Raw genomic sequence first — 72,089 nt, 5'->3', positions numbered from 1 at the left:
TCTCCGAGGACCAGTAAATCAGAGTAATGAAGGGCAGGCTGAGCTGAACCTCTCGCCCCGCGCGCTAGGTTATTGATCTGAAATGACAGTATCTTAGTCCTGAAACCCAAGTCAAGAGCTCCGCCACAGCGATGACTTCCGTTCAGAGAGAGGGATGGAACGAAGGAAGCAGGGGAATGACAACGAAAGAACCTCAGCGACGTGTGAGCTTCTCCAGACACAGGCGGCCTGGCTCTTAGTTCTACACCGTGGGCTGGCTCTGCAAAGGGGCGTAGATCCAGCATTGCAGCACCCTGCCATCGAATAGACTCCACAACCCTGAGCTGCCCAGGCTCCCGATGCCGCGGGGAGTTAGGCGCCTGAGAGTGGGGAGCCCAGTGAAGCTCACCAGGGAGCAGCCCAACCCCTCCTCTCAAAGGGAGTTAGGCACCGAAGGCTGGGTCAGAGGGAGGCGCCTCATTCCACTCAGGTGTCACAGTGGCGAGCCCTCTGCTAGCGCTAGGGGCCGACAGCCAGGGCAGTGTTTTTTCAGGGAACACTGAGGAAGAGGAAGTGGTGGTGCCCTCTAGCCCAGCGGTTAAAGCACTCGCCCAGGAGGTGAGACCCAGTGCTCAGTTGCCCCTTCGGCCTGATGTACAGCCGGGATTGAATGTGTGTTCCCCACCCTTCAGGAGAGGGCTTCAGCTACGGGGATATGCTGGGGCGGGGCAATCTGTCCTGTTGGGGCTGCTCCTCACTGGGGCAGGGAAGCATGAGAGTGGCCTTCTGGCCTAGTGATTTGGGCGCTCACCTTGGATGGGGGGGGGACACATCTTTGTTCCAATTACTATTGAATTGTTTATACAAAGTGGGGCAGCTTTTCCGGGAGAGAGTGAAAGAGACGCCACCCCCCACCACCACCACCCCCCGCCCTGAATTCCCCCCAGCCAGGCTTGGCAGGATGAGTTTTTTCTCGGGGGAATGTCGGTGAAGATTAATTTCACTGCACACACACAAACCAATGAAAAATATTTCTGTTACCTCTGTTCCTCTAAAAACCAACCCAGGGTCACACTTGTATTAGTTTTATTACAATGCCGCTGTTAGGTCAGAAAAGAGATGGAGCTTATTCATACACGCACACATTCACTGCATTCATACCCTCATGCACCCACACACTTACACAGGCAGAGAGTTACCGGAGACAGCATGGAGACCGAGAAGCCGAAGCATCGTAGATCTGGTGTGTCTGTCTGCGGTCACGAATCCAGGCTGCTGAGAGGGTCAAGAAGCAGGGGCTTGTGTGCATGCCTTCTTCCTCTTATTTTGGAACTGGGCGGCTCCTGTCACGTACACTGAGTTTCCTTTCTGTGTCCGTCACCGAGAAGCATTCCCAGACCAGTTCCTTTCATGCATACCAGGTTCTTCTTTTCTTTACAGTACTTCATGACTGCCTTCTCAGGGCAGATTATATCAGACACACCGGGCTCCGGGCTCCTCTCTCCTTGCAGCTCCTCTCCGCCCAGTCCCATTCACACTCCCTTGTTCACACTCCCTCGTTCACACTGTCGCTGAGGCATGGGATATTACAAAGCTTGGAAGTTCATACAAGTGGCAACCTGAAAAGGCCACAGAGCTTGCAAAGGTTACAGAACTTCAAAGGCTGTGCGAACAATCACTGAAGTTCCAAAGTCTGCAAAAAGGTTGCAGAACTTAAGGATACAAGTTACAGATCTTACAATTGCATTTGAGCGGAGGCTTTACATAATAATTTCTATGGGTAATAGAAAGTTGCAGGCAGGCAAAGCAAGACAATTGCAGCTTGAGATCATACCGGAGTTGGATGGAAGGACAATTGCTTTGTATACTTTGACACATGATGTTGACAATTAGCTTTTTAGCAGTTCTCAAGCATTAACTTTTTGCATCTCAGCATCTACTGTCATTAAGGAATTGTTGTTTGAGGCCCCCGCGTTGTTTGACCTTCCCCATAATTATGCACAACAGTGAAAATTTAAATGGATAAAAATTGAAATAATTCTTAAAAATAAACATCGTCAAAATTATAGCGCAATAAAAATTGAATTCTGCCGACCCTCCCCAGAGCCCAGCGACTACGGCACGTGCCTCACTGGCGGGAGCTGTGGGTTCAATCCCTGCTCCGTGCCAGGCAGAGGGGGAGGAGTTGAATGAGGGTCTCCCATGTCATTGAATGCGCTAGCCACTGAGATCAAGGCTGCAAGTGGAGGCAGGTTCCTTTCCTTTGGCATTTTGTACAGGCCCAGTCTGTGAGGTGCCTTTGAGAATACCCCCAGGGTCAGAGCAGCGAGGGGGAGCAGAGTCTGAGCGTCCTGCCGGGGCTTGGGCATGAGCTAGGCGCCGGGTTTGGGGAGAGATAGCTACTGTGGAGTTTCAGATCAGCCTGTGCCCCTGCCCAGCAGCAAACTTGTAGCCATCTAGGAAACTTTATTGGCAGAACTGAAGATGTTGAGGATTTTAGGGTTTGTCACCAGGCTGGAGACTGTTAGACTAGCAGACTTCCTAGCAGGGTGTTCCATGGCAGAGAACCTAGCATCAAACCTGGCTTGTTTTTAGCTCTGCCCTGAGTCTTATTCTGGGTATCTTTGTGGTTGCTGTGTCCCACCTGGTGAACGGAGGAGCTTGGACAGACACAGATACAGATGCAGCCTAGTCCTGACCCATTAAGGGCTTTATGAGCTAGAACCTGGATGTTGGATTGGGCTTGGTCCTGAAGGAGGAGTGAGAGGTTGGGGTCAGGCAGGTCATTTGCAAGATTGTTAAAGCAGGTTTCTTAAGAATTGGCTGAACCATTGCGTTCATCAGAATCCCCAGGGCCTCCACTGAAGAATGCAGTACAAATATCAGCCAACAGGGGTCCCAGCTGATCTTCACTAGATTTCAACAACCAGCGAGGGGCGTCTAACTCATATAGGATGGGTAGTTGTCCCCCAGACTCTATTATTGTGTTAGCGAGAGAGGCTCAAATTCTGCAATGAGGGTGGAGATTCATCTGCTTTTTGCTGTGCTTTGTCCCTGACAAGTTCTCCTTTAGCTCCATGATTTGTTCAGAAAAGCGAGACATGAGCTGGGAGTAGGACTGGGGTCTGGGAATTGGTCAAGGCAGTCTGGGTTTATAACTGGTTGCCTGTTTGGAATGATTTCTTCTGGCCATATAAAATGGCAGCATTTATAGGGAGGAAAGTAAGGTTCTCTTGGCTTCTGTTATGGCTGTGGTGTCTTTCTGCAGTAAATCCTTGCGTTGCTGCCATAAAGGCTTGCACCAATGGTATCTTAGTCAGCTGCCCTCATGAGGCTGGTTTGTTGGGACGACTGGCATTCACGGCTGTGGGTACCAAACGTTGATCCTTGAGATGTACTTTTATACCACTGCTGAAAAGAAGTCATTGTAATCTGAATTTTAACACACCTCACACTTTGTTAGACATTAAAAAAGCCTTAAATATAATACCTAGCTCTTATATAGCACTCTTCATCACTCTTCATCTGTAGGTCTCCAAGCACTTGATAAAGGTCCCAGCTAGCTAGCAGGGCACTCTACTTTCAGGGGATTGTATGTTGTAACTAAGCTGCCTATAACTGCAAAATTATATTGTCCATTGAACAAAACCATTATTATTTAACATTACACACGCAAAGCTATGTTAAGGTTACACATTATTAAGGTTGCAAAGTCAAGCACTCTAAAGTTAGGAAATGCCAAAATTAAGGTTGCCTGTGCAATCTTAATTTGGCCACCGTGTGCATATGAATTTAAGATACAGTCTTTAAGTGCATGATCACATGCCAGTTTTTCAAGCTCCACTTATAATATTTAGGCTTTGAATTGTACCAGCTGGTACTAAATCATCAGAGCCTGTTATTGTTTAAATATTCTATAGTGAAGGTTTCCAAATGTGTTCTTCATCTGCTCTTGCTAGCAGGGTGCAGAACGCTGTTTTAATGGGATTAGTTCTTTTGCCAGCGAGAGAATAAATGATCATACAATTCCCTGCAGATTAGATAAAGTCCTGGCTTGTATCAACACAAAATGCTCTTACTGTGTTACTTATTGCATTGTTGCCATTGGTCTCTTTCCGCATTAGAGAATACTAGCATTTCTCTCTCTCAATCTGCATGTGTGTGTGTATAAAATATATATTCAGTTTTCATGCTGAGATTGTAAGGATGATATCTATCTTCAAAAGAGCGGCCAATTACTTTTTGCAAGGAATTTCAATGTTTTCCCCCTTTTTAAAACACATTTCCTGCAAAACCTTTTTGGTTTTTTTTGACCCCCCAAATTCCCCCCCCCCCAAATTTAAAATAGAAATGTTTTCAGTTTTTGTTGGAAAAGCTAAAAAAAATTGATCAAACTGCCATTATTTAGAAAAAAAAATGGGAGGGGGGAACCTCCCAGCCAGCCAGCTCTACTATACATACACTTATCTTAGTCTTGCAGAATCTGCATGGATATTTACTACCCCAAGTACAATGGTTAAAATTTCAATGTGCCTAAATGAATGAAGCGCTTAAGTCCCATGTTCAGAAGTGACTCAGGCACTTAGGGCTGGATGCACAAAGGTCGTTAGACATCTAAGTCCAACATTTAGGTGCCATTGACGTTCTCCAAACCACCACTCAGCTGCCACCCGACGTCAGAGGAGCCTAAACTCTCCAGGGCACCTAGGTTTGTGCAAAGCTGCCTCGGTTCTAATGGCCACACCCCAGTTCCTGAGCTGCTCAGGGGGGCCCTTGCTCTTGACTAAGCCCCAGCTGCATTCTCGGACTAGGTATTCCCAGGCTCTCTTCCCCGTGGGGCCTGAGCCAGCTGGTGTTCTCAGAGCACGCCCACCGGATCGAGCCGTGCAAAAAGACAGCCAGAGGTGAGCAGGCTCAGGCACATGTCTGTCCCCTGACTTCCCAAAGCCTGGTGGTTCGGGCACTCGTCTGGGATGTGGCAGATGGAGGGTTAAGTCTGTGCTCCACTCACTAGTTAGTTATGTGTACAAAGGGGAACAGCTGCAAGAGGAGAGAATGGGAGGACACCCAATTGCCTGGTGGTTTGGGGATTTGATTCTGGGTCTCCCACGGCCCGGGTGAGTGTTCTGACTGCTGGGCTATGGACTGCAATGGGGAACCTCTCTCCCTCTCTGACTTCATGAAGAAGGGCTGGCCTGGCTGATGTGCCTAGCTCCAGGAGAGGGCTCGCGGCTGAGAATCCCACACAGAGGTCGGAGGGGCCCACGGCCCAGGTCAACGGGGGTTAGGCACCTTTGTGAATCTGGGCCCTAAGCTCTGCCCCTTTCCTCTGAATCTCACTAGCACCTCAAATGCCACAGCAGCGGCAGCATAGGTAACCCACCTCCCCGAGGGGCAGTAGCTAAGAATTCTTCCATTGACCTAGCACCGTCTACACGGGGGTTAGGTTGGCGTAGCTACGTCTCTCAGGGGGTGGATTTCACACCCCGGAGGGACATCGCTATACCAAGGTAAGTGTCTGGGGCAAACCAGCTCTTACACAGCTCCCCACTCACCTGGCTTCGGAGGATCCCTTTTTTAGGTGCCTAAGGCTGGTCTACAATAGGTCGGTTTAACTACGTTGGTCAGGGGAGTGAAAAATCCCCCCCCCCGAGTGGTTTTGTTAAGCTGGGTGCCCGTGTAAACAGCGCTAGAATTCTTCCATCCACCTAGCTACCACCTTTTGGGGAGGTGGATTACCTGCGCTAATGGGAGAACCTGGCCCTACCTACCTACCTCCACTTACAAGGCCCGCTATTAACATATGCACGCACACATACCCATCTGGGCCACATTTCTTGCAGGCATTCAGTTCAATGGAGTTCTACCAGCCGAGAATTTGACTCATAAAGATCCCATCAGCAGACAGGCGCTGCGCAAAACGAAGCAAGCGTGACTCACCTCACTACATCCAGCTATCTGCTAAATGCATAGTCTGAAACTCTCCTCTTCCAGGCACGCTTCACTGCAGATGGGAGGGCAGGGGCAAAGGCTTCCGAAATCTAAATTGAAACCCTTAATGACTCGATGAAAGAGCAGTGGAAATGAAGTTCTCTACGGGGGCAGCAAAGTGCTTCATTCTCTCAGCTGCTGCCTCCCGAGCTAAGCTCGCTTGTCTCCTTAATAACGTCATTCCAGCCCCGCCACAGGACGCAGCTACCTCCGGGTCTGGGGCTGATGTGTTCGGAGCTGGGCAGGGATGTGAGAATCAGTTTTCCGGCACGGAGATTGAACCTGACGATGAAGTGCCATTTGCCGCCCATCTTTTAAGACGAAAGAGCAGGGCGGAAATTTGCTGGTCTTTTTTATGAGCCGCAGCATCTTCTGGTCTCAGTCTGACGGCTGGGGGAAAGGGCAAGAGCAGGGATTGAGCTGCACTTTACAGGCATTGCTATTGAGTGCTCAGGATCGATACAGCATGAGTAAGCCTTTGTTTGGAAGGCCGGCATTTCATTCCCCGATAGAGCTACAGCGAGTCCTTCCATAGGACAGCGGCTCTCAGCCTTTCCGGATGACTGTACCCCTTTCAGGAGGCTGGTTTGTCTTGTGTACCCCCAAGTTTCACCTCACTTAAAAACTACTTGCTTACAAAATCAGACATAAAAATACAAAAGGCATAAAAATACACAGCACACTATTACTGAAAAATAGCTCACTTTCTCATTTTTACCATATCATTATAAAATAAATCCATTGGAATATAAATATTCTCCTTACATTTCAGTGTATAGTATATAGAGCACTATAAGGAAGTCATTGTCTGTATGAAATGTTAGTTTGAACTGACTTCGCTAGTGCTTTTATGCAGCCTGTTGTAAAACTAGGCAAATATCTAGATGAGGTGATGTATCCCTGGCAGACCTCTGTGTACCCCAGGGGTATGTGTTCTCAATCAGGGCACCACTGCCATAGGACACCCTACCCTTGCATTTGGTAAATCCGATATAGTAGACTACCCTGCAGAGGGAGATCTCTCTCTCAACTAGTGAATTTAGGGCCCAATCCTGCAAACCCCCCATTGCTGTCACTGGGAGCAGGAGGAAGGGCTGCAGCATTGGGTCTCTTCTAGGGAGCTGCTTCTAAAAAACATAAAGGGAGAAAACCTTGGTTTCCTGACTGATTTTTGCAGCCTTTCATGGCTACATTCATTTCTCCAGACATCAGGATACAACATACAGCTGTATTATTTGAGACATTCAGAGGTTTTGAAATATACCCTGTCTTGCATTATAGTCAGAAAGCTTTTAGGAAAATGCCAACTGACTTCAGGTTTACAACTAAATTATACCTCCCCTTCCCGGGAAGAAAAAAATATATTGGAGACCCATGTTTCATCCCTGTCCACAGTCATTAGACAATTTGCAATCATGAAACATAAGAAACTGGCCTTCTCTTTGCTCCTTTTCTTTGCAATTGAGAAATCTTGTGAAGTGTTTATGCACACTGGGCCGGATCCTCATCTGATGGAAATTAGCATAATGCCATTGGCTTCAATAGAGCTACACCAACATATATTGCCTGGCCAGAATTACATGTGCTTACACCAGGTCTGAATTTAGCTCATTGTCATAAATGCTAGTGTTCAAGTAAATAGGTGAACCAGATGGTATGTCTGCTAGGGACTGGCAAACAAGCTAACTGTCCCACCTCTAGTTCTGTTTGAAAAGCTGATGACACCTGGGGATGGGGAAGTAACAAAAGACTGCAGAGAAGTCAGTGAAGCATTAGTCTTCTAAAAAGCAAAGAAGAGTGATCCTGGTAATTACCATTCCTTACGTCTAACATCCATCAGCAGTAAAATAATGCAATGACCTACAAAAGAAAGCATTTTCAATATTAAGGGCTTGATTCTCCTTAGGCCACTTTACACCACTCTGGTCATGTAAATGGGTCATTAGTGGGAACAAGGCCCCAAGGGTCAAATCTTGAAGTCTTCACACAGAACCAGGTTCTGACACCCTTACTCATGTTGCATAGTATCTTACTTCATGGCCTATAACGGGGGTAGGCAACCTATGGCACGCGTGCCGAAGGCGGCACGCGAGCTGATTTTCAGTGGCACTCACACTGCCTGGGTCCTGGCCACCGGTCCGGGGGGCTCTGCATTTTAATTTAATTTTAAATGAAGCTTCTTAAACATTTTAAAAACCTTATTTACTTTACATACAACAATAGTTTAGTTATATATTATAGACATCTAGAGAGAGACCTTCTAAAAATGTTTAAATGTATTACTGGCAGGCGAAACCTTAAATCAGAGTGAATAAATGAAGACTCGGCACACCACTTCTGAAAGGTTGCCGAACCCTGGCCTATAATGTACTGGGAGTATAATACAGCTTATCGTAAACTCTTGCTCTCCACATTTATTCAAATCTGCAGGTCTGCCCAAGCCTCACACACCACTTAGGCCTTCAACATAGGAAGAATAGCTTCATGTATGCACTAAAAGGAAGAGAATAATAAGCTGAAAGATATTGGCCCCATTCCACTCTCTCTGCACCGTCCAGCTGATGCAAAGGTAGTGGAGACCTCCTGCAAGTTGGGCACGCTCCTGAGGCAGAGTGGAAAGAGCCAGGTCCTACGCCTCCCTCCCTGCAGCCCATGACGCAGACCAAGCTCTGAGCAAGATCCATCCTGCTTAGCTCACGATAGTTAGCAACTCCCTAGCCCGGAAGTGCCAGGCCTGGAGGCCAGCAGTAACAGCCGTGCCTATGTTCTACAGGACTTTCTTCGTGCCAAGCGTGAGTCTCTTTCTCTCCTGCTTCTCACAGTCTGATTCCTGTGCACTTTAGCTAAGTATTAATTTGCCTGCATCTAGAATTGCTTCCTTACTGGCCTCGTAGGTGGATGTGCCTGAAATTTCATTCAAACGGATTGTCTCCAAGCTTCTAATCAGACTAACAGGTCTATTGTCTCAGTGATCGATGACTAGGTCAGGCAGCAGAAATAATCATTGGGGGATGGCTCTGATAGGCTGGGCTCTTTGATCTGCCACTTGCAATAGGCTGGAGAACTATAATGGAACGGAAGGCCCACCATGGAGACCCATTTCTCCACGCACTCCTGGCAAACATCCAACTGTAGCTTTTGCAAGCAGAGGAGAGCTGGGGGAGGGGAAACCTAACAACATGTTTTTCTCAGGAACTGCTGAAAGTGAATCGAGGTGGGCAAGATGCCATTCCTACACTAATGCCAGATAAAGTCTCTACGCTTCATATTAAAGCCATCAGACCAGAATTCTGCTCTCAGTTAGAGATGGGTGAATCAGGCAGCCTGTAGGGTGACTCTGGATTTATATCCATGAGAACAGTGCCTAACCTGGCCCATCCCTGAAGCAATACATTTTCATTTCAGACACAGGTATGTTGCAGTGGGTAACCTCGTTAGAAGAGTCTACAGATCTGAGAGAGGGGATTATATTTTCCAGTTGCACTGATCCTAGTTGCTTCCCTATAGAAGAGCAGATGATTAGGGCCAACCTGAGGGGATGTACTAAGAGGGTATCACGAAGTTGCTGAACCAGAGCTTGCCACTATTGGCCCTGATTCAGCAAAGTATGGAAGCACGCGTTTAACTTTAAGCACATGAATGGTCCCATAAAAATTCAATGGGACAGCTCAGGTGCAGAAAGCTAAGGTGGTGCTGAAGTGCTTTGTTGAGCCAGGGTCATTGTCCTGTTGATGTTGATGCTGTTACTGCATGTAGCCACCTAGGACTTGAAGGGAGGAGCATAAGTTACCATGGGGTGAACAGTTTGGAGGAGGCACCAGGAAGTCGGTCTGTGTGCACATGGCTAGAATGCTGGCTGCAGCTGCAAGTAGTTCTCTTACAAAAGAGCCAGTTTCGTTGTACAAGCATGGAGCCCTCTCGTGTTGTTACCAAGCGTGCGATACATGAAATACTTCATTGTTACTAGCTAGACTACACGTATTCCACCCAGAGCCTTTGGTTCCAAAGACACAGGACTCTGCTGCCTGAGCAAAAGAAAAGTTTCTTTTTGTTTTCCTTTGTGCTAGGGCTTTTACTACTCTGGTGTCTATTAATAGAATGCAAGTAATGGACAGAAAGTGCAGACGGGGGATACAAAGTCTGGAGATCTCAGGGTAACTAGCTTGCATACTGAAGTTCCTCTGTAGTAGCATACCCCTGAGCAGGCCAGCTTCTATAACCCTGTATTCCCTGGGGTCTCTGATGGTGTGGATTAATCTCAAGTGTCGCTGGTGTTTTTTCTTATTTGGTCATGTAGCCAGTAGGCATTGGGCAGATACCACCATTTAAGGTGTGCTATTTAGGATACACTAGCTGGCAACAACGTGTAGTCAAGACAGCTTTGATTTGAATGAATTATCTAAAGTTGGCGATCTCCTGTATCCCTTGTCCATTCCCTCCAGTCGCTTGTGGAGCAAAGCACCATTCAGCTTGAGCGAAAGGATCAGAATATGACCGTTGTTTATGGATTTTTTTTCGGTGTACTGACTTCAGTGCAGTGATAATTAATGGCTGCAGTTTTTCTTTACATATCGGGCCAGATTCTGATTAACTTCATACATCAGCACAGAGGGGTAAGGGGCCACTTTCCTCCCCTCCACAGTGACCAATGTCTTCCATGCTACGTTACCTTGCTCCTCTGCCCCGGCTACATCTATCACAGGTCCAGGGAGAACAGCTTCCATGGGGCTTCTGCTTTGCCAGCTGTCCAGGGGGTGGCAGGGCAGGGGCAGGAAGTGGGCAGAGCCACCCCTGCAATGCACCAACTAGCCTGACTGTCAGAGGGGAGGAATCTGTGCCAGGGATAGGGGTGGTGCAGATTTCTGTTCTTAAGAACAAGGAGGGATATGGGGACCAAGAGTCGCCGTCTCTTTTCTGCTCTGCACAGGGGCAGGACAACTATGCGCTGCCCCTTGCTCAGGTCTTAGGGCGATGCTTCAATGCAGACCTTAATGAAATAGCTGATCGGGCTTGTTGCCCGGTGGCTTGATTCTAATTTGCTAGCCCTGTTAGTTTAAAAGTATCTGAACGGGGAAGTACACTAAAGTGGGACTAAAGGGGCCTTGGTGTACTCGAGAATGAGGACTGGTGTTTCTAGTTCCATTCACTGTATTCGTACCCTCACTTGTGTGTGTTGGTTTGTTCTGTGTCTGAGTATCTTAAAACAATACCACCGTCGAGTGTGTACATTATACTAAAGCACCTCTTTGCCTAAAGCGAATTGTGCGGTAATGCAGGCAGATCATGGTGCTGTGCTCTCTTGGTATGCCTGCGTACAGAGAGTGATTAGTGCTTCATTAGTGCACATCCCAAATGTTCAGTGGGAATGGTAGCTAGGGCTGTTAGTCTTTCATTAGTCTAATTGTGGGTATAGAATGGTGTGGCCATAGGGGATCTAACAGTCCATTTGCTTCTGACAACCGCTGGGATTTTGAGTTTTAAAGTTTATTTTACTGACAACTATATCAGAATTTGGAGCTACTACAGAGGCGAGCGAACTAAAATGTGGTTTGTTGTTGCTCTGCATCTAGGGTCCTTAAGGGCTGGTCTACACTGAAAACACTCCAGCGAGACAGCTGCACCGCTGTAGCACTTTGGTGTAGACGCTACCTACGCTGATGGGAGGGGTTCTCCCGTCAGCGGAGGTAATCCACCTCTCCGAGAGGCGGCAATTCAGTTGATGGAAGAATTCTTCTGTTGACCCAGCGCTGTCTACACAGTGACCTAGGTCGGCTTAACACTAGTTGGGGTGTATGTGGATTTTTCACATCCCTGATGGCCGTAGTTAAACAGACCTAATTTTCTAGTGTAGACCAGAAATGTATTCCCACTAACATCTCTCATCACACTCCTGGGAGCCATAGAGATGTAGCTATGCCGACCTAACCCATGATGTAGACAACGGTAGGTGGCTGGAAGAATTCTTCCATCTGCATCTCAAGGAGGTCGATTACCTATGCCACGTTACAGACCTGAAGAAGAGCTCTGTGTAGCTGGAAAGCTTGTGTCTCTCGCCAACAGAAGTTGGTCCAGTAAAAGATATTACCTCACCCGCCTTGTGTCTTTTGTTTACCAAAGACAGGACATAGAGACATCTAGTGGCTGAATAATAGACTTCCAGTAAACATAATCATTATGTCAAGTGCTCTGGAAACGTATTAAAATTGCCAAGGAGAGGAAAAAGACCCTGCCCCCACACATGGTAAAAATGAAATCAATGAAGGCACCAACATTTATTTAACCACAGAATCCTCCATAACCAGCAACCACTTGAATGTTAATCATTTAACTGCAGCAGTCCAGGAAAAATGCTTCTGATCACTTTCCGGTGGGCAAATGAGCCTGCCAAAGTGGCTGTGTCACAAGAAATGAATTTTTATGAAATGCTATTGCAGCCGTGATTGTCTGAAGACGTTTCTCCATGTACTCGTTTGCTTTGGCTGGCAGTTGTACGGCTGTAACAAGGAATGAGAGAGAGAGGGCATTTCTCTCCTAAAATCAAATCAAATTGTGTTTTGCAGCAGCAAGTAATTTTACTCCAAAGCCTACTTTGATTTGACTGGCAAATTAAACTATCACATGCCCTTCTGGCAAATATAACTACCTTTGAATGCTCTGACTGCAGCCTATAATTTAAAAGCTTTATTCCCTTCATAAAATCAAAACAATCCGTGTCTTGCAACTGCTGCTGTGAAATTTGCCAGGCTCTGAGAGTTGCAACACAGTCTATTCTGGCTTGGCTGAAAAGTTAAGTTGTTTGCTGTTCTGATACAGATAGATACAAGCCCAGACCCAGTCTCTCCCAATTCTGTATTAAATTGATATTTCGGAGTGCTTTATTCAAACAGTTTTCCATATGTTGTTCTTCGTGTGGCATGTTGGTTAACTGGATTTTTCTTTTATTTCACTTCAGGAATCACTAGTAGGGTAATTACAGGCTGGCTGGACATGCAAATTCAGCTGACATTTCTTTCTGGTTGCTTTAATTAGTGTGAAATGCTAGCTGCAGGATACCTAGCTTACTATGGGTAATAGACCATTCTGCAAAAATGGTCTTTTGCATTTTGTCCAACTGCCACAAGCACTTTGGAGAATAGAGATTTGAAAAAAAAAAAAACAGATTCCCTTTCTGTGGATAGAGAGACAATTAAAGTTCCTGTTGTTCACTCTCTCTATGTAGCCTGTTCAGGAACAATACAAATAACTAAGGCCCTCGGGCCCCTGTCCTGGAATGGGCCCCGGAGAATCTCTTCCAGCCTCAGCAACTGAGTGTTCTTACCACACCTGTGCTGTATGCTATCCCTTCAGCCGGCTGCTGCCGTGAGCGTTACTGACAGCCAGTAGCCAGCTTCCCCCACTTGCTTCTGGGAACTGTACTTGGTGAGGATGTCACCTCATTACACGGTGTGGAAGAATGGGCTCCCTGCTTGAGCGCCTCCCTTCTTTCAGGGCCGGGACTCTCACGCCCTCCCCTGGAATCCCCTAAAAAACTCCCAATCCATCAAATGTAAACATAAACCCACTCCGCCCTCCTGGGGCCGGACCGTATGTCCCTCCTAACTGGGCCACGCTCTGTTCCCTGACTGAACGCCTCCCCCCAGTGCGATCCCCCTGGAGGTTCAGTTCCCAGCCCTTTTTTGTCAGGGCTTTCGACCGAGCCTGCCCCACTCTGGTGACTCCTGAATGTCTCCCCTGGCATCCTGCTAGACTACTCAGGAGAGAACCCAAGGCCAACTCTCCCCTGGGCCTCCTCCTTGACCCTGCTGGTCTCTCCAGGCCCAGAGAGTGACTGCAGAGTTTGTTCCCTCTCTCTGTGCATCTGGGCTTCCTCTCCCATCCAGCTCCTTCTCCAGCAGGGTTTCATCGTTAATTAAGCTTGGCCCACCCTCCAGGCTCAGCCAGGTAACCTAGTTGGCCTTTCAGGCCCACATTAACCCTTTTCTTGCCCGTGTGGGGTACACACCCCATCACACCAGGCCTATTTGATAGATTATGGGTGGAAAACTATGAGCATTAGGCCTAAATCTTCACCTTGGTAGCCATAGTCAGTAGCTGACATTGGGGTTTTTTGGAGGGGGCATTTGAAAACAGAATGGGACAGATCCTCAGCTGGGGTCAATGGGCGTCAGTCCTTTTAATAGCATGGCGCCAATTGACCCAGCAGAGGATCTGATGATTTCAAGTATAACAAACTCTAGGTCAAGCACTCTTTCGCGCTCACCCCACAGAACATTGCTGACTTCTGGGACCGGACGCAAGCGGAACCTCTTTGAAGTCAATGGAAAGACTTGGAGCCGGTCAGACGCTAGAGCACCAGAACATTTGTTCTGTATTTCGCCCTCGTTGTAGTTAGTGAATCATTTCGCTGCCAGTTGTGAGTTCTGCAAACGCAGGTGTTCTGTAACTTATTCTCTGAACGGTTTGACCTTGTTTTACAATGTGAGCGTGCTTCCTGTTGTCCGCTCTAGGCTGAGACTTGAATGCTGAGGGAGAACATGGGCAATCGCTGGAAGACAAGCCAAAGAAGAAAGGAACAGGTGATTCTGGGCATCACGCTGAAAGACAGGAGAAGCAGCACTGGGCTTTGACAATAGACTAAGACAGCTGATGAAATCCACAAAAAAGCGGCAGGCTGCTGGCACCACAAACAAAGCAGAGGGCAGCCGTGAGCTAGATGGAGAGACAAGCTGGCATAAGCAAGCGGGGGTTGCTTGGCTGAGAAATGCAAGTCTGAAGAAAGTGCTGCTTATCAAGAGAGACCTACATCCCGCACTGGACTGAACATGGCTGCTGACCACAGAACGCTTTGCTCCTTGGCAGCAGTGATTGAACCTGGGACCTCAGGATCTTAAAGCACAAGCCTCCACTGCTGGGGTCTTTTAGCTCCATTAGGCAAGCTCATCTCTCTGTATCTGTGGCCCAGCCACCACTAGTGGGGGACAGAGCACCATGCTGAGTGGGGCGAGTAACTGTTCTCAGTGTATGGTTTGTATGTGACCGTTCACTACAGCGACTCGAGGTCCATTATCTAAGGTGCTGTGTCCCCTTCTTTTCCTTCACACTACTAGATCTGTGCTGTTCATCGTTTGTGATATGTATCCATTCCTATGGCCTCCATGGATGAAGATGCCCTGTTGTATGACCACTTCCCGGGGGGAACCAGCATCCTGCTGAAAAACAGACAGGGGAGGGATAGCTCAGTGGTTTGAGCATTGGCCTGCTAAACCCAGGGTTGTGAGTTCAATCCTTGAGGGGGCCACTTAGGGATCTGGGGCAAAATCAGTACTTGGTCCTGCTAGTGCAGGCAGGGGGCTGGACTAGATGACCTTTCAAGGTCCCTTCCAGTTCTAGGAGATAGGATATCTCCATTAATTTAATTTAAGACATTGACACAATGCATATCCCAACTTCATCGAACTCGCACGTCAGCACAAAAATAGTGAGCTTTGCCGTGCTAAGGCAGAGTCACTTCCCAGAGGCCTGGCACGTGGGACAGTCAGAGCTGCTGATCTGTCGATATAGCTGATATAAAAGACTGTGGGGTCACTGTTAAGGTTTTGCGTTAGATGCAAGTTTGATGAAGTTGGGGTACGTATTTTGTGGGGTATCTGCTGGAGGTGGAAGTGAAAACCGGATGTGGGCTTGAAGTGTGTTGTGACTGCCTGGGAGGCCATCTGAAGGAATGCACAAGCCTTTCCCCCAGCTTCTTTTTTCCATGCTGTTGTTAGTACTGCAGCGTTGTTAATGATACTAGTGCTGCTGTTCTTGGAGCTCCGGTGTTAGCTGAACGCGCAGAGAGAGCAGTGTGCTGGTTCCGCAGACCTCGGTGTTATTCATAAAGAAAGACCACAGGGTTGGTTCGGTGGCAAAGGTGCTCGGCCAGGTTTATTGTTGACTATTCTTGGGGCTAATGCCCCGGCTCAGTGGTTACAGATACAGTAACACATGTATGCTTGTGACAATGGTACCCATTCAATCAACACACCAGGATGCTGTTCCCTAGACTAGTACAAAGGCACCCCCCTATGACTTCTCCTTTTATGGGTGATACAAACAAGTTATGTAGCACACTCCAGATGTTGCTACCACTCTTGTACCTGCTAATTCGAATCGAACAAAACATTCTCATCCATTATCCTGTCATCCCTTCCTTCTCTTACGAGGGGTCAGTGTGTTCTTGTACCATCTCTTGAGAATTTATTTACATAGTTACTTGAGAACTCTGGGTGTTTTGTACCATTCTCTGTGGTCAGGAATGTGCTGACTTGGTTAGCTGTCACCTAGTGTGTTACTGTTCTGCCAAGCCCAGGCCAACTCTGGTTCACAGCCTTTGGCTCATACTGTTAGTTAAGCCCAGGGCTCCAGCAAGGCCTACACATGCTTTTGGATAGATGGCTTTGCTGCAGACTTGTCTGTCCCTAAACATAGTTATGGGTTGTTCATCTATATTGTTAATATCGATCATTGATCTCGACAGCTATCTAGATCTATTGGTATATCTGAGACAGATAGTGTGTGTGTGAGAGAGAACCCAGTGGAAACAAAATACAAACAAGATACAGTAAGAAAGACCTACCGAAATACACACTGAGCTCAGCTTGGCTTCCCTTCTCTAAAGTGGTTCAGGTTATGCTGACAAAGAGTGTGCCTCAAAAATGGAGATTTTTGTGGTCAGCGATGTGCAGGCGGCAGGTTGTGCATCAAAGCGCCTAGCGCCGTTCAGAGTGTGAATCTCCCAGCTGGACGTCTGCCCTGGTTAACAATGGATGCATCTGTACCAAGTGTCAGGAGAAGCCAACAGGGCAGAGAGGACACACATAGGACCACCAGGCATGTGCCATGAATGCACTGGACACATTTACAACAAACACCCAAAGCAGCGAGCTGGACACCAACAATGCTGGTGGCTAGTTGTTCTGCTGTCTGCATTATCCCTCTACTGCTCTTGCTAGATAGCTCAAGACAGACAGGAAGATCTTATGTGCACAGTCAGGGGCTTGTTATCTGGAAACGACATTCTTTTTCCTGGTCCTCAGAGGCAAAATGCAAGCCAAAAGGCTCCCTCTGAACTGGCCGGTCCTGCCCAGAAGCACAACATGAACCGAGGCTCAGGATTTCTTAAATATCCCGGGAAGATTTAAACCTTCTAAGGGAACCAAGAACCAGAACAAAGACATGAACAGAGCAGGATGCAGAAGCTAGAGATTCTAAAAGCTTGATTCTTCCAAGTGCTGAGCACTCTCTGGCTCCCATCCAGCAAAACATCTACGCCCATGCTGAGCACGGAGCATACAAGTAGCTCCATTGCCGTGGGTGCTGCGCCACTCACGTGCTCAAAGTTAAGCATGCCCTTGAGTGCTTTGCAGGACTGAGCCCGAAATGTGCCGGCTATTAGCGCTCTTCCTCACTGCAAACCATTCGTTTGTACCTGGGCTGCGACCAGACCTGCTCCTTAGATTGGCAGCAGGAGCTGCCAGTGTCACCTCACCCACTTGGTCTCTTTCCTATCCTGGGAGTAACACGGATACGACAACACTGCAGATGGTGAGTTTGTGTCGGTTTCACTGAATCGCTCGTTTTGGAAATAAAACAAAGCCAAATTCCTAAAAAATTTAAATGTTTCTTTTTGAAATGAAGTGTTTTGATTTTTCTGTTTTGAAACAAATTTTCATTTCAAAATTTCCTTTAATTTTATTTTAAACAATTCAAATATGTTTAAAATATTTTAATATTTGTCTAGACAAAACTGAACTATTTGACCCAAAGCAATATTTTTTCCATTCACCCCAAAAAAATTTAAATTATTTTTTTGTCTGACTTCACTTTTTTTTTTTACTTTTCAAAATTGCCAATGAACCAAAAAATCCATTATTCACATTGCTCTACTCACAACAGCCCTGTGTGGTAAGCAGTCATAAGTATTATTATCCCCACTTCACATGTGGGGAAACTGAGGCAGTACTTTAGCACTAGTGGGAGAAGAGAGACAGCTTCTGAACTTTACACTGTTAATTCTGCTAGTGCCAATGCAGCTCCCTTAGCATCCTCATAATGTGAAAGAGCTGATACTTACTTATTTTTATGTGAAGAATCAGCATTTCACAGCGGCTCCTTCCCAGTTGTTTCAGGCATTTGGTGATGGGGTGGGAGGAGCAGAGTGATAAATAAATGGAGAGGGGGATCTTTAGCGTGCATGTGTTTAGGGTTTATTCACTTAAATAAAAAAAACTCTTAGTGGATCTAGAAAGTGCAGCATAAAAATAGTTGTTTTGTATTAGGCTGCGTTGAATTATATTGGCAAATGGACTCATTTATTAGCTAGCATCTCTAGTACCTCACCTGCTTTAATGTCTGTTGCGGTGACTTCGCGAAAGATATATTATATTAATATATATGATCCACACCATATATATATCAGTACTCATTAAGCACCAATAACATTAAGCACAAATATTGTAACAGTGATTTAGCCTATACAATAATCCTGTTCATTTATGCTAAGTATCCCATAACTCCTTGCATTTGCTGAAATCAGCATTTGGCATAAGCAAATACATTTGTTCCATGTCTTAGGCCTGGTCTACACTAACACCCCAATTCGATCTAAGGTACGCAACTTCAGCTACATGAATAACGTAGCTGAAGTCGACATACCTTAGTTCGAATTTACCGCGGTTCAGACGCGGTCCACACGCGGCAGGCAGGCTCCCCCGTCGACTCCGCGGTACTCTTCTTGCTGAGGTGGAGTACCGCAGTCGACGGCGAGCACTTCCTGGTTTGACTTATCGCGTCCAGACCAGACGCGATAAATCGAACCCGGAAGTTCGATTGCCAGCCGTCGAACTACCGCGGTAGTGTAGACCTGGCCTTAGTACAAGCTAGGTAAGGACCTTCACAGACCAGCACCTGGAATGCTCGTGTCCAAAACAAAGATAAGGAAGGAACAGCACAAGAAGTTGGGGGATTGGGACAAACTGATGGGTTGGATTTTAGTGATGTGTAAAGAGCTGTGTCGCTTATAAAATCATCCTAGAAATGCTGCTAGTGAAGCATGTAACTTGGGGCGCACACCTTCTGCGTAAGGTGGATGTAACAGTGCTGCACAAGTGGCTTCCCAGAGACCGGGATCGTATTGAACCTTTCCCCTGTACTATACATTCTTCTTGGCATTTACCAATACACTTGGCCAACACTGGTTATTTGTCAAGTATCAGAGGGGTAGCCGTGTTAGTCTGGATCTGTAAAAAGCAACAGAGAGTCCTGTGGCACCTTTAAGACTAACAGATGTATTGGAGCATAAGCTTTCATGGGTGAATGCCCACTTTGTCGGATGCATTTGGTTTCTTGATTATATTTCATAGTGAACCAAAATGTGGTCAAGCCATTGACGATATGCAATTTATCAACAGCACATGACGGTGTCACCTGGAGGCTCTGAGCAAGATCAGGGCCCTTTTGTGCTGGGTGCTGCACAGACGCAGAGTAGAGCACTTCCAATCTAGACAGAGTGGGGGAAGGAAGTGTTTACTCAGGCCAAGCCCACACTATGAGGACAGTAGTGGCATAGTTATGGGGCGGCACCCCTGTTGGCATAGCACTGCAGTTTAGATGCAGCCTACGGCGATGGAAGGGGCTTTTCCGTTGCTGTAGGATCACCACCTCCATGAGCTATGTTCCATCAACCTAGCTGTGTCGACACCGGGGCTTAGGTCAGCATAGCTGCAGCACTCAGAGGGTGGATTTTTCAAACCCTGAGCACCGTAGCTTTGTTGACCTAAGTTTTTAGTGCAGTGCAGACCAGACCTTAGATTGTAACAAGCTCTCTGGGGCAGGGACTGTCTTCTTGTTCTGTTCATACAGTGCCTTGCCCCATGGGGACCTGGCCCATGACTGGGGCTCCGAGCTGCTACCACAGTGCAAATAATCATTTTTAAAGCATTGCTATCCCTAATTTTCATGGGAAAGCTTCGCTGAAAATTTTTGCTCCGCCTTAGTGCCTCACAGTAGTTTTCAGCATGCCCTGCTAAGACAGATGGCGATGCTTTTGGTATTTAAAGGGATCTTTCCTCTGCAGCTCTTGCTTGGAATTCGGGGATTTAAACTCTCACATTCTGCAAGGGCACTAAGAGTGCAGGGCAGAACACTTGTACGAGTAACTCGGACACGTGTGGTGAGCCCAGTGAATTCAGTGGGACTGCTTGCATATGTAAAGTTACTTAGGTTTGCAGGGTCAGGGCATTAGTCGGCAGTGGATTTGTGGGTAGAGATCCCTGATTCAGCAAAGCATGTCAGCATGTGCTTGACTTTAAACACGGGCTTCGGTCTTATTGAAGTCAATGGAGCTTGAGCATACACGTCAGTGTGTTGCTGCATCATGGTCTCAAAGAACTAATACAGTACACTGCACTTCTTGGAATAAGAGTTTTAAAAGTCAATACTCCTCTGTATTCAGTGGTGGGACAAGATCAGAAATGAGGTTATTCAAAGCCCACCCCAGCAATCGCCTCCATCAGCATGGTTTGGTTTTGCAGCTTTCTTGGGACAGACTCATATTTGTACGATGGAAGCCCAATGACCTGTCCAATGCATGCATCCCAAGGAATGTAGCTACATGGCTGGCAATCGCATGGGTGCCAAAAGTTTTGGTGGTGTGATAAGATCAGCAGGGATGGACATAAACTGAATATCCAGCCAGAGCATGGTAAGGACCCAGCTAGAGATCAGTGCAGGTGGCGCTCTGTTAGCCAGGAGGCTATGCCCCTTTGGGATTTGCCATGATGATGATCCACCACTCTGCAGTCCAGAAGCCAAAGGTTTCTCCAAACACGTTCTAAGATATATAACCTGTGATGTGATCACAAGTGGTTCAGATGTGGTCTTCTGGCATCGTTCATTTGGAGTCAGCAACCTTGATGTGCTTGTCCTTTGCATTGCAAATCAGCTCGAGTGGCAATGGCACACTACCAAAAACATTGCTATAAATAATTCTGTTAAAAGAATCATTCCTACGAGCGATGAAAGAATTTGCCTTTTCTGTAAATAATTTGCAGGCATTCATGGTAATTTCTAGCAGTAAAATACCAGGTAAATGAATTACTTAGCATTATTTTTACTAAACTGAATTACTGTAATTGAAAATACTAAGTAAATCAATTACTTACTAAAAACGAATGAAGTAAATCAATTACTTCCTGTTTAATGAGCATTGCTAGATATTACTACAAATTACAGAAGGACCAAATCCTTTTATTACATCAATATAATTTGATCATTGTCTTTAAAATGGTTTAAATGCAATACCACATCTCCCTAGTATGGCTGGGCTTGGCAGAATTTGATTTTTATACGTTTATTTTTAGCACTTTTAAAGATTTGTATCAGTTCTAAATTTTCACAGTTTTGCAAAATTATCATTTTAAAGCATTTTCTCCCCAATTTTTATCAACTTCAGTTTTCACAGTTGTGAGAAATTATGGGGAAGTCAGACATTAATGACAGTTGACTTTGAGATTCAAACTGTTAAAGCTTTATAACCGTTTAAACCCAAATTAACTGCATCACATGTCAAAATACACAAAGTAAATAGCCTTAAAGTCTAATACATTTCTCAAGTGCACTTTTCTTACTTTACCTGTCTGTACGTCTTGGTTATTATTGATGGAAATATCTTTTCATCAGTTTGGGTGTGTGCGGTGAAGTCTGTTTACCAACATCTACCAATAAAAATTGAAACCTTCCAAGCCTAAATATGACTTACTAGATAATGTACCATAATTGTGAGAAAATAACACAGTCATCAGCCACTACTAGCCGCCATATACAACAAATAGAGTCCACAACAATAGACTTGGATCTTGCATGTATAATACCACTGGGGCTCAGTTCAATAAGATCATGATTAGCTCAAGGTGCCTCTAAGCTGCTTCTCTCATTGCCATTATGACAACTGACCTACTTTTCAATTCGTTTGCTTTAGTGGATGAAACATCCTTCTAGAATCGCAAAATGTTAGACATTTTCCCGAGCTAATGTCAAAACATGGTTTTTAGGACACTTTCCAACTTGAGAGGTGGGGACCAAATAAGCATTAGCTGGATATGGGAATCATTTTAAAAGGCTGAGGTTTTTATTCATTGCTTGTGTGACATTATCATTTCTTTGTATGACACTAGCACTAAGAGACCCAAGCCAAGGTTGAGGCCCCAGCTACAGACTGTACGTGAACCCCCAGACATAATTCATAATGTAATACACACAAAACACCAACATTAAAAGAACCTTATTAAGGTGGCAAAGTCAGTCTCTCAAAAGTTAGGAAATGCCAGGGTTAAGGTTGCCTGTGCATCCTTAATTCAGCCCCTTTGTGCCTGTGAATGGTGATATAGTCCTTAATCACCTGATTGCATACTATATTTTCCACAGTCTCTCTGCCCAGCCAGTCCCAGTTCTCCCTCCGCACCCTGGCTCTTCATCAGATCTGTTTCCCCTCCCACTCACCTCCTTCTCCTTCTCCCTGCCTCACTGTTGCCCAGTCCCAGTCTCCTTGCCCAGCCCATCTTAGTCTCAGTCTCCCCCCGACCATCACTTGTTCCCAGTCCCCTCAACCAATCCCAGTTTCCTCTGCATCCTTCCAGCTCCCAGTCTCCTGACCCAGCCGGTCCCAGTCTCACCACTCTCCACCTCCAATGTGCAATCCCAGACTAGTTTCCCTTTTCCCAGCAACCAGTCCCAGTCTCCTCCCAGCTCTTTGTCTCAAGCTACTCCCTCCAGGTCCAGCTCTTCTCCCCTCTGTGTTTGCTTCAAGCAGTTTCCTCCTTCACGCTGCCTGGGCCCTGTGGGGAGGTGGATGGCATTGAGAACACAGTAGAGATGGGATCCCTGCTCTCAGTTCAGGCCAGAGCAGTGGGAATTGCAGTTGCAGGGAAATTCCTGGTCAGCCCCCTGCTGGAGCACACTCAGTGTGGACAGAAGCGACAGAATTCAGCTGAGAAGCTCTAGCAAGCCTCTACTGAGCATGTGCAAATGGCGACTTTTCAGAGGCCTATAACTTGGCCAGATTGAGGCAGATTTTCACAGGCATGGCAAATGGCATACTCCTGCCCCATTTCAAGTCCTTTCTCCAAAGTCTGGGGGTGCTAAGGCTTCTCAAAGCAAAGGTTGTCTGAAATATTTAACCCTGTATTTCTCCATAGCCTCCTTCTTGGAAACAGCTGAACCATCTTGGCTGAAATTTTCCAAAAAATTATTCATCCTGGGTCAGTTGCCCCATGTGAAATATTTTCAGCCCAAATGGTTAACATCTGACACAGTTAAGAGTAACTAAAACCAGGGTCTTATAATGGGAAGAGTTGGGCAACCTTAATAATTGGCTGAGCTACCAGCCCTACCTATAATAAGTCCTCTATTATTCTATGTAATAATTATGAATGACAGTTGTGCCTAGGGGCCCCAGCTGAGATTGGGGTCCCATTGTGCTAGGTGATGTACATACTCATAGTGAGAGAGAGCCCTGACAAAGAGTGGGAGGCTAACAGAGCCACCCCGAGGGCAAGGTCTGGGTCCTCAAAGGTATGGCACGGGGAGTTGGTGCCTGCATGCTTTGAGGATCTCGGCCAAAATGACATGCCCCACATCATGGCTGCTGTAGTCAAACCCAGGTCTTCTGGTTCCTAAGCTACCTCCTGAGCCATAGACTATACTGCCACCTTAACCCCAGAGCCATGGGAATACTATGTCATCCAAATCCTGCTAGAGGCAACACCTGGGACCCCAGGCACACCTGTGAAGCTCAGTGATAAATTACCGCTAATAACAGTTCCTGCCTGGCTTTGGTTTTAATGCAGATAGATACGAATGGCCCCAGCAGACCTGGTAGAGGCCACTTGTTCCCTCCTCAGCACAGACTTCCCAGGGAACGAGAGTCACTTCTGCAGCTTTTATTGAAGCGCTGTCAGAAAATATCACATTGCAGTTGCTAAACATTTAATACACGTCTCCCTGTATCCATGAGTGCGTCGGCTGAGTGCTCTCCCACAAATCAGCCTGCCATCAGGTCAGGGCGAGAAGGGGGCAAGGACACAAGATACTTTCTTGTGTTAAAAATAGCCCCCTCCCCCAAGTCACAAAGGCGATAGGTTAAGATGAGTCCTGTGGTTTTACAGTAGCAGGAGAGGGCCCGAGCAGGTTACAAAGGCCAATTGACTGTATAGCCTGCACCTGGAGGAGAGGCAGGGCTAATAAGGTTGAGTGGATGATGAAGGCTGAGCTGGTATAAAACCAGGAAGTAGAGCGCAAGAAGGGGTAGCAGGGAGGACCTCTGCAGTCACTCCCTAGCGAGGAGGCAAGAGACCAGGGGGGTTGGACTTGGGATACTGCCTTAGACTATAGACTGGAATCACCATAGAGGGGGTGAAACAGACACAGGGAGTAGAGACAGCTCCCAGGGTAACCCAGAGGGGGGCCAGAAGACAGGGAAGAGCCCAGGGAAATTGCCCCAAGGTTGGAGCTGGAGCAGATTGTGGCTGCTGGGCAGAGGGACCCTGGGCTGGAACCCGGAGTTTGGCTTTGATACCCCCCAAGGGGAGGTTTAGAGTGATTGGGCTGGAGGGCCGAGTCACGAAGAAGGAGTGACCAAAGTCCAAAGAGAGAGAGAGAGAGAGAGAGGCCCTAGGGTGAGCAAGCAAAGACGGGGGTATCAGACTGGTTGGAGCTAATCCCTGGAGGTGCCCCTGGGGTGAGCCCCAAGTGAGATCAGGGCCCCGCTGATCCGGGTGCGATTCACACAGGATATGTCTGTGCTGTAATCAGGAGGCGTGATTGCAGCATATGTAGACAACCCGCGCGAGCTTTGAGCAAGATCAAATCTCGCTCAAGGAATGATCATAATGATGCTGCGGGGGCAGTGTGGCAGCCCAGGATCCTGAGTGGGCAGGGCCCATGCTGCCTCCCATGTAGTCATAGCGACTGTTACTTTATCTGCCTTTGATTTCGCTAGATTCCAAGGCCAGAAGGGACCACTGTGATCATCTGGCCTGACCTCCTGTATCGCCCAGGCCAGAGACCTGCCCCAGAACAATTCCTAGAGCAGAGCTTTTAGAACAACATCCAGTCTGGATTAGAAAATTGCCAGTGATGGAGAATCCACCTTGATAAATTGATAAATTGTTCCAATGGATAATAACTTTCAATGTTAAAAATTTACACCTTATTTCCAGACACCGGACATCTCTTGAGAAGTTCGTCTGTCATACTCCAATGTGTGACGGTAGAGCCCCACAGCCTGCTGCACATAATGTTCCCTTTTTGCAGCTTATGCATAAGGCCAACGTATCTTTTCCAATTTGCATAGGGTCGATTTAGGTTGCTCCCCAAAGCTCCTGAATGTGGTTCAATGTGTAATTGCCTGTCTGTAAAGAGATGTCGCCTCTGAGGGTTATTTTCTTCCTGGAAATATCAGTACAGCTCATATTTGGGTGTAGGAGTGAAAACCAGCCAAAACTACCTCCTAGAAGGGCCACAGGAAGCAAGCGCATTTTAACCATATATTGCTAAAATACACAACAAAACACAAAGGAAACAAGCTCTGAACAAAGAAAAGAAATAGCCTCATTATTTAACGACACAGAGCAGCCCCTCGGCTGCTATATGCTGAAATGCTATAAGGAACACGGCTGATTGACACCAGCTGAGGATATGACCGACACATCTGACTTTCTTGTGGTGCTTACAGAATATATACACAATGAATGTAATCCAGCTGGCTGCAAGGCCAGCATGACTCCAGGGCAAGTGGTACCTTTTACAGTACTGATTTTAATAATGGAAAACAGGACCTATGCAGTATCCATTGGAAAGGAGGCAATGTTCAGAAAGATTTGTATAAATACTGGGGGAAAGAAAAACATCCACGGCTTAATTTCCATCTACGTTTTCAAAGACATTATAAACCAGCCAAACTTGTTCTTTAATAATGCTCAGTATTTCACACACTGTGGGCTTCAAACACCAAGAGACGACCCATACTTTAATTAATTTGTCTCTTGCAGTCAAGGAGACATCACTATGGAAAAAAAATTTAAGAGAGAGAAATAATGAATGTGATTATCATAGGGAGAAAAACATAGTAAGTACAACTCAAGAGGAGAACAAGGTTATTATGATCTGAAAGTCAGTAAAGGAATCATTTGAGCAACAATAAAGTTGTCATCATAAGCAATATTTTGTATGAAGGGCAAAGAAAAATGTGATTCAAAGGTATTTGAAAATCTGATTTGAAAAATATATGCTGTAGGCACAGTGGGCATTAGAGCCACACATCATATTTGGATCTGGTATAAATGTCATATGTTTGTTTGTTTTTTAAATATTTGTGGGAATTAATCTCAGCATTGTTTCATATTGGCACCCACACAGGAATCCAGTCCAAATCTGAGCCCAATACAAAGGAGTTTGTGAGGTGAAAGATTCCCTCAATACTGGCAGAATCATTTACATGTGGAACAAAGGAGAAAAATCCCACAGAATGTTTCTTTACGGTTTTAATAATTACTGTAATCAGGATTATATTTAATATTTTATAGCCTTTTTCATCTTCAGGGTGCTTGACGTTAGCTAATTAATTCATCATGTTCTGATTTTAAAGCTCCTCTCTTTATCTGCCAAGCTACGGCTGCATGAACAACTGAAATACAGGAATCATAAAAGGATTTAGTCATCGTCGTAAAATACACAGTGTAAATGCCAAACTCGGCCTGGCCATAATCCAGTGGCCATGGAAGTCAATGAAAAGCCTCCCCTTGACCTCACCTGGCTTTGGACAGGGCCCTTCCTTAGCAGGAAGAAGATGCAAGGCTAATAAGCAGCTAACCAATCCATTCTGGGAATGAAGACAGTGGGGTCTGTGTTTGTTGCATGGGGTGGCAGCAGCTCCCAATGGGTGGCCTACAAAAGTTCCAGGAGCCCCCAGAGGAATTAATTCAGGGCCATTCTCTGGCTCGTGTTCTACAAGTCAAACCAGATGACCGCAGTGGTCCCTTGTTGCCTTACATCGATTAATCTATCTGTCGGCAACCAGCTTCATTGCCTCTCACAGACAGCCATGCTCTGCTTTCTGGGAGATTCAAAGATCTGCAGCCTCATAAGACTTGACGCTGGGTATCCAGGTATTGTGTGTGCTCCTTTTCCTCCAGATGCTGTTGTGAAAGCTGCAGCTTCTCTGCTTGCCTTTCTGCTGCTCCTTGCATTGCCACTCCTTCCTGTCCTAGGCTGACAATGAAGGGACGGTGTCAGCATCTCTTACCTTTTCCAAACAACGGTGTTCTCCCCCACCATCAAAAAACAAAGAGGAATTTTCCGGGGACGGGGGTCACCTTCTGTATTTTAATTTTTTGCCATTTTATACACATGCAGAATTCTAAGAAGCCCTTCTTGATTCTGCAGCTGCTCAGAGATATTTTTTGCTAATATATCATCTGGCTGCATTTTACAGACTAGTGTGCTCAAGAAGAGAGCTGATCTTGTGGTCAAGGCACTGGATTGGGTCTCAGGAGATCTGAGTTCAATTCCGAGCTCTCCAGCTACCTCCCTGCATCTACTTTGGGCTTGTCTGTGTGAACAGTTAGTTTGCTGCAAGCTGGGTGTCAAACCAGCCAGTTGTAGTCTAACTACATGGATCATATGCATTAGCAGTTCATTAATGTCCTTTGAGCTAGTCCCATTTCAAAGAGGACTGGATCACAGCAGCGTTCACACAGACAGGCAGCTCAAAATAAATGTTTGTATAGACAAGTTCTTAGGCTATGTCTACAATAGCACTTTTGTCGGTCAGGGGTATGGAAAACCCGCCCCCCCCCCACCGACCGACCGACCGACCGACCGACATACGTTTCACCGACAATAGCACTGGTGTTTACAACGCTATGTCGGTGGGAGACGCTCTCCTGCCGACATCGCTACCGCCGCTCGTTGGGGGTGGTTTCATTATGCTGATGGGAGAGCTCTCTCCAGCCGGCATAGAGAGGCTACACAGCAGACCTTACAGCGTGGCAGCTCCAGAGGTACAGCTGTGCCACTGTAAGGTCTGTAGTGTAGACACAGCTTTACTCTCTCTGTGCCTCCTTTCCCCATATGAACTGATAATACATCTTGCATCTGGTCTGCCTACTTAGATTGTAAAGCTCTTTGATTTAGGGGCTGTCTCTTACTAGGAGTATATATGCCACGTAACAACAGGGTATGATTTTGTGTGGTCACATGGATACTACTGAAATATAAATTATTATTCTTTGATTATTATTAAATACACATTGAAAATAGGCCCTTGGTGATATATCCATCGCAAATAAGTGAAAATAAAAATATGGGGAAAGGGACACTTAACTATCATTTCCTTGCAAGTATATATTTATTCAGGAGGATATTTTCAAGTTAAGAAAAAATGATGTTTAAATTCCATGCTGGAGAACAGGGGAGAATCTAACAAATGGTGAACTGGAGATGACAGTTGGTCAGAAAATGGATTTTTTTTCTGTGAAAAAAAATCACCTTTTCAACCAAAATACCCCCAAAACTGAAAAATTTCAGCTCAAACCCCAACATTTTGATTAAATAATGCTACTCCATGCTGCCACATGAGGCTTGTAGTTCAGGTGCCCTTAATCTTACCTATGCGCCAGACTCTCTAAGTGGTGCATTATGGGAGTCCCTGGGTGTGGTGCATCCTGGGAGATACAGTCCGGCTGGGGAACCTGGTCCATAAAGGGGAATGGGGGTGTGAAGCACCTGAACAACAACTTCCTTGAGGCACCACAGCTGCATTTCTGAATCAAAACTTTGGGGGTTTGAGTGTTTGATTTTTTTTTTTTTTTTTTTGACAAAAACTCAACATTGACAAACTGGGTAGACAGAACATTTTCAACCAGACTCACTAGAAAGTTTGGATTTTTTCATTATTCAGAAGTAAAATAAGCCTGTTTGGTATTTTCTTTTCAAAGATGAAGCCAATCATTGGAGCTGTAAGTGAACAATTTGTAGTGAATAATTTATCCAATGAATTTAGCCTCCTTTGATTCTCATGGAATGTCTGCAAACCAGGTGGAATTCCCTTCTCTTTATCTGCTACTCAGACATACTCGATTAATTTCTCTGCAAGGTTTTTTTAGCTGTGGATTGATCGCAAACAAAACTAGTGACTACTTAAGACTAAAGATTTGAACGATGAGCTCAGTTTGTTACTTGTGATTGGTGAGGTAAATCACTTGGCATTACTTCTGTTTTCTGATTGGATGAATGAAATTCTCATTGGCCCCGATCCAATGCACATTGAAATCAATGGAATTCAATTTATTGCTTTCAATGGGCATTAGAACTAGACCATAATAAGAAGGTTTTGAAGAAGCTACAGGGACTTTAAAACTTTTAGGGACGGGAGCAGATAAATAAGATTAGAATAATTTAGAATATGATCATCTGTCTTCTTTTTCATTTACATAAAACTTGACTTGAGGTATCATTCCCAGAAAGATTAGGCCCATGTAAGATTTATTACCTGGTTCAAATTTAATTTTCTGTCATCCGTCACACAAAATAACGCATGTTCACACTCCTAGCTGCATTAACAACAAGCAGGAAGGAACACAAGCCAAAATGGGGAAAGAACAGGTTAAAGAATATTTAGATAAGTTAGATATTTTCAAGTTGGCAGTGTCTAATGAAATTCATCTTAGGGTACTTAAGAAACTAACTGAAGCAATCTTGGAACCATTAGCAATTATCTTTGAGAATTCATGGAGGATGGGTGAGGTCCCGGAGGATTGGAGAAGGGCAAACGTGATACCTAGCTTTAAAAGGGGGATCAAAGAGGACCTGGAGAAGAATTATAGACCAGGAAAGATACTAGAACAAGTTCTTGATACCTGGAAAGATACTAGAACAAGTTCTTAATCAATTTGTAAGTACCTAGACTATCATAGGGTTAGAAGGAATAGCCAGTGTGGATTTGTCAGGAACCAATGATGCCAAACTAACCTAATTTCCTTCTTTGACGGGGTTGTTCACCTAGTGGATGGGGTGGGGAAGCAGAAGATGTGATGTATCTTGATTTTAGTAAGGCTTTTGAAACAGTCTCATATGACATTCTCATAAGTAAACTAGGGAAATATGGTCTAGGTGAAATTACTATAAGGTATGTGAACAACCCGCACTCAAAGAATAGTTATCAATGGTCCACTGTCAAACAGAGAGGCTGTATCTAGTGGGGTCCTGCAGGGGTCAGTCCTGGGTCCAGTGCTAGTCAATATTTTCATTAATGACTTGGATCCCCTCGCCGACAATTGTGAGGACACACTTGACTAGGGCGCAGGCCTCGTCGGCTGCCTTTTTAGCCCATGTCCCCATGTCCCCATTCAGGACATTTGCAGGGCTGCCACATGGTCTTCAGTTCACACGTTCACCTCGCATTATGCGATCATCTCCCAGACCAGGGAAGATGCCGGGTTCAGCAGGGCTGTGCTCCGTCCCAAGAGTTTGTGAATTCCTACCCACCTCCAATAGATATAGCTTGGAATCACCTATTGTGGAATACACATGAGCAATCACTCAAAGAAGAAAAGACAGTTACCTTTTCCGTAACTGGTGTTCTTCGAGATGTGTTGCTCATGTCTATTCCACATCCCGCCCTCCTTCCCCTCTGTTGGAGTTGTCTGGCAAGAAGGATCTGAGGTGGGGGGAGCGCGCAGCGTCCCTTATACCATGCCGAGGAGGCGCCACTCCAGGGGTCGCTAGGGCACTCCCCTACGGGTACTGCTAGGGGAAAAACTTCTGGCCACAGTGCATATGGCGAGCACACACACCTATTGTGGAATAGACATGAGCAACACATCTCGAAGAACACCAGTTACAGAAAAGGTAACTGTCTTCTCTACTCAGCCCTTGTGAAGCCCCAACTGGAGTACTGTGTCCAGTTCTGGGCATCACACTCTGGGAAAGGTGTGGTCAAACCGGAGAGAGTCCAGAGGAGAGCAACAAAGATGATCAAAGGTTTAGAAAACTTGAGCTATGAGGAAAGGTTAAGAAAACTGGGCAAGTTTAGTCTTTAGAAAAGAAGACTGCGAGATGGGGGTGGGGGAACCTGACAACAGTCTTCCAATTTGTTAACGGCTGTCATAAAGAGGACGGTGACCAATTGTTCTCCATAGCCACTGAAGGTAGGAGAGGAAGAAACGGGTTTAATCTGCAGCAAGGAAGATCTAGGTTAGAGATTAGGGAAAAACTTTCTAACTCTCAGGGCAGTTATGCTCTGGAACAGGCTTCGAAGGGTGGTTGTAGAATCCCCGTCATTGGACATTTTTAAGAACAGGTTGGACAAACCCCCAGGGCTGGTCTGGGTTTACTTGGTCCTGCCTCAGCGCAGGGGGCTAGAGTTGATAACTTCTCAAGGTCCCTTCCAGCCCGACATTTCTATGATCAGATCCTTGTGGCTCATTTCATTGCTTCTGCGCCATGTGGCGTTGGGATGGATCTCAGCCCTTCGGCAGGCTGCCTTATGCAGCGTCCCACCCCATATAAACATGCCATTGGCTCTGTAAAGAGTTGGATGCAGGTTTAAAATGGACTTTTCTCCATTGTTCGTGCCAATCCAAGGCGATTGTTTGCAGAGTGGGAACACAAAAAGGCAGGGTGCAAAAAGAATCACTTTTCAATTCCAGCTCCTCCTCCTGGAAGATGAATAATGAGCATGCACAGCAGCTATTTAGCCTCTGTACGAAATCTGGAGTGAAATGTGCTGTGACAAACATTTCTTCTGCATTTCTTCTATGCACCTGCACCGCGGCGCTACAGACACTATGCCCACAAATAGGTAAAAGGTAACAGAGCATAAGCAGCAGCCGAGATAAAAGAGCTAAATCAGACATGGGCATCAGGTAAGCACAGAACAGAAGAGAGCGCTAACGGCCCTTCTTTATGTTCGCTTCACTAGACTGCTCTGCGTTTCTATGCTCAGCCATAAATCTTACCTCTGCCAGGCTGCAGAAAGAGCTGTGGCTCTGAGTTCTCCAGAAGCTGTTGCTGCACTGAAGCCGGAACCTTGCAGTAAATAGGACACTTACTCTGGCATCCCCTGACGGCACAGCATCCACAGTAGATAATGTACTGGTTATATTACGGTCGCTAAGAGCCCCGGTGAGCTCAGGGCCCCATCATGCTAAGCACCACCCTGGTACATAACGAGAGACAGACCCTCCCCCAGATACTCTACAATCTAAATAGCTGAGCCAGACAAAGGACGGATTATCATCTCCGTTGGACAGAGAATGAGGAACTGAGGCGCAGAGAAATTAAATGCCGGGCCATGCAGCCCGAGGTAATGGAAACATTGACACTGACTTCAGTGGGAGCAGGAGCAGACCTGAGGGGACTTATCTAAGGTTGCATGGGGGCCTGTGGCAGAGCCAGGAAATGAACTCTGATTTCCTGAGTGCTAGGCTAGTGCCTCAGCCATAGCTTTAAGTGATATGTGCCTCTAAATAGCCTTTATATGCTATTGCATGCAATAGTAAAGTAGGAATCTATTAAGAATCATAGGTAAAGCTTGAAAGATTGTAAAAAAACCTCAGGTTAAATTTCTAGTGCCAGCTGCTTCGCTGGTGCAAATGGACGGTGGTCCATGGACATCAGTGGAGCTGTACCGCTTTGCACCACCTGAGGCTGTGGCTCAGATGATCAGGTGGCTTTAAAGGTGATGTCAGAGTTGAGTGCTACCTCAGTGCTCGCACTGAAGCCAGTAGCTATCAGGGTAAGGTGGAGAACAGGCACTTCCAGCAGAGAGAAGTGAAATGAAATTCTTGGAAACATGTCCAAGGGAAATGTAACAAGCCTATCTTGCTGGACCCAACGCGTTTCGCATTCTCGTTGCTATATAGTTTAAAGCTGTTGCACAGGGGAGTTGTGAATTTGTTTTCATCGGACAGGTCTAGCAAAGGCAGAGATAGCCGTGCTGCGCCAGTGAGACGAAGCAGAAATCTCTCCATCCACTTTAATGTTCTTCCCGGTGACTGGAAGGGATTAGTTCCTACCTTCCGCAAGGACGGTTTTGCTAATCATTTGAGGAGAGGCCTCGGACAGAGCCGAGAAGGAATTACAGAATTTCAAAGGGGGCCCATTCACCCAGCTCTTGCAACCCAGAGGTCATCCTTAGCACTCAGAAGAGGCAACTGAAGAACATGACTCCCTCCTCGTGACAAAGACTGTTGGAAATTGGGAAACTAAATCTACACCTGTTGCAGCCTAAGGGCTAGACTATGCGTTGATGTCTAGCCCAGTGTACGGCAGGGAAGAGCTGTGACCACACAGCCCAGGGGAAGAATTCTGTCTCTGACCTTGCTCATACCCCTTTCCTCCCTCCCAGGAAGAACAGGGGCCCCTGTGTGGCTCATTACGCTCCCCTGTCCATCACCGAGTGCAAACGCTCAGCGCACCCTGCGGCCCTGATCCCCCAGCCACTAAACTCAACAGGGCTCTTTCTGTGGAAGCGGGGTGTGCTGGGAAATCAAGGCCTGCTGCAAAGGGAACGGGATACAGGCGTTTGTGTTTCCAGCAATGTGAGGCTGCCAGAGAAGCCATGTGTCCAGGAGCTGGCTTGGCGTCATTTCTGACAAAGACAAGGACATCAGCAGATGAATCTGTATCTCCGATCCTCACCCTTTGAGTTCTTCTGGCGAGACAGAATGAAAACGGCAGGGGGGGGGTTTAAAAAAAATAGACTTAGAGCCAGCTCCCCCGCTGGCATAAATTGGCATCGCTGCATTGATGTCAGTGATGCTACACTGGCCCTCGTTCGTTAATCTGTACGTCTGAACACCGGCTTCCAAACAAACCCTTCCCCTGACTTGGGACATTTCATCGAGTGCGTCAGTTTCTGGACATAGCAGGCTCATGGCTGATACAACCGGGGAGTCACGGGTCAGGACTCAGGGGCTTAGGCAGAGCTCTGATGCACACAGGGCCGGCTCCAGGGTTTTGGCCGCAAACAAACTGTCCCTTTTGCTTGTTGAAAAGTTTTGAAATGTTTTGACCAGCCCTCTTGAAGATATTTAATTGCAAGTCATGCTGCACAGCCGTTAGATATTGCTGGATTGCACTGAAAGTTCCCCAAAAGGGTGTGATTTCTAGTAACTGACAGAAGATGGAAACCTGCCTGTTTGTTCATCGCCTGTTGCTGTCTTGCTAAGGAGGGGTGTGGTTCCATATATTATGAGAACAGTCTCAGAAGAGTAACCATCAACCCCCTGTCCTTTCTATGATACTTATATAGACCCTATTACTGGAGCATCTGAGCACCGTACAATCTGTAATGTATTTATCTTCACAACACCTCCTTAGGTAGGACGGTTCTATAATCCCCATTCTGCAGATGGGGAAACCGAGGCATGGAGACTTGCCCAGGGCCATGTAGGACATCTGTGGCAAAGCATGGAATTGAACAGAGTTCTCCTAAATACTCAGCTCGTGCCCTAGCCACTAGACCATCCTTCCTCTACTATCTGTTTGCCATTTCTCTTCCCTTTCCAGTGCACACAGTCCATATGCATGGGGTCTCATCCTGCCCTGCCTTGTGTAGTGAGTTACACCTATATAATTTGTGTGTAAAGTGTCACCAACTTACCACTCACTCCCACAAGCAGGAATGTCTCCATAAAGGCTGAGTATAGTAGAATATTATGAGACTTTCTGCTTTGAATGAATTTTGAACCATGCTAATGTGATCTCGGCAATAATAAATACAGCAATTAGAAATAATTAGTGCAATTACAAGGACTGTGTAATTTGATAAGGTTACAGCACCAGGATTCTAATTCTTGCCTGGTTATCTTGTTGGATTAAAAAGGATCTTCCCTCATCCGAGGGAAGGGAGAATGGCAACTTCATTGGCTCTTGTCTTAGAATATAGGAAGAGAGGTCCAAAAGCGCCCAAGGGAGGGTTTTTGACCCATTGACTTTTGGTGAGATTTTTTCTTCAAATTCCATTAGGCGCTTTGGAAAATCCACCCCAGATGTTTTTTAAAAAAATCTGTTCCTACCTTTTAAAAATATTTAATTAAAATACAATTGTAGCTAAGCATCTTATATACTCATTAAATTGTGTTATCTATTGTTGTGGTTAGTCCATGTGCACTCAAGGTATGATGAGTAGATTTGAGTTGTAGGTGTAAGTGTGGGAATATGTAAGATAGTAGTATAGGGGGATAGGATTGATAAGCATATATTATTGGTAAGTGTGTGTTAGGTACATAGGTAAGGTTGTAAAGCAAGGTCTGAGGCCTGTCAAATTTCAACTTAGCCATGTCAGGCCTTAGGCCTGAAAAGTTGACGTGACTGGTTGACCCTGTACCAGTAAAGTTGCAAGACTATTGTAAAAGATGTGTTAATGGGTGATGTTCGGGAAGATATGCCACAGTGTGCCCATTACTACCCCAAGATGCTCAATTGTAAAATCATGGGGAATTCTGCAATGACCACAAGTTACAGTGGGGACTTGTTGACATAACTGTTCACGAAGCTACGGGGAATTAAAAGGATAGCCTGTGAAAAGTGGGGCACACCAACTTACGGGGTGTGGAAGTCAAGCTAAGGAAAAGGGGGTTGAAATGGGTATGAGTATGACACGGGATCAAAGGGGTTCACCTAATATGAATAAGGAAGGAATGATACATCAGGAGACCCTTCACAAATGCCAACCCTGTTGAGAGATACGCCCATCGCTGTGGCACCTTTGGGGATTGGAGGGTGAAATCATTGATGCTAGACACCGTAGGGTATGTCTCTGTCTCAGGAGTTGTGGCTTTGTTCATCTGGTTAATGACATTGTGAATGTTATTGTGATCATTGCTATCATTCCTCAGCTGCTCCTAGAGTTTCCAAACCTACTGATATGTCTGGTAGTGGTCCTCACCCTGCTAATTCTGATACTGTAGCCCTTTGGACGGGGGAGCCTTTGGCACAGGTCACTGTGGTTTGAGATACCATTGGTAATACCATCCCATTGATATTATAAAGGCTACACAATGCATTATCACTGGGATTCTTTGATGTCTGACCTCATTAATTTCTTTCATTATGACTGTGAGTTGTTTAAAAGAGTGTCAAAGGAATTTTAGTTCCTTCCACCCTGGCAGAATGCTTCATTGCTTTATTTACAGGGTTTGGGAAGTCTCTGCATACAGTGCTGCTGAAAAGGCTTAACAATGCTGATTAAAAAAGAAATCTTATCGTAATTTCAAAGGATCCCGTATAGTTTCTATCATGATCAACATCATCAAATGCGTATTGTCTACTGGGGACTGTTGCACCAGCCAGAGTGACCATGTTGAAGGCATCGCAACAGGCTTCATGCAGTGAAGTTCCCAGATCTGGCTCAATCCTGTAAATCCATGAATCTCTGGAGCAGCCCCACAGCTGGCGCCAGGAGAGGGTCAGGGCGTGCATCCCTTTGCCCATGGATGGAGAGCTCAAAAGCATGGTGTGCTGGGGCGGTTTTGTCCATCGTGATGACATGGCCGAAGAGCATGCCATGGTGAGCTGAGGAAGGCCGGATCTCTGCAACATTATGGCATTTTGCACAAAGTCAAACCGCTTTATGCTCAGGATTTGGCACAGACAACACATATGGAATGCCTCTAGCTGCTCCAAGTCCGTCTGTAAGAGGGTCCAGGTTTCTGACCTGTATAGCAATAGGTCTGATAGATCCTGAGCGTTGTCTCAGTGCAGACGTTTCTGCATCCATAAGCGAGACATAGGCTTCATGCAGGAGGCACTGAGACCTGTTGGTTGGAGGAAGTCTGATTTGCTGCAGCCATTTGAACTCTGCTTGCAGCCTAGGTAGATAAACTTGTCAACACTCTCCATGGTGCACGACCTCACCTGTACTGGGGGTTCTGGTGGCCCAGCTCCAAGGTCCTTGGACGTTGGTCTTCTGCCTTGAGACGTTCAACCCCATAGCACGGGTGACATCTCGGAAATCTTGAAAGGGGGGCTGACATTCTTTGGCTTCTTCACAAGCAGGGAAGCATTGCCAGCGTAGTCTTGGTCGGGGAACACTTCTTGACCAACCTTGATTCTGACGTGTGTAATGGCAAGTCCTAATATCGAGTCAATACCTCATCACACTAGTGCTGGGTCAAGAACGCATCCCTGCTGCACATGTGAGGTCGTACAGAAACAAGGGGAAGGCTGTGAACTCTAGCACTGGTACCGGTGTGAAGATCGCACACCAGATTTAGTAGAACATCTGGGATACCACCTCCTTTCAGTGCGAGCAATAGCATGTACATCATTTGTGTGAGACACGACAATTTCTATGTACATCTCCCAGAAGGTGGATTTCACTGCCAACGAAAAGGCATTTTGGCATTCGTTCATGATAGCTTAATACAGAACTAGCGGCTTCTGTGTGATTCATTTGCTAACTTGTCCTGATACATTAAATCATTTGGGGGGAAAGTGTTTTAAAAAGCGAGAACCTCCTTTCTCTCTCTCTCAAACTGACATCAGAATCACAGAGATTTAGGGCATCCTGTACATTGCAATCACTGGGTGCGATGGCGGCTCACGTAGACTTACCCAAGCTCGGTTTAATCTTGAAATGACACTGTGGCAGTGTGAGTTTCAGGCAACCTGAGCAATTTTCTAGGATCCTGGGCAGGCATCACCAGCCCACTCTGAAGCCTGTGCTGCCAGAGCGTCCTTGCGATCAGTACTCGAGTTACCTAGTTTAAAGCTCGCTGGTGTACATTTACGTGTGCGCCAATCCCACCTCTGATTGCAGTATAGACAGCCCTGCAGAGTGTGTCTTGGTGCTACAGTCCAGAGCCAGGGACAGTGCCATTGTGGTCTAAAGCAATGGGAGCTTGTATTTTACAATTCATTGTTTCTATGCAAACATCACAGAAGACAACACCCAGAGCCCTCTGGGAGTGCAGCCTTCCCTTGTCCAATCTGCTCCATCTTCCACAATAGCGCTCATCTGCAGCCACACAACCTTACACAGCAATAGCTCCCTGGGAACTGGACAGTGTGCTAGGTGCTGTACAAACACAGAACCAACAGATGGTCCCTGCCCCAAAGTGATTGCAATCTAAGGGTATGTCTTCACTACCGGCCGGATCGACGGGGATCAATTTATTGTGTCTAGTCTAGACGCGATAAATCGACCCCGAGCGCTCTCCCATCTACTCCTGTACTCCAGCGCTGCAAGAGGCGCAGGCGGAGTCGATGGGGGAGTGGCAGCAGTCGACTCACCGCGGTGAAGACACCATGGTAAGTCGATCTCAGTACGTTGACTTCAGCTACGTTATTCACTAGTTGAAGTTGCGTAACTTAGATCGATCCCCCCCCCAGTGTAGACCAGGGCTAAGTGTAAGACAAGTCAACAGGTGGTCACAGACAGACAGCTGGAGGAGTACAAGGAAACAATGAAACCAGATGATAGCATCTGCACAAGCTGGCTCCAGGTTTGAAAGGAGGGGTCCCTCCTTCCAGCTCCGTGCCCTGGGTAGAGCCCAGGCTCTGGGGCTGCGGACAGTGGCATGAGAAACTGGCCTAATGAGCCACTGACGCCGAGCCATTGGAAAGACGCCTGCAAGCTTCGAAGGACATTGCTGCTTGGAACTGGCTGCAGCTCTGCTGTCTCCGCTTTCCGTTTTGAGGGTGGCTGGATGTGACAGGGAGCCCTTGGAAAGGGAGCAGAGCCTGTTTTGTGTTCACACATCCCAAACGTTTGGCCGTGGTCCAGCCCAGCGTAATGCGATTAGCAGTTTCAGTTCACAACCAGAGGCGTCTGTGCTGACTAATGGGATAATGGCCCAGCCCTTTGAGCCGAGGTTTGGCTCCGGGCTGCCAGGCTTTTTGCATTCTGTTCGATGCTAGTCAGATCGCTTGCAGCATCTGTCACAGAAAAGGAGACTGAGACATTTACCACCCTTGCATGCGGCTCGGAGCATGTGTGATCACACTGCTACTTCCCAGAATCCAGCCCGGTCTCCGGCCCCTAGCAAGTCAGCAACCCATGGCTGCTTTGGAAAGGGGGCAATGATAATGGTCATGGTGTGGCTCTGTGGCCTGTACTCTCCACTGGTCCTTCTGGGCATGTGGGGTGATAAATATTGAGCCCAGCTCCTTGCTGAGGTGTTGTCATCTGTCCTTGTGCCTGGAGCACAAGGCATTAAATCGGAAGCTTTCAAAGCCACCAGATGCCCAACGGGCAGCTTTGAGACCCTCAGCTGGGCTGGGAGAGTGCTAGTGAAAGAACAATGGATTTTAGTGAGGGCCCAGATCCACAGGAGAGGATCATGTATTCATTAACAGGGGTCTCATATGTGATGTAAGACATGGGAGGTCATTGTCCTGCTGTCCTCAGCACCGCTGCGGCCTCATCTGGAGTACTGTGTCCAGTTCTGGGTGCCGCACTTTGGGGAAGATGAGGACAAACTGGAGAGAGTCCAGAGGAGAGCATCAAAAATGATCAAAGGTTTAGAAAACCTGAGCTGTGAGGAAAGATTAAAAAAACCCATGTTTTAGTCTTGAGAAAAGCAGACTGAGGGGAGACCTGATAACAGCCTTCCAATATGTGAAGGGCTATTCTAAAGAGGACAGGGATCAGTTGTTCTCCATGGCTGCTGAAGGTAGGGCAAGATGTAATGGGCTTAATTTGCACCAAGGCAGATTTAGGTGAGATATTAGGAAAAACTGTTTAACTATTCAGGATAGCTAAGCTCTGGAACAGGCTTCCGAGGGTGGCTGTGGAATCCCCGTCACTGGAGGTGTTTAAGAACAGGCTGGACATACACCTGTCAGGGATGGTCTGGGGGTTTACTTGGTCCTGACTCAGTGCAGGGGGCTGCACTTGACTTCTCGAGGTCCCATCCAGCCCTATGCCTCACTGATTCTATGCGCTCAGGAGCTGCTGATAGTCCTTGTTTGCCATTATTCAGGCAGAAGGATTCAGAGAACCAACAGGCGCGTGTTGGAGAGGGCTACTGCTGGTTCCCCAGGCCTGCTCCATCTTGGCCTGAACTTTATCATTCTTTTTATGCTGACAAAGAATGAGTGCAAATGGCAAAAGTGAGTCAGGATTTTCAATGTTTGGATTGACTCCCTTTTCAGGTGCCCAATTTACTGGGGCCTGATTCTGAGGTGGCGCTAGGAAGTCTGGGATACGGGTCCACATAATGCAGTGTAGACGCTGGAGCCCCAGGCTGGGATCCAGGGTTCAACAATTCTTAACCTGGGGTTACAAATGAGTGGAGATGCTCAAGCCCTAGGTTAACAAACCCAGAGTCTGCTAGCTGGAGTTCTGCTAACCCTGGGCTTGCATTGTGTGCAGACAGCCCCGTATCATGCACCTTCATAAGAATTCTGAGATAATATCAGTAACACAGGAGATAATGGTTTCTTGCTGCCAAGTAAGTGACAAGATGAAGTTGAAGCTTTTATTTTTAAAGCTGGGTGTGTTGTATCCTATGACAGTCTTCTCCTGGGGTGATTCTCTGTTATCCCAAATGATTGGCAATATAACCTCCTCGCCTCCACCTCCATCAAGCTGCAGGCAGTATCCTCTTCCTTTCCTGCTGCTCCAGCCATACCAATCCCTCCTCCTGTTTCTTCACGGCCTGCTTGTGTCTTTCCACTTCGCATGACTGATTTGTCAAGCGAGATGCAGAAACAAACAAACTCCAAGTGCCAGGAGCCAGGCACTTAAAAAGAATTCAGCCATCATCCCTGCCTGCATCAGGACACAGGGATGCAAACCGATACGCCTATTGTCTTATACTTCTAGTGCTTCCTCCTCCTCTTCTTCCTCTCGCTCTCTTTTAACTGAGGCCAAAGGAAAAGGCCCATGAATGACTAAACCCTATGGCTGGCCGCTCTAGACAGTAGGGAGCTCACTCCTGCCATCTATCTGTGAACGAGGCAAGGAGCAGTCGAGAGTTGCTTCATTAGCTGTTTACCCAAAACTCCAGGTAGACAGCACTTTAGATCGGCTCAGGGTCATATCTTGCAGTATCATTGGTGCCCACATGGATGAGTAGTATGAGCAGTCAGAGGGACGGATGATCCTCAACAATCTCTCCGTAACATCTCTGATATCGGCCACACACCTTCCGGGATGTCATGTCAGGCCAACAGAGGGGTGCCTCCATCCCCCTCAGAACAGAGTCACCAATCACCACTACTCCACGTTTCCTCCTGGGAGTGGTGGCTGTGATCCTCCCAGCCTTGGGAGTGCATGGCTTCTCCTCCTCTACCTTTGGGAGTTATTCCCCATCACTCGTTGCCAGGGCAGCATAATGGTTCTCCATCACCATGGTGGGTGGGTTAGGCGTAGGGGTGGAGCACGGCCTGCTGCCAGAAGGAACCAGCTGCCAGTGTCCTCCCTGTGACCGAGCCATATTCTCTTCCCCCGGTGGCGTGACAGCAGTCCCCTCTAGCTGGATAGCGTCCTCAGCCTTGGACATCTCCATATGAATACTCTCGAGGAATTCCTCACGGGCAAGGATGCGTCTCAGCCTCTCCTGTAGCTCCCCCACCTGCTTCCTGAGAGATTCCACCAGCACAATCACCTGTCACACCGGACACTCCCCCCAGCCTGGCTTTCTGAGAGTGGGAAATGCAGGCCACAGTCTCTGCACACCTACACCAGGATCTGGGTAGAGGCATCCACGGTCAGGTTCTCTGTCTGGATACAGGTGCAGGAGACAGGAGCAGGGCTGGCACTGGCAATCAGGGCCGGCTCCAGGCACCAGGCAACCAAGCTGGTGCTTGGGGCGGCACCTGGAGGGGGGCGGCGCGGTGCTCTGGCCGCCGGGGAGAGCGGGGCCACAGCCGGGCTCACCGCCCTCCCCCCGGCGCTCTGGCCGCCCTCCCCCCTGCGCCCTCCCCCCGGCCGCCGCTCTGGCCGCCGGGGGGAGAGCCGAGCCCCAGCCGGGGCTCGCCGCCCTCTCGCCGCCCTGCCCCCGGCGCTCTGGCCGCCGGGGGGAGAGCCGAGCCCCCACCGGGGCTCGCCGCTCCCCTCCCAGGGCTCCGGCCGCCCTCCCCCCCGGCGCCCTCCCCCCGGCCGCCGGGGGGAGAGCGGAGCCTCCACCGGGGCTCGCCGCCCTCCCCCCCGGGCCCCGGGCCCCCCCCCCCCCCCCCCCGCGCGGGGGGGGGGGGGGGCGGCCGGAGGCTTTTTTGCCTGGGGCGGCAAAAAAGCCAGAGCCGGCCCTGCTGGCAATGCAGCCTTTCCTAATCATAGCGACTATATTATGGCTCCCTCTTACAAGCTCCCCTGTTCGCCAGCTCCCCTGGGTCGCTTAGCCTCTGGCTTTTAAGGCCTTCCCTCCTGGGTCAGCCCTGCCCCCTCCTTAATCACACAGGGGGAGGGTGATCACATCTTTTATTCTACTCTACATTTGCTTCAACTCTGTTTTGATTATTGATTTGTTTCTTCGGCCTGCACTCGTGGATAGTCCCAGCTATCACCACCTCCGTCAGTAAAAAATACTGAATTTCACTAATTAGGAAACGACGTAAGCAGAAAGCACACAAGTCCTAAAGCTACCAAAATGTCCACCAGACTGCTCGGCATTCCACGGACCAGTAAGGGATTGACAAGCAATGCATCACTCTTTCTACGCGGAATGAATTGAGTCTGTCACCGGCAAACTAAATGCAATCAGAAGTTTGACTCGATTTGTAAATTGTACTTAAATCACAGTTAGCAATAAAGTGAAGTGAAGCAGCAGATTAAAAAAAAAAAAAATCTTGCAAGGAGATGGGCCAGCAAACGATGTTTCACTAGGAAGGGAAATGTTCTTTCATTTAAATAGGAGGAATAATTCCAAATGTCAGATTATGCCACAAAGCACCGTGCAGTGTAAAACAGCCAACGTGAAGATGAGATGGCATCTTTGCTATGAGAGGAGGTGCAGGGCCAATCTATTAGCGGTGTTTTAGGCCAGATGTGTCGTTTTCTCTTGTTTTCTCTTCCGATTGTTCATTTGCTTGGTGGGGAATGGCTCCAGCAAATGTCCCAACCCAGGCTGTCGCTTGGGGAGGCTCTATAGAGGATGGAGGGGTTTTCACTTAGGCAGCCTTCCCTCTACAGGGTCCAATTAACCTTAAGTCCATTGAGCCAAATCGTCCCCTCACCCCTGGAAAAATACCTTTGGAACGACACTGCCAGAGAGCTGCCCCCAGCAACTCAGACAAAAAGGGGCTCCTGGACGCAGAGGATCAATTCTGGCTATCTCAGGCAGCATTCACTTCCTGCCAGGTTCCCTACAGAGCGTGGGGGTAGGGAACGGTGCCCATGGCCCCGGCCGAGCCTTCAGTCCTTCCACTCCTGCCCGTGGCCCATCCCCTCCAAATCCTGACGGTCCCTCTGGGCCTAAGGAGGTCTCTCAGCAGGATCGGGTTCACGGTGGGTGGGTCCCACAAGGCAGGAGGAGATTCGACTCTCCCGGGGTCTCCCCTCCAGACTAGATTCCATACGGCTCCATTGGCCAGCACTGCTAGTGGCAGTAGCCTGTGCGCAGATACTGCTAGGTGCTCAGGTGCTGCAGTGATGCGCACCAATGTAAGAACCCAGAGAGACAGAGGGGTGGGGATGGGGATAGATAGATCTACTCAGATGGCTATCTGTAAACTGGTTGTTCAACAAAGCAGGTATTTTTTTAGCTTCCCTTGCTGCAAACAGAAGCAGCTTTGGTGAAGAACATCACCAACTTTTATGAATTCAGTTTCTTTTTTAATTAAATGAGCCTACAGCTGAGATTTCGCCTAGAGCTACACGGATCTAAAATGTGAAGCCTCACAATCCAGCCATTGATTAGCTAGAGGAGCCAAAGGGAAGGGGAGAGTGCGAGGCTACATTTCAAAAAGGAGTTAGTTTCACCGGTGTCTAACTTCAGAACTAGGGAGCAGATTTATTTGTAACTTTCACAGCAATTCAGTCTTTCCCCGAAGAATAAATAGAGGGAGTTTGGGGCTGATGCACATTATTTTTCAGACGTCGCAAAGGGATTAACTCCCACCCAAGCACTCATGTTTCCGTGCTTTGCCTGTATTCTAAGCCAGATTTTCTACTTTGCTGATGCACATCATTTTCTAGGTATAACAGTGGGGTTTAATCCCTTGTAATACACGAAAAATAATATGTCCCACCACCGAGTATGCTACTTATCAATAAGTTCAATGTAACTCCCATGGGACACCACAGCAGCACGCCAGAATCAAATTCTTTCAATTTGGGGGAATTCCGGTTTTTGACCAAAAAATCTATTTTCCGAGGAAAGCAGGCGCCTTTTGTGAATAATTTCATTTAGTCAAAGCCCCGGTTTTCCACCAAAAATGGTTTTGGTGGAAACTTTTCAACCAGCCTGACTTAGGAGTCTGAGTTCCACTGACTTTGAATGAGCCAGACTACGTCTATACTAAACCCACTACAGCTGTGCCCTGTAGACACTGGGGGGTTCTCCCGGCGCTGAAGTTAATCCATCTCCTTGAGAGGTGGTAGGTAGGTAGGTAGGTCTACTTAAGCCTAGTGCTGTCTACACTGGGGGTTAGATCAGCATAGCTGTGTCTCTCGGGGTGTGGATTTCACACCCCTGAGAGATGTAGCGATGCCGATGTAAGTTTTCAGTGCAGACCAGCCCTTAGACTATTGAGTGCCTGAGTCACTTTTGAAAATGGGACTTTTACTCCTAAGGCTCTGTCTACAGTAGAGCTTTTGTTGGTAAAACTTTTGTCAGTCAGGGGTGTGAAAAAACACCCACCTGACCAACATAAATTTCCCCGACACCAGCGTTGGTGTGGACAGCCCTATGTCGGCAGGAGACGCTCTCCCACTGCTCATTGGGGTGGTTTAATTATGACGATGGGAGAGCTCTCTCCTGTCAGCATAAAGCGTCTACACGGGGAAACCTTATAGCGGTGCAGCTGCAGCTGTGTCACTGTAAGGTCTGTAGTGTAGACAGAGCCTCAGTCGCTAAGGTGCTTTTTAGAGTTTTACCCACTGGGTTCAAGGGAGAGTTCTAGCTGCACAATATATTGCAAATGATCTCAAGAAAACCCTACAAAAAACAAAACGTTCAAGCGTCAGTTTGTTGACACTTACTCACCCTTCACTCATTAGCAGGGGAAGTCTACGGGCCAGATCCTCAGCTGGTGTGTACTGGTGGGTATCTGACGTGATGAGGTGTGCCAATTTACACCAATGGAGGAGCTGGTCCTAAAGGTGAAAATCAATTACTTTTTATTTTAAGATCACATTGCTGCTTATTGCCATGGACTACGGGACGTCAGGACTGTGTTCTCCTGCTTGGAATGGGCAACTATGCCGATCCTTGATTTGAATATCAAAGAATGGCCTTAATTCTCTTGTTTTGTGCCATGGAATTTCTGAAGAATGTTCCAAAATTCTCTAGGTCCCTGTGGGTGGAATTTTCATTGGCTTAACTCTCCTCCCGTTGACATCAGCCGTAAAACTCCCCTCAACTTCAATAGAAGCAGAATTAAGCCAATGAAAATCTCACCCTAACTACTTTAGGATTTCACAAAAACGAAGACCATCCTCTGCTACAGCCAGGAAATAGAACTCCAGGCACGTACAAGACATGTTGTACTTTTATAGTACTGTGCAGAGAATCGGGGAGGGTTCAGTTATATTACAAATGGGTTAAGGGGGATCCAGAGTGTGAATGTGGGATCTGCCTAGATGATTTCAGTAATCAGTGTGGTGAGGAGGTGCTATGTAGTATGGTCTAGGTGGGAATTTTTCTGCTCCCATTGAAATAAGTGGTAGAACTCCCCCTTGAACGCTGAGGAGGGATATTCAAATGGGATGTTTGCTAGGGCCTATCTGAAGCAAATGTATCTCACTGCATAATAATGACATGAACCTTAATTTGTCCTTGGTGTTTGAGAAAGGAAACGATTTGCATTAATGCTGCTGGTTCAGCACCTCTCAATATAACACCAATTAATTTTCATTTAGCAGATGTATTACAAATATCATGGCTCGCGTTAGCAGAAAGCCTGCTTTGATTGGCAGTTCCGTAGCCTGCCGAGCAGATTAATCTGTGCCTATCTCAGGCCTGAGGTGATCCAACTCCGACTGGCAAGTCCCAGCAACCAAAGGACATTTCTTAAACATATCGTTGTGAAAGACTTTGCCTACTAGTATGACAGCAATTTCTGGGCCAGAGACGGGTCTGGTATGTAGCATAAACCTGAGCGGCCCTGAAGGCTGCTCCAATTTACATTCAACTGCAATGGCCCCAAGGGGCAGTTCCAACATCTCCGAAGAGCCAGAGCACAAGGGCATCCAGTTGTGCTTCCTCCCCAACCTGACGCCGGGCCAGTGTGATGTAGGGCCGTCCCTCTGGCCCTGTACTACCAAGCAATTTCCCGCTACGCTGGGCCCAGCAGGGAGCCTAGGTTTTAACTTAACTAGCTTAGCCTGTGCTAACGTACAGTTTGTTTTGTCTCCAGTAGTTTTAGAAGGTGTTAATTTCATTGAGCTACATTAAGTTAGCTAATACAATCGAAAACACGTCCTTAAATCCTAATCTAGACAAAGCTTTACACGGCCGGTGCAGCATAACGCAGGAGGAACGTCAGTGAGAGCTGGCGCTCAGCGATAAGAATATAATAAAAGGTCATATTATAAATCCAGGCCCCCAGCTGCTGTAGCTCCATTGACACCAGCTGAACAGCTGACCTGGACTATTCACAGGTGTCAATTTTTGCTTCTACAACGTGCAACTTTGCTTTCGACAAGTCATTTAAAGATGTTACCCTTGTATTCCATTGTATTCTTACAAAGTTACATTCGTTATTAACGACTTATTTCCAGCTTCTAACCCCTCTCGCTGAGAAACAACCTTGGACATATTAGCTATCATTCTTTTCTCTTTAAATTAATATTTTCCACTAATTTAAAACACTTGATTTCCCCCCAGCACCTATGTGTGACATATAGCCTGGTGAATTAATAGAGCACGTACCTGCAGAGGACTCGGGTTCTCATGCCGAGGCTGCTAATGAAATTTATTTCTCTTTGAAGTCCTCAATTAAAGTAAATGAAGATTAGACAGTGGGACGTTTATTATTCCTTGGACTGCATGTATTTTATTTCTGCTACAGCTGGAGGCAACTTGTGTGTTAGTTTTTCATTTCTGTCGTTAGGAAAGTGGCGACACACTAAACTCTGGGAAGAGATGCTATGGACCTGATCCAAAGCTCACTGAAGTCAACAAGAATCTTTCCACCGAGGTCAGTGGACTTTGGCTCATGCCCCGTTGGACCAGGCTTTGAAAAGAGATGAGATCCCATTTAGGCGTCAGATTAATGGGGCAGATTTCCACAAGATCTCAGCAGCGCCTTGGGTGCTCAGCTGTTCTGCAAAATGTGTCCCTAGTGTCACAATCGGCGTTTGGGATGCGGAGCACTCTTCAGAACCTGGGAGGAGATTTTCCGAGGCACAAAGTGGAATTAAGTGCCCAACTCCTGTTCACTTTCCATAGGAGTTGAGGGCCAGATTTTCAAAGGTATTTAGGGACCTAACTGTGCTTTGTCCCTTTGGAAATCTCCCCTCTGGGATTATTTAGGTGTTTAAATAAAGGGGAGCTGAGATCATTTGCAAACGTGGCCTTAGAGAACGATGCAGCATTCCAACACATGCTTCTCTGCAGCACATGGCACGGCGGGTTCAACTGAGCTTGATAAACGAAAGCAGCTTTGAGCTGTGGCACCGTTTACCCTTGTTCACCTTCCTGCTGTCCATGCTGCACAGAGAGCATTAGAAAGAAGCAGCCCCATTTCACTCCTGCCTGAATCTGATGAGTAGACTGTAACGAAGGGACCGATTCTGCAGCCCTTGATTACACCAAGCTCGTATTCAGAGGCAGAGCTGCAGATTCAGAATCTTCATCTGGATAGCTAAAGAATCAATATGGGCCCGGGCCATGCCAATGCACACCAGCTGAGGCTCTGGCCCATTGGCATCAGTGGAGCTGATTTACACCAGCTGAGGATCTGGCCCCTAATGAATATATTACAGAAGGAAAGAACTTTTCTCTCTGTCCACGGAAGGTCGGACAAGAGGAAATGGGTTCGATCTGCACCGAGGCAGATTTAGGTGAGATATTAGGAAAAACTTTCTAACTGCCAGGGTAGCTGAGCGCTGGAACAAGCTTCCAAGGGAGGTTGTGGAATCCCCGTCACTGGAGGTGTTTAAGAGCAGGTTAGACCAACACCTCCCAGGACTGGTCTGGGTTTCCTTGGTCCTGCCTCAGCTCCGGGGGCTGGCCTTGACAACCCCCCAAGGTCCCTTCCAGCTCAACATTTCTGTGCGTCTCTGATTTTTGAACGCCTGGGTCTGGCAGTACGGCCTACTGGTGTCAAATGAGCGTGATGCCCTGAGGATGCAGCAGAGGCAGCCTGCGATGGCACAGAAGGGGGAACTCATGGCCCTGATCCAACAAAGCACTTCTGCACATTGGTGTCAGGGAAGTAGCCAAGCCTTAAAGTCAGTGGGACTTGTCATGTACTGATAGTGCTTTGCAGGATTGGGGCCTTCCCCCGGGCTGTACGGATTGTTAGTGCTGTGTTCCTATGTCAGCTAGGGCTGTGAGTTTTCACCACAATCCTGACATTGACACAGCCCCTAGTCTGGACGTGGTTATAAGGGTATAAATATGCCTTATACCATTATAGCTTATTCCCTTTCTCATAGGGGAGTAGCTCTACCAGTGCAAGCCTCTATAGACTGACATAACTGAGTCCGCACGTGGACTGCTTTCCCTTTCCCCGGATAGTTAAAGGGGTACAACTTTGGTGTATAGATAAGGCCTAAATGTGGTGGTAACCTCAGCCCGGGAGCAAGAGAAGGTTAAGGGGTGACTTTAACACAGTCTGTAAGTATCTACATGGGGGAACAAATATTTAATAACAATGGGCTCTTTAGTCTAGCAGAGGAAGGTCTAACAGGATCCAGTGGTTGGAAGCTGAAGCTGGACAAATACAGACTGGAAATAAGGTATAAATTTTTAACAGAGTAATTAACGACTGGGACAATTTACCAAGGGTCGTGGTGGATTCTCCATCACTGACAATTTCAAAATCCAGTTTGGTTATTCCCTGCTCCAGGAATTATTCAGGGGGAGTTTTGTGTCCTGTTTCATACAGGAGGTCAGACGAGATGATGACATTGGTCCCTTCTACTGTTGGAATCTAATTTATAAGACAGCAGTGAGACTGTTGTCCCCCTATGGCAGAGTATAGCAGTTTTTCGGTCCTGGTTGTCAAGTAGCTTTCTTTGATTGTGTGTGAAGAAAGGTAGGTGATTCCCGTGAAGGTCAGGTTTTGACTGTGAATGTTACGGGACTCTGAACAAGGCCTGGGACTGTGACAAATTATAAAAGAGCAAAGGGAAAGACGTGGTTCCAAAGAGCCTTGGCCGCTTTCACCTCCCAGCTCTCTAGACGATGAAAGCAAAAAATTGACCGTAATAGATTTCAAATGACTCCGAACCCTCTCCATGCAGTATAATGCAGCTCCACTCCTGTAAAACAGATTACAACTTTCTTTCCAATAATTAAATTTTGTATTAAGAGCAGAGTATGAAAAATATGCCCATAAAAGCATGCAGCAATTCACACACTCCAGAGGTTTTATCTTAATCCCCACATTAGCTTTCACTGTTACCACAAGACTATGCCTTGCTGAGTGCTGAGATCACACACAATGCAATGAGAACTGGTTTATTACTCGAGACCCCTTATCCCTTTGATTCAACAACTCCAATGCAAATACAGTCCAGTGACATACATCCAGTGCAAATGCTTAATTCATGAATTCCGGGAGGAGGAGGGTCATGTCACCAGGCAGAGAGCAGAGCCAGGATTTGAACCCTCCCTCACTATTGGTGCTATGTCCCTGGTGACAGGCCACATGGCATCTTGGCCATAGAGCGCATGGTGCTTTGCATGCTCAGGGGAGCCCAGACGCCGGCAGGAAGGTGATCACCACGTGTGACGGGGTGTCTGCCCCACACAGGACAGGGTTACGGTGGCCAGGTGGGCCAATGAACTCCACAGGCTGCACCCGGAGGAGGAGCCAGGGAGCAGGGAATGGATTGGAAGCCGGCTCAGCAGAAGGGGCCTATATAAGCCAGGACGCTGACAACAGAGGGGGCTGCTGGGAAAGGCTGTAGTCCCTCCCTGGGTGGAGGGAGGGGTATTAAGACTATAGAGGGCAGGCCACAGTTGCTCCCTGGGAGGAAGGAGGAGGGAAGCTGGCAAACTCAGAGCGGGGTGGGAAGCCAGGAAAGGCTCGGGGGAACGCAGCAAGGTAAGAGAGCGCCGGCCGTGGCTGCTGACTGGAGAGCCCCTGGCTGGAACCCGGAACAGAGGGCGGGCCTGGATTCCTCTACCAGCCACTGGGACGTGGCCCAGACCAGGCAGAGGACAGTGGACTGCCTGGGACGGTTTGGTCCAGGAAAGACAAGGTTACACAATGCCCCCCGGAAGGGGGAACCACATTGTGACCGAGGGCCGAGTCACGAAAAGGTGGCTGCAGTTCCTGGAGTGAGAGGGGCCACAGGACGAGAGGACAACGGGAGAGACACCACCAGAGGAGGGCACAACACCTGGGCAGAGCTAATCCCCAGAGCAACCAGGAGGAGGCGCTACCTGCGGGGAGTGGGCCCCAGGACACCACGTCTGTGCTGGGGACTAGCCCAGCTCGGCCGTCGGTAGCCAGTAACCAGTGCACTGCACTGGTGCAAGCCCCAGCAAGGAGAGCCGCAGTTTGTGCTGGGTTTCAAGTAGGGAGAAGCTCACCTGGTGCACTTCGCACTTTTCCTTGCCTGCACTAGGACACTGATTCTCCATGGCCCTGCATAAACCAGAACAGGAGCATTTGCGACTCCCTTGGTATTGCCAAGCCCAAGTGTGCAAAAAAACCCAGCCCATGGGTCAGGCCACAAAACAGCATAAGGTTGTCTTAACAGTCATTCTATATACTGGATTCTGAACCTTTAGGATACACTTGGGTGGTGTTTTCAAGTTTCTCTCTACAGCTATGAGGGACAGAAATGTAGTTTTTTAAAAAGGAAGCTGAGATTCTTATGTCATCACCTGACTCCAGAAGTTGGGGCTTTAAGAAAACCACCAAGACTTGTGAGAAAACGGCAAGAGCTGGCAACGCTGTCTAAATGACTCTGTAGGGCTTAGGGCAATGGAGAAATTAGGGCTATGGGCTTGTTCCAGTGCAGCTATGCCATTTGCTGGCCTTTGATGCTGAATCCCAAAGTGAGCTGGTCGATAAAGTTTTGCAGAACAGTTTCCCATTGGAAAATGTAGTATTGTCAAAATCTAAATGTTTCCCAAGAGTGTGTCGATTTCAGTGAAGCGTTGAAACATTTTGTTTTGATTTTCTCATTTTGTTTCAACTTCTACATCATAGTTATAATTTTTAATGTATTCTATTTTATATTAAATTATTTAAGATTTTATAGTTTGTTATAATATTTCAACATATCTAAACAAAACATTCTAACATTATTGAAATGAAATTTTCTGGAATTTTTGTTCTGTGATAAATGTCAGAATGTTGGCCTTTCATTCCGATTCAGAATGAAAACAAATGTTGAAATATCAGAATTTCCTGCAGGACATAAAATCCAATTTCCGACCAGTTCTAATTGCAAGTGCAGACTGGCCTCAGTGGGACAAAGGTTAAGTGCAACAGAGAATTTAAGTGTAACAAAGGCTGAGCAGAGATCAGTGGAGGTTTCCATCAAAAGGTTTTAAATTAATTAATGTGGAGGTGTTTCTTTAACCAGAGGGATATTTTGCAGGCAGCTAGCTGTGCTGCTGAATTGTTTTCTTTTCTGCATTTGATTCAATGACTTCCCTGGCTTCATGCCCACTCCAGCCGGGCAAATTGTTTTCTGACTTTATGCTGCCAGCACAAACAGCAGCTGCGTGATTAAAAACCAAAGGAAGATGAGTTGTCTCAAGTGACTTATTGTTAGGGCTCTGGTGGGCGATGCTGGTGCTATAGTTAGGATCTCACAAGGTTTCTCCTGAGTCTCAGGTGTAGAGCTCATCTATTTCAAATCACACTGCTGCTATTAATATTAACCAGTGGTCAGACTTACCAATCCGATCTAAGGCTTGGCTGGAAAATTATTCCAGGCTGGCGTAGGGTGTGAATTTAAAGTGTTCTAGCTATTCTGGAGTAAGAGTGTCCACATGGGAACTTCCTTCGATGTTGGATTCCAATGAAATCTCAAGACTGGTACCGTTTGCCTTGATTTGTCAGCGCATAATGACACAGTCTGGAAGGATGGATAGCTACTGAATCTGGCCAAAGGGATCCCCTGCGTGCGGATTCTCCAGTTTCTGAACGCTGTGCTTAGCGGCCAAAGGGTGCGCGTATTCCTCGGAGAACAAACCAGCAAGCCGCGCACTTTGAATAATGGGCTCTGTAGGTTCTGTAGTCGCTCCGACAGGCTTCAGAATTTACGTGCGCGATATGCCTGAAACAATAGCGCAGAAATTTGCATGTGCTGATGATTTTGCACTCGCACCTCAGGCCTGTAGCTTTAAAGAACCTGAAGTGACCTTACAATCCTGGAGGAGTACTTCCCAAAGTGGTGGCTGAGACCAAATCCCAGCAAATCGGTAGTCTCAGCTTTCCACCATGACAACAGAATTGCACAAAACACTCTGTCGAGTTTTGTGGTGAAACTGCGTTATGACCCAAAGCCAACACTTCTTGGTGTCATTCTTGACCGCACACTGACCTTTCATGACAACCTCCAGAAAGCAAAGACTCACATCAACATTATTAAAAAGTTAGCGGGAATAAGCTGGGGCTCAGCTGCCCTGGTGCTACGAGCATCAGCCTTGGCCCCATACTGTGCACTGGGGTGGACAAAAAGCTACCACACTTATCTTGTGGGTAGGCAGCTGAATCAGACCATGCAAATCATCATGGGAACTGTAAAATCAACACCTCTACCGTGGCTTTCTGTATTAGCAAACATTGAACCTCCAGCTGTCCATTGAGATATAGCCACAGCATGAGAACTTAAATGCACCGGAAACTACCCAGGACTTCCTACCCAGCAGGTAATGGACAATATACTCCAACAACGCCTGAAATCACAAAAACCACTATGGACCACCTATTGTCTCTGGATCTGGCCAGGGAATGACAAGTTTCTGGACCCCAGCCACCTTTCAAACAAGCGTCGTATCACTGACCCAACAAACCGCCCTCCTGGTTTCAACCTGCCACACAGACTTTGGACCACATTGAACCTTATCCGAACAAACATGGAAGATGAGGCTACTTGAGACACAAGTGGAAAATCAAGGACTCCCCTTTGTGTGACTGCGGTGAGAACATCCAGACCATCAAACCCATCACAATGCAGCGCCTGAAATATGGACTCAACGGTGAACTGTGTAAATATCCACAGCATCACAGAGAAGGCTTTGAAATGACTTACGGATCTTCAACTGCATCTATAGAATGTTGCTTTGCCGATGCCATGCGCGTGCGCGAGAGAGCGCTGAACTGTTATTCCAGAATAATTATGATTGTCAATTTCCCCATGTAAACAAGCCCTTAGACAATTCACAGACTCCACCATTCTGTGGCTGGGTCTTGGCACCGGCCTGGGATCGACATCCACGATCTAGCTGTCAGCCTGGGTTGCACCTTTCGGCACACAGTTGTAGCTGTGCCACACGTCCTGAGAAAGCGGCAGCATGTCACCCGGGAGCAGACCAGCAGCCAGATTGTGACTCAGGAGCAGAAGCAGTCTGTGCCAGCCCGGTCCCTAGGGAGGAGTACTTCTCACTCGGCACTTTCTCAGCTACTCTGGGCTGCCAGGTTGGGGGGAAGAGGGTGGGGTGGGCCCTCCTGAGCTGTGGGCCTGGGGAGGATGTTCTCCACCCCCATAGTACTGGTTGCCAGCAGGTACATAAGGTGAGTTCAAACTTGGACTGTTTCTTATATACATGTGCAGAGCCTAACTGGGGCAGGGACAGACTCTCCTATATAAGTGACCCAAGGACCTCTTGATGCTAACTGGCAGAGAGAGCACAGGTGCACTGGGGTTGTTGGGATCCCTGGCTCTGGTATTATCTACTGTTCACCAAAGAGCATCATGTCAGGGCTCTGCTGAAGCCTGTGTCACACGGGTCATCATGAGACATGTATGTGCGGTTATATGGAAGGAGATGTGCATACATTGGAAATACATTGGAGCCTTGGAGTTCAAGGCAGGTCACCCAGAAGTAGCGTGGCTGGAGACAGATTCCGCCATACAGGAGGTGCGAGACACTTAACTCCCTGGCCAATCACTGTGTAGTGTGTGTCTTGCAACAGAAGTCTGTTTCCATACTGAGTCAAATGCTAATGAAGAGATTGTGGGGGACTTTAGGAGGAAAGTTAACAGTTAACAGGAAGAGATGAACAGCTGGGGGTTTGGGAACCCTGGTTACAAGTGAAGAACAAAGGACTGGTCTAATAGGTCTAGAGGTGCAGAGAGATGCCTGGGCATCCTTCATTTAGGGACACATGCTGCCAGAACAAGGTTTGTTCTTATGAAAGGAGGGTCTCAGTCATCCTGCCTGACAAATACTGTGAGAAGGGCTATGGGGAAGCAGGACCTTACTACAGACCAGAGGGCGTCTTGTTAGTTAAGCTTAGGCTCTAGAATGCGTGTTACGATTTTAGCTTATATGTAACCCTTTCTTTCTGTTTGCCACCACGGGACTCTCTGGTCAATAATCTTACCCGTGCGTTCTCTGGGAACAAATCCAAGTGCTGTGCGTCAAGCGGAGCTGTGTTCTGAGCTGTGCCTCGTAAGCTGGGGGAACAGCGGGTCTGGCAGTGCTGTGTGTCCCGTGGCACGGGGGCTGGGCACTGCTTGGAGGGCTAGGGTGACCAGATGTCCCGATTTTATAGGGACAGTCCCGATTTTTGGGTCTTTTTCTTATATAGGCTCCTATTACTCCCCACCTCCTGTCCTGATGTTTCACACTTGCTATCTGGTCACCCTATGGAGGGCTCAGGGGTTGGACTGTGCCTATCGCTGGCCTGCAGGAGGGACAGCGGTGCCCACATGGGCTGAGAGGGGCGGACATGTGTTGCTTGTAGCTAGTGGAGTCAGGGAGCTGACCCCTGGCCAGTAAGATGAGGGCAGGCGGTAGCAAGGGTACTTCTGAGACACTTCCCAGGGTAGTGCCTAGCATTGTGAGGGCCCAATCCTGAACAGTGTCTGCACATCATAAACAAGCAAACAAGGATGAATGTCGTCTTCTCCTGACGGAAAGATTGCAGAAGCAGCACCCTTCACAAAGCTACGTTGCTTCAAATCCTCGCTTGGCTGGAGCCTAGGAGTCTAGACCAGTATGTCAGGCCCCATCGACACCTAACCTGTTCCAGAGACATAGCCGCACCACCGTAGCTCTCACTATGGCGATGGGAGGGGTTCTCTACCTTCCTGAGAAGCGGCAGCTCGGTGGACAGCTGAATTCTTCCACCGACCTAGCGCTGTCTGCACTGGGGGTAGGTCTGTTACCTACGTCGATTTTTCACCCCCCAAGCGACGTAGCTAGGTTCACGTACCTTTCCGGTGTATCACTGGCCTCAGACAGGGGGAGTCGTTACATGTGGCTGTTGGATACGTGCATGTCAGACATATTAGATATCAATGCAAACTCCTTCTCGTGAGTAACATTGTGGTCTTCATTAGTGAGCCTGAACTCCGTAAAGTGGAGAAGTTTATCTTCCTTTCCCAGCACTGACTGCGCTGCTCGGTATGATAAGGTGTCTGCCTTTGAAAGACTCTAGCAAATTAGCTTCTTTTGAGGCTCCCTCTTGGAAAAAAACCCATGTGATCCTTAGCAGTAAACTTTCTGTTGCACTTTCAAGCACCCACTGCGTTAGTAGTACTGAGGAGATGCTCGAGTTCTCCGGCAGAGTGCCCAAAACGAACAGCGAGACAGGCTCTTGGCCCACATCTCACATGTGTGTGTTGAAAGGTACAATCAGCACAGAACCTTATCTGGCTAGATTCTGACACAGACTAGGCCCCCGCACGCCTGACAGATTGAAGGCCAGAAAAGACCGTTATCACCTCGTCTGTGTCTACGCTTAAACCGCGGCAGCGGCACTCGCTATAGTGATGGGAGGGGGGGCCGCTACCAGCGCTGTAGTTAATCCTCCTCCCTGAGGAGGGTTGCTAGGTCCCCAGCGCTGCCTACACCGGGACTTAGGTCGACTTAACTACATCGCTCAGGGGGGCGGATTTTTCACACCGCTGAGCGCCACAGCTGGGTCAACACAACTTTGTAGTGTAGACCTGGCCCTAGCCTGAGCTTATTTCCCTGCACGGGCTCCCCGTGCTGGGGAGGAGTCAGACTCCCTGGAGCCACTACTTCCCATGCTGCACACGTGGGTGGGGAGTGGGCAGAGTTTTTGCTCCACACGACTGAGCTGGAGCAAAGGGCTAATGGCCAGCTTGGATTCCTGAACAGCCGACTCTCAAGTAAGAGAGTCATTTTACCTCTGTATTTGGCAGTGGTACCCAAATAGTGTCTCCAGGATTTGGCATGCGCTGCTGGAATGCTATGTGCAGTTCTGGTGCCCACAATTCAAGGAGGATGTTGAGGGCTCAAAGAAGAGCTACGAGGATGATTAAAGGATTGGAAAATACGCCTAGTGAGAAATTCAAGGAGCTCAATCTATTTATCTTAACAAAGAGAAGGTTGAGGGATGACTTGATCACTGTCCGTAAGTACCTGCCTGGGAACAAATATTTAACAGTGGCCTCTTCAGTCTAGCAGACAAAGATGTAACACGACCCAATGGCTGGAAGTTGAATCCAGACAAATTCAGACTAGAAATAAGGTGTAAATTTCTAACTGTGAGGGGTAATTAACCATTGGAACAATTTACCCAGGGTCATGGTGGATTCTCCAGCACTGGCAGTTTTGGAAGTTTTTCTAAAAAGTCACCCTCTAGTTCAAACAGGAATTATTTTGGAAGTCCTATGACCTGTGTTATCCAGGAGGTCAGACTAGATGATCACAATGGTTCCTTCTGGCCAGGTTTAAGAGGGAAATAAAAAACTGTATTCTTTCAAAGGCCACAGTTCTTCTTCGAGTGCTTGCTCACATCCATTCCAGTTAGGTGTGTGCGCGCCGCGTGCACGATCGTCGGAAGATTTTTACCCTAGCAACACAAGGTGGGTCGGCTGTGGAGCCCCCTGGAGTGGCGCCGTCATGGCGCTGGATATATACCCCAGCCGACCCAGCGCCCCCTCAGTTCCTTCTTACCGCCCCTGACGGTCGTTGGAACTGTGGAGCGCGGCATAGCTGATCTCCACACTCCCTAGCTTTACTCGTTTTTCATTAGTCTAGATAGTTGTTTAGAGTTGTTTATAGTTGTTAAGAAGTTTTTAGATAGTTATTGTTAGTTTTTGTAGTTTAAACTGTCAACCGGGGATTAAGAGGGTCGTTCCCCCCCCCCTTTTTTGCCCCTCGGCGCTTCGCCGGGCTCATGCCCAAGGCTCCTGGATTCAAGCAGTGCGCCTCCTGCGCGAAGCCTATGCCCACGAGCGACCCGCACACCTCCTGCTTGAAGTGCCTCGGGGAATCCCATCAAGCAGATAAGTGCCAGATCTGCAAGGCCTTCAAGCCTTGGACAAGGAAGGAGCGGGACTTTAGGCTTCGGCAGCTCCTCATGGAGGCGGCACTTAGCCCGGATCCTCCCTCGGCGCGCCCAGTCCCGGCACCGAGCGCCTCGGTGCGCAGCGCCCCGGCGGCCCCGACCGGTGCGGCGGAAAAGACATCTCGGCACCGGCCGACGTCGGCACCGCGCCCGCCTAAAGAGCCTCGGCGCCGATCCCTTTCTCCGGGCCATAAGAAGGCCACCAAGGCGCGGGACGTTGCTGCCGTGAAGATACCGGCTCCCCCGGTGCCGGGGGTAGAGCCGCGTCCGCAGTTGGACCGCCAAAGGCAGGCGGCCACACCGTCGACTCCGACACCGAGGCCGTTGAGTCCGGTGCGGACTGTTTCACCACCAAGGCTGGTGGTGGAACCTTGTCTCCCTTCCACCCCGGAGACTTTTGCGACGGCGAGGGACCTGATCGCCCTCACGGAGCCGGCACCGTCACAACTCCCGGCACCGGTGGCTCCACGTGTGCCGCAGTCCAGAGGCAAGCCTGCCCTGATGCGCCCACCGTCGCCAGCTCAAGTCTCTCGGCACCGCTCCAGGTCTCGGAGCAGGTCCCGACGCCGCTCGGAGTCCCGGCGCCGAATATCACCTCGGCACCGGTCGTACTCGCGGCCCAGATCATCTTCGCAGTGCCGTTCAACATCTCGGCACCGTCGCGACGACCGGCACCGATCGGGCTCGAGACGCAGCTCCCGGCACCGGTACGAGCGCCACTCGGGCTCGAGGGGCCGCTCCCGGTACCACGCCTCTTCGCGATCGTTGTCCCGCTCCAGGTCGGGATCTCGGCACCGGAGGGACTACCGGCACCGATCCAGATCCCGGCACCGCTCTCCGGCACCGCGCAGGGACAGATCGCCTTACGACCGGCACCAATCGGCACCGTACCATCCGGTCCCGACGGCGTCGGGCTCGGCACCGCCGTGGCCGTCGAGGTCGGCATCGCGCTCGTCGGATGCAGTGGAGGTCGGCCACCTGCAGAAGACCGAGGACCCTATGCAGGGACCTGCGCATTGGTCCTTCTGGACTCCGTGGGCCTACCATCAGGCACAAGGGGCTCCACCATCTGCCTCCCGCTCGGGCCGTTCTGAGCCCAGGGTCCCAGAGTCCACCATCTCCCGCCCTCCTCCAAGGGGCATGGAGGTTCCAGTGCCCACACCGGCGGAGGCCCTGGACCAGGGGGCAGGCGATGCCCAGCTCCAGGAACACCTGGAGCAGGATCAGCCATTGGACCCCTTGCCACCGGGGGCATCCTCCTCGTCCTCGCCTGATGAGGCCGTAGCGGGTACATCCGCCATTGGGCCGCCTCCTATAGACCTTCGGGCCCACCAGGACCTGCTGCGCCGGATGGCTTGCAATATGGACCTCCAGGTGGAGGAGATTGTGGAGGTCCATGATCCCATTGTGAACATCATTTCAGCGGATGCTCCATCTAGGGTGGCGTTACCGCTGATCCGCACTATTCAGGCGAACGCCACCACCATCTGGCAAACCCCGGCCTCTATTCCACCCACGGCCAGAGGGGTTGAGAGAAAGTACTTTGTGCCCTCCAAGGAACATGAGTACTTGTACACTCACCCCCAACCTTGCTCACTGGTGGTTTCATCAGTTAATGCACGGGAGCGCCATGGCCAGCAGGCTGCTGCGCCCAAATCGAAGGACGCTAAGTGCTTCGATTTGTTCGGACGCAAGGTCTATTCGGCTGGCGGACTGCAACTGCGGGCGGCGAACCAGCAGGCGCTCCTGAGCCGCTACAGTTTTAATTCGTGGTCCTCGATGGGGAAATTTAAAGAGCTGGTTCCCCAGGAATCGAGGGAAGAGTTCGGGGCCTTGGTAGAGGAGGGCAAGCGGGTGGCACGCACCTCCCTGCAGGCCTCCCTCGACATAGCGGACTCGGCCGCTAGGACCCTGGCGTCGGGGATAGCAATGCGGCGAATCTCCTGGCTCCAGGTGTCAGGCTTGCCACCTGAACTGCAGCAGACCCTGCAGGATCTTCCGTTTGAGGGCCAGGGCCTCTTTTCGGAAAAGACGGACTCCAGGCTCCAGAACCTGAAGGACTCCAGGACAATGATGCGCTCCCTTGGGATGCATGTTCCAGGGCCTCAGCGCAGACCCTTCAGGCCCCAGCCTCAGCGGTTCTACCCTCCCCCGCCTCGTCCAAGACAGGACTTTGCTAGGAGGCGGGGTCGAGGCGGTAGGCGAAGGTCGACCGGTCCTCAACCCGGTCAGAACCAGGGCCAGCCTAGGCCACCTTCAGGGCCTAGGCAAACCTTTTGAAGGTGCGGTCGAGGACGGCACCTCAACCGGCTTCCAGGATTCGGTTCCCCCCTTCCGGGATCGCCTCTCCCGTTTCCACCGTGCTTGGTCTCTTATAACATCGGACCGCTGGGTCCTTCGCATGGCGGAGAGGGGATACGCCCTCCAGTTTTCCTCGCCCCCCCCCACTCCCCCTCCCCGTCCCTCTTCAGGGACCCTTCTCACGAGCAACTCCTTACACAGGAGGTTTTTGGGCTCCTTGCTATGGGGGCCATAGAGGAGGTTCCATCGGAGCTAAGGGGCAGGGGGTTTTATTCCCGCTACTTCCTGATCCCCAAGTCGAAAGGGGGTCTACGGCCCATCCTAGACTTGCGCGGACTCAACAAATTCATAGTAAAGTTGGAGTTCCGCATGGTATCATTGGGGACCATCATCCCTTCACTGGATCCTGGAGACTGGTTCGCCGCCCTCGACATGAAGGACGCTTATTTCCATATAGCGATTTATCCGCCACACAGACGCTTCCTGCGATTTGTAGTAAACAGGGTGCACTACCAATTCGCAGTCCTTCCCTTCGGCTTGTCCTCGGCTCCCAGAGTGTTCACAAAGTGTCTGGCAGTCGTCGCGGCCTTCCTTCGTCGACAAGGGGTACAGCTGTTCCCGTACTTGGACGACTGGCTGGTACGCGGCCGCACCAGGGACCAAGTTCAGGCTCATGCCCACATAGTGACACACACTTTCCACGAGCTGGGCATTCTACTCAACAGAGAGAAGTCCACTCTAGTACCAACTCAGAGAATAGAGTTCATTGGAGCAATCCTGGACTCCAGACGTGCCCGAGCCATCCTGCCAGACAGCCGCTTTCATACCATCTCAAGCGTCATTCAAGGACTCAGGGCCTTTCCAATTACCACCATAAGGACATGCCTTGCCCTCTTGGGCCACATGGCCTCGTGCACCTATGTAACCAGGCACGCCAGGCTACAACTTCGCCCACTGCAGACTTGGGTGTCATCGGTTTACCGTCCTCATCGAGACACCTGAACATGGTGGTCACGGTTCCGGCCTCGGTCTTGGCCTCCCTCACCTGGTGGACGGATCGCACGGCGGTCTGTGCAGGAGTGCCCTTTCACGCCCCACAGCCCTCCCTCCACCTAGTTACGGACGCTTCATCTCTAGGATGGGGCGCTCACCTCGGGGAGCACCATACCCAAGGCCTGTGGTCCGCGTCCCAACTAGCCCTGCACATCAACGTCCGAGAGCTGATGGCGGTGCGCCTGGCTTATCAGGCTTTTTTCAACTTCCTACAGGGCCGTTGCGTGCTGATTCTCACCGACAACACCACGGCCATGTTTTACATCAACAAGCAAGGCGGAGCCCACTCATCTCCCCTATGCCAAGAGGCCATTCGCCTGTGGGACTTCTGCATCGCCCACTCGATACATCTCACGGCATCATTCCTGCCTGGAGTCCAGAATACGCTGGCGGACCGTCTCAGCAGGTCCTTCCAGACGCACGAGTGGTCGATTCGCCCGGACATCATCTATTCCGTCTTCCAGAGGTGGGGGTTTCCCCAGATCGACCTGTTCGCATCTCGGGCCAACAGGAAGTGCCAGGCATTCTGCTCCCTACACGGGCGAGCCCCAGGCTCTCGGTCAGACGCCTTCCTTATAGCATGGAAAGACCATCTGTTCTACGCCTTTCCTCCATTCCCGCTGGTCCACAGGGTGCTGCTCAAGATCCGCAGGGACCATGCACGGGTAATTCTAGTCGCTCCCGCTTGGCCGAGACAGCACTGGTACACCACACTGCTGGAGCTGTCAGTACAGAGGCCGATCACGCTCCCCTTGAGTCCGGATCTCATCTCTCAGGACCACGGCCGGCTGTGTCACCCCGACCTGCAGTCGCTCCACCTCACGGCGTGGATGCTTCATGGTTGAGTCGCACAGAGCGGCAATGCTCGCAGGCCGTCCAGCAGGTCCTGCTGGGAAGTAGAAAGCCCTCTATGCGGACCACTTATTTAGCCAAGTGGAAGAGGTTCTCCTGTTGGTGTGAGCAACGAGCTACGTCTCCCTTGCAGGCACCTATCCCTTTTATTCTAGAATATCTCCTGTCCCTTAGACAGCAAGGCTTGGCGATATCTTCAATCAGGGTTCACCTCGCCGCTATTTCGGCTTTCCACCCAGGAGAACTCACGTCCTCGGTCTTCTCTAACCCGATGGTCGTTAGATTCCTCAAGGGCTTAGATCGGCTGTACCCACAGCAAAGACAGCCGGTTCCGGCGTGGGACCTCAACCTCGTGCTCTCCAGGCTCACAGGGCCTCCGTTTGAACCATTGGCGACCTGCTCACTCCTGTACTTATCCTGGAAGACAGCCTTCCTCGTAGCCATCACTTCAGCACGGCGCGTCTCCGAACTCAGGGCGCTGACGTCCGAGCCCCCATACACGGTGTTCCATAAGGACAAGGTGCAGCTTCGCCCCCACCCTGCCTTTCTTCCCAAGGTGGTTTCACCTTTCCATGTGAACCAGGATATATTCCTCCCGGTCTTCCATCCGAAACCACACGCCACTCGTCAAGACCAGCGTTTACATTCCTTGGACGTTTGCAGGGCCCTGGCTTTCTACATTGACCGTACAAAGCCATTTAGGAAGACGACGCAACTCTTCGTTGCCGTGGCCGACCGGATGAAGGGCTCACCGGTCTCTTCACAGTGCCTGTCCTCTTGGATCACGTCCTGTATTCGTGCTTGCTATGACCTGGCCGGTGTACCGACGCCACGCCTCACCGCTCATTCCACGAGAGCCCAGGCCTCCTCGACTGCCTTCCTGGCTCAAGTCCCGATCCAGGACATCTGTAGAGCCGCAGTGTGGTCATCGGTCCACACGTTCGCTACTCACTATGCGCTGGTGCAACAATCCAGAGACGATGCTGCTTTCGGGTCAGCGGTTCTGCACACAGCAATGTCTCACTCCGACCCCGCCTCCTAGGTGGGGCTTGGGAGTCACCTAACTGGAATGGATGTGAGCAAGCACTCGAAGAAGAAAAGACGGTTACTCACCGTTGTAACTGTTGTTCTTCGAGATGTGTTGCTCACATCCATTCCAAACCCGCCCCCCTTCCCCACTGTCGGAGTAGCCGGCAAGAAGGAACTGAGGGGGCGCTGGGTCGGCTGGGGTATATATCCAGCGCCATGACGGCACCACTCCAGGGGGCTCCACAGCCGACCCACCGGGTGTTTCTAGGGTAAAAATCTTCCGACGATCGTGCACGCGGCGCGCACACACCTAACTGGAATGGATGTGAGCAACACATCTCGAAGAACAACAGTTACAACGGTGAGTAACCGTCTTTTACTTTCTCATCCCAAGCCGGGAAGGAGTTTTACCTTGAAGGATGTCTCTGAGCCCCCGTGCTTCCTGCAGCTACGTCTGGGGTAGTTCTGGTTATGCAGGGTTGTGATTCTAGTGACAATCTAATCCACAGGGTTTCAAACTATGGCTTAATCTTTCCTTGAAAATGTTGCCTGCTTTCCCTTCAGAACAAGTCAACATTTTGTCTTACCTAATGATTTCTTCAGAGGTTAATACAAAGTGCAGCCGTGTTTGCAATGCAGTTTTTGCTCCGATGGTTTGGTGATACACTTCTGAAGGTAAAATGCTACAGTAGAAGGTATTTGAATATGTAAATTAGGAAACATTAATGGAGAAACAATTTCCTTTTGCATTCAGATAAATAAGTGTTCCCACATGGGCTCCTAGTCTCCCACAATCTATTCCCCCTGGAAAAATCCAATGTTGGGTTTATGAGCCGTAGCCTCTCTCTCTAAGCAAGCTAATTTTTCTTAGTATTTAAACTCGTTTTCTTTATGTAAATGGCTATTTACAGGTTTTGGGGTTTTGCTGTATGTTTATTTTAAGAAAAATCAAGTGAACACAATTGTAGAGCATGACATTTACTGAGCTTATAATAAAAAGTTTTTGAAATATGGCCAATGATCTGTAATAAAAGGGGATGCATGCGGTATTCAAAATCAGCATGTTATATAACACAGTTGTGCCTTGCATTTGCAATGCATATATGTTCAGTGGAACTGGCTTTTAAATACAGGAGGGAAATCTTGGCTTGTGGTTGAGACAAAATAATCATGCGTCTGCTTCAGCATTTCGCTCACGACTGAGACAGGTTTTAGCATAATTTATTTATCTAATTAATCACGGGAAGTAACTTATGAAATAAGCCAACACAGGAGCTGGTTAGCCAGTGGTGCTCCTGGTTGTGATGCTAGCACCTGCTTCACAAGCAATGTTTAGACCAACTCCTTTCGTGTAGGCTGCTGACAAGCCATTCACTGGTCATTTGCACTTACAGCTGACCAGGTTCTGACTCCACCCAGCATCCTAGCAGTGAAAGGGAAGCAGCCAATCACATAGGAAATTGTCAGAACTTCCTTTAGTGTAAATTAGGGAAGCTCCATTGATTTCTCCCCCTCCCCGGCCGCTCTGTAATGGGCCAGATCGAGAGAGTGCTGACTGCCTGCTAGCCCATGCTAGGTCTGGGTGAGGGCTAAGGACTCTGTTTTTTGGATGGTCTTTTGGTTAAGGCAGTCATGTGGGACTCAGGAACTCTGAGTTCAATTCCTAGTTCTGCCCTAGAGTCCCTGTGGGACCTTGGACAGGTCACTTGATCTCTGTGTGTCACTCCTGGGGCTGGGGGAGCAACGGCTTTCCTGGCCCACAGCTGTTCCACATGGGGCCGAAACGTCAACATTTTTGCAAACTGACAAACTGAAAAAGAAATTTAATTTGGGTAAATCCCAATGTGTTGTTTTGATAATTTCAAAACATTTAGTTTTAATTTCAGCCTCTGATCTTTTTTGAAGGCTTTTTTTTAATCGAAAGTGTTTAAACAAAAAGTCATTTTGACTAAAAAATCCAGAATGTTTCCTTTTAAAAATGTCAAAAATGAGACAGTTTGACAATTTTGAGCGGGGGGGGGGGGGGAGAATCCCAACATTTTTTCCAGTCGGGAGTTTTGTCAAAACTGAACCTGTTTCACTCCGTTTCAGTTTTGACTAATTGGCATTTTTTGGCAAAAAGACGGTTAGTTGAAAATTTCCCGACCAGCTCTTATCAGTTTTTCATCTGTAGATATTTTCTTTGTCTGTTTTGTCTATTTCGTCTGCTGTCTCTTACTATTTGGTCATACAGCAGCAGCACAATGGGTCTGGCTTCTCAGTGGGGGCCTTTTAGCGCCAATGTGATACAAATACTGAATAACGGTAATTGATTTAATAGTTCCTCGCCTCTGCTCCTTCACTTTCTGACCTTTGCTCTGTTGGAATAAAACTTCAAAGTAGACACGTGGGTACATTTTCACTATGAAATATAGCCATTTTTGAGATATAGTCCATTAACACTAATCACATTGTAAAGTACCCATGCATTCCATTGAAAAGCTGTCCTGCTAGGTCTAATTTGAAGGTTTACTTGTCCAAATTGTATGAACTGCTTCCAAAGCTACCCGCAGTAGGCGTGCCTTTTGTGAATGGAAGTCGAAGAAAAACATATCCTGACTGGCCTTTAGGGGCCATTTCTGCAGCTAGAGAGCACATCATTAGAGAGGCGTCAAAGGGGCTGGAATTGTTCAAAACATTAGTGTCATCAATAGGATTAAAAAGAAATTGAAAAAAATGAATGATCATGTGCAACACTGACATATTTGTCCAAATGGAAATTTCAGCATAATGTGTGTTGATTGAGCCATACGAGTCCCTAAAACATTAGCTGCTACAACTAGCGTGAGTAATCTTGCCAGATGCACTATATTTCTTATGCAAACAGACACGTGACATTACATACCCTCAGATAGCCTTATTCCATTCCTTGCACGAGTATAAAGTCAGCAAAATTAAACCCAGGAAATGAACCTAGCGCTGGGGGTGGAATTAAGTGGGCCAAGGAAGCACCCACCTCTTCTCGGAACTCTCCTCACAGCTGGCGAAGAAAGACAATCAGTGATGTACATGCAATTCACCGTCATTTTCCTTTCAGTGGAAAAGCATCAGAGTAACATTTATGGCTGTTCTTTAAGGACTCGTGTTGAATAGCACCTTACTTTGGAAGCAGCCCTTTGATTTCAGTGGGAATACATGTGGAGTGTGGCAATACTTAACATGAGGGAGGGTGGCAAAGTCCAGCTCCGTCTCTTTGCCTGAAGGGTGTAGCTATAGACTTATAGAAAGAGACCTTCTTAAAACATTAAAATGTATTACTGGCAGGTGAAACCTTAAATCAGAGTGAATAAATGAAGACTTGGCACACCACTTCTGAAAGGTTGCCGACCCCTGATCTGGATGATGGGATTAACTGCACCCTCAGCAAGTTCGCAGATGACACTAAGCTGGGGGGAGAGGTAGATATGCTGGAAGGTAGGGATAGGGTCCAGAGTGACCTAGACAAATTGGAGGATTGGGCCAAAAGAAACCTGATGAGGTTCAACAAGGACAAGTGCAGAGTCCTGCATTTAGGATGGAAGAATCCCATGCACCGCTACAGGCTGGGGACTGACTGGCTAAGCAGCAGTTCTGCAGAAAAGGACCTGGGGATTACAGTGGACGAGAAGCTGGATATGACTCAGCAGTGTGCCCTTATTGCCAAGAAGGCCAATGGCATATTGGGCTGCATTAGTAGGAGCATTGCCAGCAGATGGAGGGAAGTGATTATTCCCCTCTATACGGCACTGGTGAGGCCACACCTGGAGTACTGTGTCCAGTTTTGGTCCCCCCACTACAGAAGGGATGTGGACAAATTGGAGAGAGTCCAGCGGAGGGACGAGGAGTGCAGTTTGTCTTTTTTTAGGTAGTATGGGTAAAATTTTCCAAAGCCCCAGAGGGCCCAGATCGGCAAATGGATTTAGGCGCCTACCTCCAATGTGGCAGACTGACAATTTCCTGCCATGTCCCAAAGGGACGTTATTGAGTTAAGTTCCATTGGCTTAGTGTTGAAATCTGGGGAATGTATTGTATTAAAATGCAGTTATGTAGGTGTTGTTGCGGGGTTGTATGTAGTGCCATGGGAAGGGTAAACAGGAGAATGGCACGGGAGGATCAGGCAAGTTCACGCAGGTTGTAACCTCTCCAGAGAAGCCACCTTCCTGGCAAGGAGCACGTATACTAGTTTAGACGGGATTCTCCAGGGACCAGCAGACAAAGAAAGGGTTTTTGGATAAAGAGCCTGGCTTTACACTGGCTCAGGGCCTTCTTTCTGATTCAGCCCACAGCCAGGGGACCTCTGGTCCACAGGGGGCCCCAATCCTCAGGGTAGGATTGGACCGACTGGGTCCTTATTCTGAGCTGAAGCTGTGATGAACAGGTAACTCCAAGAATTCCCCCCGGGTGGTTTTTGAAGGAATGTTCCTGCCAGAATCCATGTGAGGGCTGGTGTTAACTCTGGTTAGCAAGTGGGCAGGTTCTGTTATTGTTTTTAATACGCTTTCTCGGTGCTTGTCCTTCTACAGCCAGCCTGCAGAGCAATGTGCTATTCAACAGAGCTTAAAGTGTCAGAATCCAGCCCCTAGTGATTTTAATGGCAGAGATACACACACACGCTAAATTATACTCTCAGATCCTCCGCTCAGAAGCCAATGGAGCATACCCGGGCTGAGGATCTGGCTCATCAGATGTTATCTTGCTATGACTAAAAGCATGTATGAAGACTGTGTAAGGGTGAGATATAGCACAAAGTTTGTACTGCCGGGAGATTGCATTAGTCATGAGTAGCAGAGAAATGAATGCAATATGCAATATGCAAATCTTCCAAGACAAATGGCCATAAAAGCTGTATAATTATCTTACTTGGTTAACTACCTGTATTTTGTTTGTGTCTGTTTCTCTCTTTTTCTTTTCCATTTGAAGTACATTAGTTACTATGGAAACCGTGATGACATTTTTATGGGAAGGGCTTTGCATTTACAACCCCCCTAAGTCTTCTGTTCTCCGGCACACCAGTGTAAGTCCAGAGAACCGTCACTCTTGTCAGTGGCTTTAGTCTGGTCTAACTGAGAACAGGGTTTGGCCCTGTTTGTGAAATGGCTTGCGATTTATACCCTAGTATACTGTTGTTTGCAAAACAAAGCACTTTCTGTGATTGTTGGCATGACCATAAAGGTGGTGTGTATATGAGTACATCATATCATAGAAATGTGGGGCTGGAAGGGACCTCTAGAGGTCATCTAGTCCCTCCGCCTGTGCTGAGGCAACACAAGGTAAATCTAGACCATTCCCGACAGGTGTGTCGTGGAAAAAGTCACCCACACATTGATTTTAGTTCACAGACTCAAGCCTGAGGCCAGTTTATTGCAATACATACCAACGCGTTGGGGTGACAGTCCGAAAACTGCTCCCCTTAGCACAGCACGCAGGCTGCCTTTATTCCGTCAAACCGCAAGCATAGTACAAATAATACATCATTTATGCAAAATAAGAGTAGGGGTCTGTCCCTTTTTCCCGGTAGCTTCCTCATTATTTACGAGAATTGGGTGCCTATTGGGTGGGGGGTTTCTTGGTGGTTTTGACGTGGGTGGTACTTGGCACCAGTTGGGGTGTTGTCCTCGTCAGGGTTACGGTTAAGAGTATAGGGGACGCCCAAAGGTGATATATGATTGGTTGGTGGCAGGTAGCTCGACTATAGGAGGGGCTGGCCTTTACTAGGAGCAATTTCTTCATATAAGCCGTTATTATGTTTCATTAATAAGTGGTTATCATGTTTGTTGCAAAGAAGCAGTTATCATGTTTTTCCATCATCGAGCGGTTATCATGTTGCTAAGGCCTTTCGCATGGCTTCCTTCCCCTCCCTCCTCTGGTCATGGCCCATGACCGTATTTGGCAGGGAATTGCACAGCTTAGCTTTGTTCAGGGTTTGGCCTGTACTGTTTTTTGTAAAGGCTGTCTGTGCAGTCAGCTTCTGTCAGAGGGCCTGAATTTGGGCCTTCGGTGTTACTTTGGTTATTATTAAGAAGGTTACCTAGTTCTTTTTTTTTTACAGGTGTATGTCCAGCCTGTTCTTATACACCTCCAGTGACGGGGATCCCACAACCTCCCTTAGTCACCTATTCCTGAGCTTAACGACCCTGAGAGTTAGAAAGTTTAAATCTCCCTTGCTGCAGATTAGGCCCAATACATCTTGTCCTACCTTCGGTGCACATGGAGAACAACTGATTACTGTCCGCTTTGTAGAACATCTATGCTATATGTGTAAACAAGGTTTCATCAAGACACCCCACCAACTCACAACCTGAAAAGCAGGGTGCGATGGGGTGTGTACCTCCACACAGGTCCTGAAGGGGTTAATGTGGGCCTGAGGGGCCAGTTGGGATACCTGGCTGCACCTGGAGGGAGAGCCCACCCTAACTGAACAAGAAGCCCAGCCCCTCACTTCTCCTCCAGTGCATCCCTGTAGAAGGATCCCTCAGTGAACAGGCAGGGAGGGGACTCCCCCCACCATCACAGTGGGGAAAGCCAAACACCAGGGGGGGCAGAAATCTAAGCATCCTCTACCGAGGCCTGTCCCCCACTCTCAGCCCCACCTCAGCTCCTGCAGTTCCAGGGCTTCTTCACCCCCACACTCAGGCCGGGGGGCAGTTGCAATTGGGTCCTTTCTCCACCCTCCCAGGCCTGGTGTTGCAGGATAAGGGGGGAGGAGCAGGGATCAGACTGACCCATATTCACAGGACGGGAGGGCAGGGAGCTCCCTCCTGTGACAATGGGGTGGGCTATTCCCTTCCCAGCCCCAAACCTGCTCTGGACTCCTGAGGGAGAGAGGGAAGAGCTCTGCCCAGCTCCTGCAGCCATGCTGACTGGCTGCTCTCCCCGGGGGGCGGGGAAGGCCACCAAACAGGGGCTTCCCCTGCAGCCAGGGCTGCAATTCACAAGGGGGCTGGAGCTCCTTGCAGGGCAGATGGCTCCAGCAGGGGCCAAAGTCCTGTTACCGGCCATGCCCAGTGGGTGCTGCCCTGCTCCCATGGGTGGGCGACGCCCCTGCCAGCACTAAGAAGCAGCAGCAGCAGCAGATGACAGGCCAGGCATTTGTTTGCACAGCCTCTCATCCCCTCAGTGGGTCCACTCCTCATCACTGCAGGGCTGATGAAGTGGCGAATGCAGATACCCCAGTGCAGAGCTCATGGGGGGTCTCTCCAAGAGCCAGGAGGCCCCCCAGCGTTCCCGTGCCTGGGGAGGCTGAGGCCATATTGTGCTGCTGGAGCAGACCCAGCCTGTTTAGGGCAAAGAAAATCTTGCTGTGCTTTTCCTTCGCAAGGAACAACAAACGACGTGAAGCCAGCTGACACGGAGAGAGGATATAGCTGTTCCTGAGCCATCACTGAAAAGCCCTGGCAGCTGAACGGGACCCGGGCTGTGTCTCTAGCTGTGCTCACGCTGTTTAGAACCCGTGCCCGATCAGCACAACCGCAAGCCAAGTCCCTGATGGGCCTGGGGCCAAGATCAAAGGAAGAAATCGAGTTCCACAGAGAGGGGCAGTAGATTTCCTACACAGAGACAGCCCAGCCTTCTCTGGGGCAGTAGTATTCTATTCACAGGCTCCCTGAGGAGTATTGTATTCGAATAGCACCAGCTGCCCAGGCACACAGTAAGAGGCAGTGCCCACCCCGAAGCGTTACAGTCCACACTGATGAGTGCCAAAGGAAGTATAATGACCCCCACTGTACAGATGGGGAAACTGAGACCCAGAGCTACTGAGTGAAAGAGTCAAGGGGGAGTCTGTGGTAGGACTGGAAAGTGAACCCAGAACTCCTGAATCCCCATCCAGTACCTTAGCCACCGGCCCCTCCTTCCCCTCACATGCAGGTTCATTCTATGGCTGTGGTGTCTGCTGCAGGCTCTACGCTTTCACTGTAGGACAATAAACAATTCAGTATCTTGCCCTTCCAGCTGTGCTAACTCAAACTGTGTGAACAGAGTGTAACAAAGGCAGTGGCATCTACCTGAGTCTGCAGACAGCCTGAAACAATAGCTCTGAGCGCAGTCAGGTGCAGAGACAGCTCCCCATGTGATGCGCAGAGTGCTGGGGCGGCATGGCTCTGTGGGAGGCCCAGCCTCCGTCTGCACGGACAGAAGGAGAGACGACCCACCTGCGTGGACAGCAGTAATGGTAGGAGCTGTTCCGTCCCCTCCCCAGCTGCTAACACCTTCAGTGGAGCTAAGCTGTTTTTCACCAGCTGAGGATCAAGCTCCATTGATGTGAATGGAATGATGATCATTCACACCAGCTGAGGAGCTGCTGTGTTAGGTTTAGACAGGACTGCAACTTTGTGCGGTAGAGGCCAGCTTCATACCCTTCTGCCTGGGAAAAAGATAATGCTGGACTGGTGCTGCAGCTAAAAATACAAAGAATGATCCTTGTTACCTAGTTTCTGACCATAAAAGGTCAGGATGAGCTTTTCTGTTAGGTCTCTGCTGAGAGCTTAATGGTACATAGAAGCCTCTTTTCTTTAAAGAGAGAGTTGCACGTTCAGCTAACTGAACGGTCAGACTGAATGAATTGATTTAGAGCCTTTACAAAGAAGATGTCTAACAATAAATATAATTTACTCTTTAACGTAGTAGCAAGAAGGTGATTCATTAACTACAGCAGGTTAAAAAAACCGCAATTTCTATCCTGCGGGGAATACGGAGATTTTGAAATTTGCTTCCTTCCCAAATCAGAACAAAAAGTGGAAAATTGAATTTTTGGCAGAACGAAATATTCCAAAAGCATTTCATTTGGGCATTATTGAAAGCCTTTGTTTTGATCTTGTAGAAATGTTTCATTTCAACTTTAATTTATAAGACAAAATGATAAACATTATTAGGGGGCACCATCGTAGTTCTCAACCATGATGACTATGTCAACAAGGCCAACCGACAACTCTTCAACATCACCTGCTATAAAGAACATCCTCACATTACAATTTACCCAGGAATTTAAGGATATCATCAAATCCTTCCCCAAACTCCAGGAGAAACGCTACAAGCTCATC

The sequence above is a fragment of the Terrapene carolina genome, unplaced genomic scaffold (assembly GCF_002925995.2).
Source record: "Terrapene carolina triunguis isolate 2854851 unplaced genomic scaffold, T_m_triunguis-2.0 Scaffold132, whole genome shotgun sequence".
In the NCBI taxonomy this organism is placed as follows: Eukaryota; Metazoa; Chordata; order Testudines; family Emydidae; genus Terrapene; species Terrapene triunguis.
Note: the sequence above shows the minus strand (reverse complement) of the source record.